Source organism: Triticum aestivum, chromosome 5D (genome assembly GCF_018294505.1).
Source record: "Triticum aestivum cultivar Chinese Spring chromosome 5D, IWGSC CS RefSeq v2.1, whole genome shotgun sequence".
NCBI lineage: Eukaryota > Viridiplantae > Streptophyta > Magnoliopsida > Poales > Poaceae > Triticum > Triticum aestivum.
Window position 1 is genome coordinate 504,375,622 of NC_057808.1, and position 72,089 is coordinate 504,447,710.

At 47.2% G+C, this 72,089-nt stretch overlaps 3 protein-coding genes and 1 pseudogene across 3 annotated transcripts; 3 read left to right on the forward strand and 1 right to left on the reverse strand.

Moving 5' to 3' along the window:
• Window positions 1–920: 920 nt before the first annotated feature.
• On the forward strand, window positions 921–3,400 carry LOC123123254 (uncharacterized). Its single transcript, XM_044543731.1, has 2 exons — window positions 921–2,919; window positions 3,042–3,400. Exon 1 carries the CDS (start codon window positions 1,022–1,024, stop codon window positions 2,849–2,851), a length of 1,830 nt encoding a protein of 609 aa, XP_044399666.1. The 5' UTR covers window positions 921–1,021; the 3' UTR covers window positions 2,852–2,919; window positions 3,042–3,400.
• Window positions 3,401–4,608: 1,208 nt separating this feature from the next.
• On the reverse strand, window positions 4,609–9,679 carry LOC123123255 (uncharacterized). The gene is made up of 2 exons (XM_044543732.1): window positions 9,372–9,679; window positions 4,609–5,094 (listed from the first exon to the last, which is right to left on the reverse strand). Exons 1-2 carry the CDS (start codon window positions 9,570–9,572, stop codon window positions 4,885–4,887), a joined length of 411 nt encoding a protein of 136 aa, XP_044399667.1. The 5' UTR covers window positions 9,573–9,679; the 3' UTR covers window positions 4,609–4,884.
• An 11,566-nt stretch (window positions 9,680–21,245) lies between these two features.
• LOC123121027 (phosphatidylinositol transfer protein PDR17-like) lies at window positions 21,246–53,643 on the forward strand (annotated as a pseudogene).
• Window positions 53,644–54,743: 1,100 nt separating this feature from the next.
• On the forward strand, window positions 54,744–58,167 carry LOC123125795 (OVARIAN TUMOR DOMAIN-containing deubiquitinating enzyme 4). The gene is made up of 7 exons (XM_044546250.1): window positions 54,744–54,945; window positions 55,555–56,072; window positions 56,201–56,322; window positions 56,411–56,451; window positions 56,583–56,681; window positions 57,216–57,413; window positions 57,846–58,167. The coding sequence occupies exons 2-6, from the start codon at window positions 55,574–55,576 to the stop codon at window positions 57,364–57,366; spliced, it is 912 nt and encodes a 303-aa protein (XP_044402185.1). The 5' UTR covers window positions 54,744–54,945; window positions 55,555–55,573; the 3' UTR covers window positions 57,367–57,413; window positions 57,846–58,167.
• Window positions 58,168–72,089: the final 13,922 nt, after the last annotated feature.

Consider the following 72,089-nt stretch of genomic DNA (forward strand, 5'->3'; position numbering starts at 1 on the left):
AAATGTTTATTTACATGCATTAATATGGGCAGGTGTATCACAAGGTAACGTACTAGAATATTTATATGCCAGTGGAACCCATGGGCATTGTCTTAGTAAAAGAAAAAATACGCCCATTATTTCTAAATATAAGACGTTTTGGCATCCGACGAAAACGTGAGCGAAAACCATGCACAGTTAATTGACAAAAAACACAATAACACATCCGGCGAACGTGACTACCCACACAACTTCGTTGAAGGCACACACAAAAGAACTCCACCATAGCCACCAAGAAAAGGAACACCAGCAAGCATCATCTTTGTCATGCATCCATCCTCTGCGAGCAAACGACTCCAATTTCACCATGATTGACCATTGACGAAGCCCTCACCACGGAACCTGGATGAAGAGCACATCGATCTGTGCCAAACAGTTGGAGCCTCCTAACTAGTTAATCCTTTCTTCCACCGAAATTAATCACTTAAGTTCGTATATTGCACCAAACTTTTCCAAGTTTATAAGAAACTACAAAAGAAATTATTATTTTGCCAATGCCGATACTTTATTTCCCGCAAGAAATACCATATTTTATAAATTTGATCAAATTTGACTTAAGATGGAATACGGAGATACAAGGCATACTGAAATTTCTCAATAACCTTCACATCATAGAAAAAAATTAAAAGAAATTGATATGAACAATTTTTTTGTTAGCAGAAGAGAACCTCTGGTCTCCTCCAGAATCCTCGGCGGCACAGTCAGGAGACCTGCAAGTCAACGTCGTCACACACACAGAGTACACTGTCACACTCTCCCAATTAATCCACGATTAACCTAACCAACCACATTAAACGAGACGATTAGCTATCGATCGGATCGCCGTCCACACGCTACTCACCAAGCCACCATTCCGTTCCGCTCCGTTATATACGCGCCCGAAGCCAGCCAAGCAGCGCGCGCCCACACACGCACACGCACCCACACAAAGAGCGTGCGTGCGCGAAGAGAGCGTGCCGTTCTCGCTGCTAGCCAGCCAGCCATGGTGTCCTCGGCGTCCGGCGGCGACGGGTGCACGGCGGCGGCGGTGCGGGAGGTGGCGACGGCGCGGTTCGCGCGGCAGGTGGTGCTGGGGCGCTGGTTCATGGTGTTCGCCTGCCTGCTCATCCTCTCCGCCTCCGGGGCCACCTACATCTTCGGCCTCTACTCCAAGGTGCTCAAGTCGGCGCTGGGCTACGACCAGCAGACCCTCAACACCTTCGCCTTCTTCAAGGACCTCGGCGCCAACGTCGGCGTCCTCTCCGGCCTCATCAACGAGGTCACGCCGCCCTGGGTCGTGCTCGCCATCGGCGCCGCCATGAACCTCGTCGGCTACCTCATGATCTACCTCGCCATCGACGGCCGCACGGCCCGCCCGCCCGTCTGGCTCATGTGCGTCTACATCTGCGTCGGCGCCAACTCGCAGTCCTTCACCAACACCGGCGCGCTCGTCACCTGCGTCAAGAACTTCCCGGAGAGCCGCGGCGCCGTGCTGGGCCTGCTCAAGGGCTTCGTGGGGCTCAGCGGCGCCATCTTCACCCAGCTCTACATCGCCATCTACGGCGACGACGCCAAGTCGCTCGTGCTGCTCGTCGCGTGGCTCCCCGCCGCCGTCTGCATCGTCTTCGTCCACACGGTGCGCATCATGCCGCACCGCCCCGTCCGGCGCCGCGGCGAAGAGGAGACGGCCGCCACCACCAGCGACCCCTTCTACTGCTTCCTCTACATCTCCATGGCGCTCGCCACCTACCTGCTCGTCATGATCGTGGTGCAGAACCAGCTGGAGCTCTCGCACCCGGCCCTCGTCGTGTCCGCCACCGCGCTCATGCTCATCCTCCTCCTCCCCCTCGCCGTCGTCGTCAAGCAGGAGTACAGGATCAAGCGGGAGCTCGAGGAGTCCCTCCTCGTGCCCCCCACGGTGACCGTCGAGAAGCCAGCCGCCCAGCTGCAAATGGCCGCCAAAACAGAGACAAAAACAGAGGACGCGACGTCGGCGCCCACTGCGGCTTCGCCGTCTTCGAGCAGCTGCTTCGGGTCGTCGTGCCTAAAGGAGATGTTCAGCCCGCCGGCGCAGGGGGAGGACTACACGATCCTGCAGGCGCTGGTGAGCGTGGACATGCTGGTGCTGTTCCTGGCGACCATCTGCGGCGTGGGGGGCACGCTGACGGCGATCGACAACATGGGCCAGATCGGGCAGTCCCTGGGCTACCCGCCCAAAAGCATCAAGACCTTCATCTCCCTCATCAGCATCTGGAACTACGCCGGCCGGGTCACCGCCGGCTTCGCGTCGGAGGCGGTGCTGGCGCGCTACAAGTTCCCGCGCCCGCTCATGCTCACCCTCGTCCTGCTGCTGGCGTGCGTCGGGCACCTCCTCATCGCCTTCGGCGTGCCGCAGTCGCTCTACGCGGCGTCGGTGGTGATCGGGTTCTGCTTCGGGGCGCAGTGGCCGCTGCTCTTCGCCATCATCTCCGAGCTCTTCGGCCTCAAGTACTACTCCACGCTCTACAACTTCGGCTCCGTGGCCAGCCCCATCGGCGCCTACGCCCTCAACGTGCGCGTCGCGGGCTACCTCTACGACGTGGAGGCCGCCAGGCAGCACGGCGGCACGCTCGACGGCGCCGGCGACAAGACCTGCGTCGGCGTGCAGTGCTTCAAGCTCGCCTTCCTCATCATCACCGCCGCCACCGTGGCCGGCGCGCTCGTCTCGCTCCTGCTCGTCTGGCGCACCCGCAAGTTCTACCGCAGCGACATCTACGCCAAGTTCAGGGACGCCGCCGACGGCGAGCCACGGAAGGAGGCCGAGTCAAGTGCGGTCAACGGGAGCAAGGAGTAGCACAGTGAGCGGGTTCTTGGTTGACTGGGTCAGGTCCGGTCAACGGGGGAAGGAGCTGCAGCCTGCAGGTTAATTACTGCGGGAGCTTGACTTACTACCTAGTCTCTGAAACTTTTAGTAGTAGCCGTCTATTTTTTACTTTTTACAGACAAGTGTTGATCTTTTTTTGCTGTTGTATCATGTATGGCAGTATGGGTAGCTGTCAGTGGCATGTTGCAGAAAAGGAAGGCGACTGAATTACAGTAAGTAGCAGTAGATCGAAGGTCCCGTTGGGAGTAGGGAGCACAGCCAAGTTGACAGTGTTGTTGATTTCGACGTGTAAACTTGCTACTAAGAAGAGGCTCACGCTGCTTAATTACAGTAGCTCATTATGAAGAGAAATTGACAGGAAACTCCCGCTCGACTTATCGGTGCCGACTGTCATCAAGACAAACAGGAATGGCTAGCTTCGTCAGTAGCAAGATGAGTTTGCTTGGTCCAACGAACGTTGCTGATCTTGTTGAAAGTATCCAACAAGAAATTGGTTTCCTAAGTCCAATAATTTGTTCTTGTTGTTCTTTCGTGGAAATTACACGGCCAATTTGTCAGCAAGAATATTTTTCCCTAATCAAATAGTAGTACCCTACAACCCAGTCAAAGGCTAGTTCATTTGTTTGAGCTAAAGAGGATCAGAGGGGATCCTTAGGGTCACCAGTTTGCACCTATATCAAAAAGATGCTTCGATCATTCGACCATGGGCCTGCTTGCCGACTCGCAACCTGATGCCGAATGCATGCCCATAGTCCATGTGTTGTTTTCGTCACATATCCTCATGTGTCTCATTAATGATAGCAATGTCCTTAGCCGCCCCTGTTATCAGATGATGTGGACCTTCATCCCTCCTGTTATCCCCTGCGTGTGTCTCATGAACTTGAGGAGGTGTTATGAGCTTTGGCTCTGTCACTAACAAGGTTCTTCTGGTGACACGACACACTTAGGCCCTGTTCGGTAGTCCGCCGGCTTCAAGAAACACGAGGATCTGCGGAGCGGGTGTTTCCCCGCTCCTTTATTTTCAGCTGAAGCTACCCCCGCCCCGGGAGTGGAGTTCTTACTCTCAAGGTTATGGTTCTCTGCCGAGCACAAAAATGGCTTCTTCTTTTTCCTTGTGTACATACATACATACATTCTTCATGTCCTCCTCCCTCTCGTTCTAGGATATCCTTCACTCCCAAGTCCCAAGCTTCATCTCAGGCTCTTCCTCCTCACTAGATTCAGTACAAGCAAACTTCAGTACAACATTTTCCACCCTACCGGCGTTAGTAGATCCCGAAATGACACTGCAAATTCAAGACCCTGCATTGCGTTACACATATACTAGTAGATCATAGTTACCTTGTTGGTTTCTCAGCAGCAGCACAAGCTTCCGAAGCTTCGCTGCGCAGGGGGACGTCGGTGCACATGGTTACATTGAGCCTTGGGTTTCGCGGGTCTGGATCTTGCCTCAGGTACCCACCCGCTCAGCAGCCTGGCCTGGGTGACTTAACTAGCTCTAGGCAGAGTGATTTGAACTACACGTACGATGTGTTTTCATTCTAAATGCAATGGAACCAAGGAGAGATCCCTCGTCTTTGAAAAAATATCGACTGACCAGTGTATGAACTGTTCTAACATATTAACACAAAATACACTAATACTAAAACATATCAATATTAACACCAGCATCAAAGTTCTGATCATGGGTAAGATGCACGATATGTTCACCAAGTGAAATAAATAAATGACGCAACAACACACCAGGATATCGACTCAAGTGTGAAGGTTCCTAAAATATTACTACCACGTAACAGGCGCGTAAAACATTTACATGATTCAACACTGTCTTTGAAGTTTTTCAGTTTTTTGTATGGAGCAGTGCCATGATTAAATCAAAGGCAGGTAGGTAGATAATGACGCTTACAAAAAAAAAAAGAGTTCCGCAACTCATGAAGCTTTTGGAGCTACAGCTCATTTATGTTCACTTGCACATTTCAGCCTGGTCGTCAACCATGCACCAATCACTTTGCCTTGGCATTCTCCTGGGTAGCTTTCTGGTCCTTCGCATTCTCCTGTGCAGCTTGCTGGGGGACGGGCTGGATACGTTCATAGCGCTTCCTTGTCAGTGTCTCCCCTTTAAGAGCAGCGACGTATCTGTCATTTGTGTTCTCCTTCCTTTGTATCTCACCGAGAAACTCTGCGAGTCTCTCCCTATTGATTTGTCCCATCATCTGTTTTGTCAAGTGTTCAAAGTTAGTGGAAAAGAAATCATATGTGCAATAGATGCAAGGCTCAATAAAAGGTTAGGAGAAACACTAACGGAACACAACAAATGTGCATAATAATATTACACCTGGAGATAGAAAGAATACCGAGGAAAATATATAATAAACTTGGATGGATATCAAGTCTGCTAGGAAGCACATGTAAATTTAAAAGCTCTAAGGTGCAAATAGAAGTCAAGCACTTCTGTGCTGGCAAAGAGAGTTACTACATGCTGAGCTGCTAACTAGAAAATGTTTGGCAACATACAGTAAACATAAATTCCTTACAGATGCTTGGCAAAATGCAGCAAATATTCAACCATGGTAACCATGGAGTGGACAAGGACAATATTTAACCGGCAGCAAAACTGCTAGGGTGTGTAACTTCCTCAAAATTTATCAACCTAGATATTAGATATTCTAGGAGAATATTTACTTATTTAAGCTGCACAACTTAAAACTGGACAGATGAGATATACAAACAAGAGGCATTGAAAGGCTATCTCCCAGCACAAATGAAGTGTCAAAATGACAGTTACATATTTTAGTTCACACAGCAAACAATAATCTACTGATATGATCAAAATCGGTGGTAAAGCTAAGCACCATCTATGATTCTATTCCTTATCATTTTAGCTTCAGGAGTGATTATGGTACATGTCTACATACTTAATGTAACTAACATACCCTTTTTTTTGTAAATGTTGTGATTAAAAAGGAATAGGGGCTGTTTGGCTGGTGCCCAAATTAGGCATGCTAAAAATTGGCAGCCAAGGATATTTTGGTTCTTGCTTGGTTTGTTGTCAAAATTTTGGCTGCCTGCTGGCAGGTCAATTCTTGGTCTGGCTATTATGATTTTGAGATGAACTTCTAAAGGTTTGTTGCTCAAGCATGGCCATTGCCCTTCTGTATTTCTAAAATAGTCTTCTCGTTTTCCCTCTTCAATATTAGACAGTGTATCTCCGTTTCAAATGGGATGACCCTGTCCGAATAGCCATTACCATATTTTTCAATAATAAAGATGCCCCCGTCCAAATAGTCATCACCATGTTAGCCATCACCAGATAAGCACATATAATGTAAATTGCGAAGAGTAATGAAGGAAAAAATAACAATCACATATGCGCATTTCAACTAATAAAAGCGAAGACATATTAGGAACCAGCATTGGCCTATACACTGTCGCACGTTCACACGGCAAGGCAGCACATAAGAAGAGCAACTCACTGTGCTCCAGCATTGACACTGGCAACCACTAAATGGGCAAGAGGTGTAGGCACGCGACCCAGGATGAAGAGGAGGAAAGGGGGTGGAGGGGCACACAAATAGAGAAAGAGGAAAAAACCATCATGTGTTCAGTTCCCTATTAGACAGCCCAAAATGAATAGATGAGATCGCAAGGCTCCTGGATCAAAGGCATCAACTGCATGAGAATCCAGCTGTATGTCCGCTAATCAACAAATTATTTGACCAATTTGAATGAATCAATGTGTATATGCATGTAACTCTCTTCACAAACACACTGTTTTACCATTTAGCTCAATATGCAAGTGATGTGGAGATGTATTGGTTGGCAATATCAGAGAAGGCAGCTGCAAGGTTCTGCTGGCAGAAATGGCGCGTGAGTCCAGGCAGAGGATGACCGGGATGACAAAGACAAAGAGGGTTAGGAATCGGGTTGAGCCTGTTGGTTAGAGTCAGATAATTATAGGAGGTTCAGGCAACCACACATTGTATTTGGCTATGAGTGATAGGTCGTTTCATTCCTAATAAGCATATTAAATGAAGCTGTACAATCCTTGTATTTTAATTTATTTAGGAAAGCAATAACAATTAGGCATTCCCCCATTCTTCTCCTATCTTCTGTATTTCTGAAATGGTCTTCTAGTTTTCCCTCTTCAATATAAGAAAGTGTATCTCTGTTTCAAGTAGGATGACCCGGTGCGGATAACCATATTTTTCAATAAATGGGACATAAGATTGTAGCTAGGTAATCAGAATGAGGATGCCCCTGTCCGAATATTTATCACCATGTTTTCAATAATTGGTGCATACAGTCATAGCTATCACCAGATTAGCATACATAATGCAAATTGTAAAGAGTAATGAAGGCAATTTTTTTCAATCACATTCAGCATTCTATCGGTCTGTAGTGTTCAAGGAAACATTCATGAGTAATATATTTCCATAAACCAACAGCACACAAAGGTGACATGACGTATATTATGCATGGCATTATGCTCATTTCAATTAATAAAAATCGAAGACATATTAGGAACCATCGTTGGCCTATACAAGATTTACCGTGTGATGATCCAGTTAGCTACAGTTACACTGCAAGATTATGCTGCTACTTTGCACGAGATACAAATAATTTCTTAAGGAAATCTTCCCACTGTTAATAAGTTGAACTAGGGAACTGCTATTGCGCGGCTAACCAGTTGGATGAAGGCTCCCTTCTTGGGAAACTTTCACATCAAATCTAAACTTTCAACTCAACGTCAGAGCACATTCAACTTGAATCCCCTACTTCAAACATAATTTTTAAGTCTCCCAAGTCATGTTATTCAAATAGCAAAGTAACAAACAAAAACTTAAACTCACCCTAACACATGCACCCACTATAACTTGATTTATGGGCGTTCACTTGTGGCAGCATAGTGCGCACAGGTATATCTCCCAAACGCACAGCAAGGCAGCACATAAGAAAAGCAACTCACTGTGCTCCAGTATTGACACTGGCAGCCACTACATGGGTGGAAGGTGTAAGCAAGCAACCTAGGATGAAGAGGAGGAAATGGGGTGGAGGGGCACACAAATAGGGAGAAAGAGGAAAAAGAATCATGTGTTCAGTTCGCTATTAGAAAGCCCAAAACGAGCAGATGAGATCACAAGGCTCCAGAACCAAAGGCATCAACTGCACACAGCACATTCGGCATTCTCTGTCTGTAGTGTCCAAGATAACATTCGTGAGTGATACATTTCTATAAGCCAACAGCACACAAAGGTGAAATGATGCATACTATGATGACATTATGCACATTTCAACTGATAAAAAGCGAAGATATATTAGGAACCATCATTGGCCTATCCAAGAGATCGTGTAATGACTCATAGGTAGAAGACATCAGGAAGTCTTAGCTGCAGTTTCACTACAAGATTACGCTGCTACTTGCACAAGAGACAGATAATTTCTCAAGGGAAATCTTTTCACTCTTAATAAGTTGAACTAGGGAACTCCTATTGCACGGCTAACCAGTTGGATTTAAAGGGCCCCTTCCCTTTCTTCAGCTCATCAACTTGGGAAACTTTCACATCAAATCTAAACTTTGAACTCAACATCAGAACACTTTCAACTTGTATCCCCTAATTCAAACTTAATTTTAAGTCATCCAAGTCATGTTATTCAAATAGCAAATTAACAAAAAAAAAACTTTTAACTCAGCCTAACGCATGGACACCCACTATAACTTGATCTATAGACATTCACTTGTGACAGCATAGTGCACACAGGTATATCCCACGAACACAGGGCAAGGCAGCAGCAGCAGCACATAAGAAAAGGCAACTCATTGGGCAGATGAGATCAGAAGACTCCTGAATCAAAGGCATCAACTGCATGAGAATACAGCTGGATATCCCCTAATTAGCAAATTATTGGACCAAAAACTGAAAGGATCAATATGTATATGCATGGAACTCTCTTCACAAACACACTGTTTTACCGTTTAGCTCAAATCAATGCACATGTGCTGTGGACATGTATTGGTTGGCAATATCAGAGAAGCAGCTGCAAGGTTCTGCTAGCAGAAATAGCGCATGAGTCCAGGCAGAGAATGACTGGGATGACAAAGAGGGTTAGGAATCGGATTGAGCCTGTTGGTTAGAGTCAGATAACTATAGAAGTACAGTCAACCCCACATTGTATTAGGCTAGGAGTGAAAGGTTGATTTCATATCTAAAAACATTAAATGGCGCTGTACAATCCTTGCAATTGTAGTTTATTCAGAAAAGCAACAACAATAACCTATTCAACAATAACCTTCAGAAATCCAACCCAAAATCATATCCCCTTTGTAAGTCCCATCCTACTCGTCTGGACAAATCCAGCAAGGCGCACAATCTGCTAAACGATGAGGGGCTCAAAATCATATATATCCCCTTTCTGGTCACATTCTTCTGGACAAATCAAGCACGGCGCGCGATCTGCTAAACGATGAGGGGGAGGGGGGAGATGCACGGACCGTGGTCTCTGGTCGGGCGTTGGAGCGGAGGTGGGCCTCGAGCTTGTCGTTGCGGGAGCTGGTGAGCTGCATGACGCCGTAGCCGACGACGCCGGGGACGACGCCGCAGAGCGCGGCGAAGGTGAAGAAGAAGGGCTTGGAGTCCCGCGTCCGCCCCACCAGCCACCGCCACGCCGGGCTCTTCTCCCACAGGATCGACATCTCCCCCTGCCCCCCTCGCCCTCTCCCTCCCTCGCCGCCTTCTCGAGTCCTGCCCCGCTTCTTTCAGAGTTCTAGGATTTGCTCTCTCTTTCTCTAGTCCAAGGGGAACAGCCTTCTTTTTTTCTCAAGAAGAAGGAAACTTCTCCCATTGGGTTCGTAAGCCGATAGAGGGCTTTCAGTCGGCTGAAATTGGAATGGGCCGACGGTGTCCATTGGACGTCCAGCCCAATTACCGTACAAGTTGAAACGGAGTTGCACATGTGTCCTTTTATTACCCCTCATATTTTCTTTACATGTGTCCTTTTATTTTCTTCTTCCAAATAAACTCATACTACCAACCCCTAAAGGAAAAACTCATATCGTAACTTAGCTAAAATTTTCTAAATCATGCCATTTTAAATGATGTTATTGTGTTCTAGTGCACATTTGGATTTTCATTTGTTTATTTCGAGGCAAATCGAGTATTTACATGGGGTGGACCATGCTGCTCAATGGAACAAAAAAAATCAGCCATAGCTAAATCCATTGCGCAAAGGCTATATCTCACTTATTGGATGATATATCCTGCGTTCCCGATAGCGTGACTCCTCCTAGACCAGGCCCAATAGCAGTGCTTGAAAGATTTTCTTGGTTTACTCATAGATTTTTTCAGCTATTTTTTTTATTTTTCGGCTAATTTCGGAGTTGTTTTTCATCATTTTTTTTGTTTTTAGGTTATTGTTTCTTCCCCTTTTTATTTATTTTTATATTTTTCTTTACCTCTGTTCATTTTTTGAGTGGTCTTTAGCTTTTTTTAATTACTCTTTTCTTCTTTTATGCTTAACTTTTCTTTATACCTCATCGTAAAATAAAAGTATTCTTAAGAGCTATATGAACATATTTCAAAATGTACATGAATATTTTTTTCAAGTACTTGGTTTTCTTAAGTGAACACTTCTTTAGAAATTTTGAACAGTGCAAACATTTTCATTAAATTAAGTGAACAATTTTTCAACTATCTGAGTACACGAATATTCGTTTTCCTAATTTTTTTGTTTATATTTATTTTTATAATTAAAATAATTTTATAAACAGATGAAATTTGTGAAATGAACCATGAATATTTTTAAAATACATATTAATCTTTTTAAATACGTCATGATCTTTTCTAAATATTGTCTAAATTTTTTAAATACACTATGAATACTTTAGTAATTACCATATGAACCTTTTAAATACACAATTATTTTTAAAAATACACAATAAAGAATCTTTAATACACGACCGATATTTTAGCAACAAATCTAATAAATCTAACTGTAGTGGTTGGTGTTTTGATTTTTTTTGGAAAGGGAGTGTGTGCGAGTTGTCTATTTCAAGAATAGATTGGATCTATCCGGCTGCACTTTATAATATTAAACATTTTTGGTAAAACCTGGTGAGCTTTTTATTAATGCACAATGAACTTTCTTTAAATTATTTAAATGGATTATTTTCTAAATGTATAATTGTTGGAATATTTTGAAATACATATAAGGGGGAAACAAAAAATCAAAAAGGGAATACAGTAAAAACATGAAAACCATCAATAACAAGCTCAAACAATGTAATGGGCCGGCCCACCCACGCGAACGTGGTTGAGCGCCATGTCACACTTACTGGAGGCCAGAATGATGCTAAAAAAACAGGAGGCCAGAATGGTACATGGGCGAATGGGACATGGTCTAGGCCAGAATGGGATAACCCATTCCTATTCTTAAGCATTGACTAGTACTTTGGTACTGGAGGATAATTTGCTAGTATCACTGAACAAACAGCTCAGAATATTGTGGTGCCCACAATCAATAATAGATATGCCAAGCTAGCAATAACTTGACCTACTTTTCCAAACTAACAACTTAGATGCTCAAAGGTGGAATCATACGCCTAACATTCATCTAGTGGGAAGGGCATGAGGATGCGACATATCCATCCGGTAAAGAATTATAGCAAATATAAGCTGTTAAATTGCGAGATTATAATGGTATAGAGTGCCTTTTATAAATTAAATTAAAGACTTTAGACTTTAGAGCCATCGTACAGTTTCAGATTTATAATACAATTTTTAATCTTTTCCCTATATGTGGGACCCACTTGTCAGTGGTTTATCTCACTTTTTATCTTCTAAAAACCCTAGTGAAAGCCAGCCATTCACATCCCGCCCGGGCTCACCAGCCGTTGTCTCTCCCCCTCAAGCTTGTGTCATGCACGACCTCTAGATCCATCGCCGCACCCTCCCCCGCTCTCCTCCACCATCACCATCCCCCAATTTGACAGCCCCATTCCCAATCCCGCTCCATCCGCATACATGGCACGGTAGCTGCAATGTAAACAATTTTCTTCCGGGGGTTCTCGCTCCAACGGTACTCCACTGCCGTTGGTCGATGGAGGCACGTTGGAAGTGTTCGCAATATTGACTGTTATCTCAGATGGTTGAGGATGAGGATGGACCAGGTTTTTCTTAGTATACACGATGCTTGGCTCGGTGTCATTATCCAAACTCCTCAAGAGTGGTGGCATTCGGTCAGAGCGTTGATAATCTTGGGGAGCGTCCCTACCGATGGTCATTTGGCATTGTCTTTGTTTCATCTCGAACCTCACTTACTGTCTCCAAAAAAATTGACCTGAATGGTGATTGTTAGGTGTCGGTTGTTGCTAGTTTTTCTTTTCTGCGTTGTTTCAATTGATTGTGTTCCTAATTCTATGTGTTATGCTAGTAAAGGAAGAAATAAAATAGAAACCCTCCCGTGGTAAAATCGGGAATTGATTGTGTTCCTAATTTTTGGTGTCACAAGGAACTCTCCAAGAGAAGGACCATGGCACCTATGGTTACGGGGTGAAGGGACTATAGCATGAAACATAATTCATCAAAATCAAGAGTTCACAAAACATGAAAAATATGAACGAAATCCAAGTGTTCTAACCTATAAAAAAACTACTACCATACGAGCTAAGACTCGTCAAAATCTTGATTTTTTTTTGTTTTTGTTTGCCATCTCTTTCGATTTTACTGTTCATCATGATGGTGGAGTCGTAGTGGTGCACGAGGACGATGCAAGCTGAGTCCAATCCTCGGCGGAATCAAAGTCAACCATGGTGAACTCCGTGTTGCCCGAGCCGCAAGAAGATCGATGCGCGGGAGTGGGAACACCCGAATCTCCATCAGATCCTACCGGCACTTCACTCGCTTCTCTCACCGTTGCATGCATCTACTCCAGACTCTCCTTAATGATCGCAATGTCCTTAGCCATCCCTACTACCATGCCAAAGATCGTGTCGATCTTCGCCTCTGTAGTCAATGTGGTGCTCTCAGGAGCAGGAGGAAGTGCAGGAGCTCTGGCTTTAACATCAACCCTCTCTGTCAAGTCCCTATGCTCCATGGCAGCAGGTTTTGTCTGAGGTGTGACACCCTTAGAATCAGTGACCTCTGATCCCCGCGTGTCCTTCCCACTAGGCTTGTAGTCGTCGATTTTCTCCGTGTTTTCCTTGACCCCATTCTCCATATTACCCTCCTTCCCATTCAAGGCCATCTTCTCTGTGTACCCTTCACCTGCTAACTCCCTCTTAGGATCTTCCTTATCATTAGATTCAGCATAAGTATGAACCATGGAAGATGGCTCCCCGCTCCCTCACCCCAGAAGATGGCTCCCCGCTCCCGCGGGCCTGGCGGAAGCGACCCCACGTCGCCGCCCGGTGACCCCTCGTCGCCGCTCCCCCAAGGGACGGCCATCGTCTTCTCCTGCGCCCTTGGAAGCCTCTCCGTCCTCCCCTCCGGTGCGACCTCCGCGTCGCTCTCCCTCCCCTGGCGCGTCCCCCGCGCGCCTCCGGCCTCCGCCTGCTCAGAGGGGCACCCCGTCGTCGTCCCAGCGCCTTCCCCAACGCCCCTGCCTCGCTCCACCGCCACGCTCGCCCCGCGCAATGATGGCTTCGACGCCCTGCTGCGCGGCATCCGGCGGGGGGATCCCGGCCACGTCGAGTTCAGAAAACCAGGTGCGGCGTTCCTCGACTCGGTCATGCTCAACTTTCACACCATGGTTGCTTCGCCCCTTGCTCGGTTGTTTCCGGTAGACTCTTGCCGTTTCTGGATCACTCCGGCAACACCGTCCCCCCGCATGAACTCTTTCTTCGTCAAGAACGCTCTGAATTTCTTGCTTACGGACGCCCCCGACGGCTTCTCCGTGGCCGCTGATGGCGTCGGCTGCTTCTGCTCCCTGGCTGCGTCTCCGGACGTCGCCAACTTCATTGTCGCCACGGCGTGCTTGCGCCTCGGCCGGACGGAGATGCTCCTTCACCGCCGCAGGGCGGACGCGGTTGCCTCAGCTGCGCATGCCCACATGCAGGTGGGCCCGGCCCCCACCGTTGACGTGGACCTTGCGCGTGCCCCGATTCCTGCCCCGATCCCCTCGCCCTTGCATGCGTCCAATCCCCCCCCCCCCGATCCCTTCCGGTCAGCGCGCCCTAGAAGCCGCGCCCTCCATCCTGCGTGTGCGTCCTGACAGCCCATCCCCTCCCGCCTTATCCCCTGCCCTCCTGGCGCCCGGACGCGTCGTGCGCGGCGCCCCCATGCTTCTCCCCCCGCCCCGTCTTCTCCTACCTCGCCCCCTGCTCTCTCTCTCTTCTTCCCGCCCCTCCTCCTGACCCGTCTCCCTCACCCCAGAATCTCGCCCTCCCTCCCGGCCAGTCTCCCCTAGCCACTCCCCCTCTCCTTCGCGAATCCGGCTGCCCGGCGATGGCCTCTGCGGCACCGCGCGCCCATGCCCCGCTTCTTCGGCCCCCGCGCGCCCATGCCCCGCTTCTCCGGCCCCTCTCTCCCCCATGGCTCGCCCTCCCTGCCTCGTTCCTATAAAGAGGCGCTGCTCTCCCCTGCAGCTCCTCCACACAGCCTTCGGCACATCCTAGACTTCCTCCCCTCGCCGGTTAAGAAACTGTGCCACAAGTGCTATTCCTCGGCTCACCTCGTCCGAGATTGCCGTGACCCCGTGCGGTGCCGTGACTGCGGTCGTTCCGGCCACATCAGCTCGCAATGTAAGTTTGATCCCCTTGTGCTCATCCCTTCTTCCCCCACCTCCACTCTCCTTGTCTCACCTCCCCGGTACTCATCTCCGCCGTCGTCCCCTTCCAGGCTCTCCGACGTGCTCTCCCACTCCCCTTCCACCCGGTCCCGCTCCACCTCCCCCGTCCGCTCCCCTCCCCGTGAGCACTGGATGACCCGGTACTACAGGGAGGTCGAGGCCGAGCGTAGCATGCCCTTCTTCTCACGCCCCCCGACTCCGTTCCCCCGCGGCGCTCCCTCCTCCTCCGGCGCGAGCTCCACCGACACTCCGATGGAGCCGGCGGCTGCCGGGGGCCCCAACCCTACGGCCGGCAGCTCCGCTGGCGCTCATGAGCCGGCTGCGCGATGCCGCCCGGAGTACGCCGAGTGCTTCATGCCCATGGTGGACATGGCGCACTCCCGCTGCTTCGCCTATGCCCTCGTCGACCCACCATCGCCAAGCCCGGCGGACCTCCTGCGTCGGGCGTTTGAGCAGCGTGCCGGCAACCCTCCGGTGCGCCTGGCGCCGTCCCACTACGGCGCCTTGATGGTGATCTTCTCCTCGGAGCCCGCTCGAGAGTTCGCCATTCGTGAGTTCTTCCCGCTCCCCTTCGACGGCCACGTCATCCTCCTCGAGCGGCCGGAGAACGGTGAGAACCGCTTCGGCTGGGAGTACACGTGCTTCGCGCAACTCTCGGCCACCGGCTTCCCCCTCGAGCATTGGCATGAGGCCGGCATCCGCAATGCCTTCCGCTCCATCGGCAACGTCTGCTGCATCGACCCCCTCTGCCTCAACGAGCTGGACTTCTCCGCAGTCCGCCTCGTCATCCGCCTGGAGCACGAGGACGACGTCCCGCACGCGCTGCTTCTCCGCAACTACCACGGCGACCTCTCTACGGACGTGTCCATCCGCCGGGTCCGCTCCTGGACCGTGGCCGAGGATGGCTCCTCCGTCTCCTCCCACCACTTCGAGCCGTACGGCGGCTCGCCTCCACCCTCTCCGCGCGTGCGCCGCTCCTCGGCTATGGACGACATCGACACCGAGAGCCTCAGCGGGTTCGGGTCCCTCTCGCTTGAGGCGGCCCCCTTTGCTCCCGCGCCCCCGGCCGGCGCTTCGGGCGGCCAGGACAGCCCCGCCCTGGCTCGCCTCCGGTGCGAGATCGGCCGTCGCCTCTCGTGCCTTCTGACGGAGCCCTTCCCCACCTGCTGGTGCTCCCTCCTCCCGCCGGCCACGGCCCTCGTCCCGGAGTGCGAGGCCGAGTCCGAGGCTGCGTCTGACTCCTCCCTCTCCTCTGGGGTGGTCTTCGCCGCGGCTGATGCAGAGGCTCCTCTCCTGGCGCCTTCCGACCTCTGCAACGACGAGCACGAGCACGCCGCGCGCAAGCGCCGCGGCCTCCGCCAACACGCCGTCGACTCCGAGTTCGTGGAGGGGCGTCGCAGCCTGCGCCTTGCTGGGAAGGAGCCGGCCGCCTACGTGAAGATGCTTGAGCGGGCCAAAGCGGTGAAGGCGGCGCGGTTCGACTCCTCCAAGGGCTCTCCGCGTCTCCGTGCTGCTATCAGGGCTGCGGGCATCGGCGAGGACGATGGCGTCGTTCCTCCCATGCCTCTTCGTCTGCTCCAGGAGCTGGGTGCTCCCTGCGGTGTGGACCCTGATGCTCTTGCAGCCGGGGCCCGCGCTGAGGTGGCTGCCCGCGCCCCATGATCTGCATGCAACTCCCCGGGGCCCCTGCTCTCCATCGGCGTTTTTCTCCTGCTGGGCCCCCTGCATGTGTCTTTCCTCCCCTGCTCCCTTTTAGTTCCACAGGCTTGCCGTGCTCCCGTCCGTGGATCCCGACGAGGGGTTGTCGGAGCGCGTTATCCTCTCTTCTTTTTTCTTTTCCCCCCGTGGGGTATGTAATGGCCTTAGGCCCACTTGTTATTCCAATCAAGCCTGTGATGTGTGTTTTCTTCTCTTTGCGCCTGGAGACTTGTGATTCCCATGATTAGCCCGTTTTCCCTCTGTACGTGGAATGTGCGTGGCCTTGGCACTGCATGCAAGTGCCGCGACGTACGCGTGGATATCGACGCCATGCAGCCCTCCTTCCTCGCTCTTCAAGAAACTAAACTTGTAGCCCCGGACTCACGCAAATCTGACTCCTTCCTCCCAAATGCGTTGCGCTCGTTCCTCCTGGCTAACGCGGTCGGCTCGTCAGGTGGGCTTTGCACTGCTTGGGACTCCCGCGTCTTCTCCATCGCTAGTAACCTTTGCTCCCCTCGCGTGCTCTCTGTTGACTTGAATCTCTGTCACGACAATTCCCTTGTCCGCATCACGAATGTTTACGCTCCCTGCGACCACGCGTCCAAGCCCGCCTTCCTTGCCGAGCTCTCCGGCCATGCCCCCGGTGACGCCATCCCACGGGCCGTTTTGGGCGACTTCAATCTTACTCGTTCTCCCGAAGACCGCAACAATGCTAATTTCTGCCGGACCGAGGCCGCACTCTTTAATGACTTCATCAATGAGCTCTCTCTAATTGACCTCCCCCTCCGCGACCGTCTTTACACGTGGTCCAACCGCCAGTCCTCCCCAATCCTTGCTCGGCTCGACCGGGTCCTTGTCAACGTGTCGTGGGATGCTAGGTTTCCCACTTCCACCCTCTCATCCTTCACCCGCTCTACGTCCGACCACGTCCCCCTGGTTGCGTCGATCTCTTCCTCCGCCCCCAAAACCCGCATCTTTCGCTATGAGAAGGCTTGGGCGCTGCACCCATTGTTCTGCTCTGCGGTCGTTGTAGCTTGGGCCTCCGCTTTTCGGCCGGATCCTACTGCTCGACTCGTTGCTCGTCTTCGTCAAGTTAGGCTTTGTTGTAAACGCTGGACGAGACGGGCGGCGCCTGCTTCCCGCCGTGAGCAGGACTGCCGCGTGCTCGTTGGCTTCCTTGATCGCGTTGAAGAGCTGCGCCCCCTCTCTTCCCTCGAGTGTCTCCTCCCAACTCTCACTATCGACGCCCTGCACCTCTCCATCAAAGAGCGGGTCCTGTACTGGAAGCTCCGTGCCAAAGTTCGCTTTGCCGTGGATGGGGACGAGAATACTGGCTTCTTTCACGCCTCCGCCTCCTCACGTTTCCGGCGAAACTGTATCCCCGTCCTTTCTGTCAACGGGATCGACCTCCATTCTCATGAGGACAAAGCTGCTGCCCTCCGGACCTTCTACAAGGATCTCCTGGGTACGGCGCCAGCCTGCTGCTGGAGTTTTTCCCTCTCGGACCTCTACCCCGACTCGACTCCGCTCCCCGGTGACCTCACGGCCCCCTTCTCCCCGGACGAGATCCGTCGGGCCTTTCTCGACATGAACCGTCTCTCCAGCCCCGGACCGGATGGTTTCGGCCCCTCTTTCTACGCTTCGTTCTGGGATACTGTCGTTGCGGATGTCGAAGGGGTCTTCCATGACTTCTATGACGGTACTCTCGATCTCACCCACATAAACCGAGCCTTCCTCGTCCTTCTTCCTAAGTTTGAGGTAGCTCGCCCGCCGTCTGATTTCCGCCCCATCTCCCTGCAAAACTGCATCATGAAGGCCATCACCAAAGCGTTGTGCTCCCGTTTGCAGCGATACATTCACTCTCTAGTTGACCCCGATCAGACCGGGTTCCTCCATGGCCGCCGCATCTCTGAGAATATTGTCTACGCTGCTGACCTTCTTCGCGTTTGCCACACCCGGCGAGCTCCTACTGTGGTGTTTAAAATCGATTTCCGGAAGGCGTTCGACTCCGTCAACTGGGCCAGCCTCCTTGCCGTCCTCTCGGCTCGGGGTTTTGACTCTAAGTGGTGCGGTTGGATTCGCGCTATTTTGTCTACCGGTCACACCTCGGTTCTCCTGAATAATGTTCCTGGGGACTGGATCCTTTGTCGCAACGGCCTGCGTCAGGGAGACGCGCTCTCCCCCTACCTTTTTATTATCATTGCGGATGTCCTTCAACGTCTCATTCGCCGTGCTTCCGACGAGGGGCGGCTCGCCCACCCCATTGACCCTTCCCTCCCGTGCCCCGTTCTGCAATACGCCGACGATACCCTTATCCTCTGCCGCGCTGACATTCCCTCGGTTACCCACCTCAAAACCTTGCTGGACGCTTTTGCCCTCGCTACCGGACTCGCCATAAACTTCCACAAATCTGGGTTCATCCCGATGCACTGCAGTGGTGAACTGTCGGCGGCCTTGGCTGGGATCCTGGGCTGCCCTATCTCTTCTTTTCCTCAACCCTACTTAGGACTCCCCCTGTCTCCCCATAAGCTCCCCATCTCCGCCTATGACCCCCTCATCCGTTCTTTCGACCGTTACCTTTCGGGCTGGCGTGCCCTGCTCCTTTCCTCTGGTGGCCGAATGGTACTTTATAATGCCGTCCTTAATAACCTCTCTACTTATTTTATGTGCTCCTATCTGCTTCCCTCTGGTGTGATTGAGATGATCGACTGTAGACGTCGTGCCTTTTTTTGGACCGGCAAGGATACGTGCTCTGGCGCTCGCTGTCTTGTTGCTTGGGATAATGTGTGTGCAGATGTGCAGGAGGGTGGCTTCGGGATCCGCAAAATACAAACGTAGTTGACTTCGCTGCCATGTCAGCCTTGACGAGTGGGTCCCGCCTGTCATAAACACATTTAAATCGTCTAAACTGGTCATTATTCAAAAGTGGTAGTTTTTAGTCACAAAATTAAAAAAAATTGGTAGTTATCAGTCACTTTTTTGAATGTGGTAGTTCAGTGGGACGGGAACCCCTAATATGGTAGTTTTTTGTCAAATACTCGGATAGAACGGAACGAGCCGGTAGCCGTCTGATGTGCGTCGCCCGGACACGATTCTCTCTGGCTGTTTCAGTCAGTACTACAGTAGTACATGTGCGCGTTGCGGCGCCCGTCCACATTAACAGAAGTACAAAAAAGCATTTGAGAATATTTAGACGTTTCAACAATCTGAGAATATTTGAATGGCTCAAACTTACGATGTTGGAAGTGGATGCTTGCATGCATAAGAGGTGAGAGTTTTGAACTGAAGAACCTATGGTTTGATGCGGTCGTCGGTGATGTACAAAGACTCGTGTTGGAGTATGCACATAATTGGTGTGTTTAAAAAAACACAGTACAATCAAAGTCGCTCATATACACAAGCATACACTCATTCATATGAACGCACACATCAACACACGTACATTATGCCCGTATGAGCACTTCCGAGAGACTTAGTCGGCAAAGCATCTTGAGATTGACGAAGTCATCACAGACACCTCGTAGTCGACGCGAACGTCTCCTCCCACTAAACGGACATCGCTGGAAAGTCTGAAATAAATCCAGAAAAATGTGAGCATCGATGTCAAATCTAGACTTAAACTCTGATGGACTGGTGATACCACTAACCTCCTAACCACCTAATCACAGATTCGTTCGCACATAATTGGTGGGCTTGAAGACTCAAACTCTTGGATTGTTTCTTTCCATGTGTTTATGAGCATGTATTAGGCCAGTGGCTGTTATTTTTGCAGGCTAGATGATTCAGAATCTTCTCTCAATTACTATTGGACTTGAAGGAGGACAATGGCAAGCTGAGGCCTTCGGTGAAGGAGATGCGAAATGCAAATGTGAGATTTGCTAAAGCAAATGCTTCATGAGAAGAATGCTAAATGGAGGCAATACAGGTGGCATCGTTCCCGTTCGCCTCGACCTCCCTTCTCTCCCTCATGTACTCTCTGTCACCGGCGTACCTAGCACCCCGTGCTCCTCACAGTCGCCCAAGGTTAGCGGCGACCGTAGCGCCTCACAGCCCCCGGACCAATGTGTGGACATGGACGGTGATGACAAGCAGCTCGTCAAGGGTACGCCTGCATTGTTTGAGAGAATGCCTTGGAGAGATGAGTGGAGTGGATGGAGGAGATAGAGACTGCTAACGGGCAAACATAACAATCAGCCTGGCGGGTGAGCCACCCTTTTCATAATCGTGGTTATTTCGGATGAAATGGCACCTATCAGAAAGTGGTAGTTATTTGCAAAAAATTAGAACAAAAGCGGTAGTTTTCTTTTTGCGTAAAAAAAATGCTAGTTCTACAGGGCACAAACCTCAAATGTTGTACTCCCTCCGATCCATATGACTTGTCCATGTTTAAATACAACTTTAGCATATATACATAACGTTACCCTAAATGCGAGGGTACTTTGGAGATCAAGAGGCGGCATTGACCTTTGTTCATGGCGCGCAGACGGCGGGTGGACGAGGAAGATCGCGCCGATATGCCTAAGCCGCAAAAATGCTAGACCTACGTACGACCTATGTAAAGTTACGTAACTTGCCTTAACTTATCTCTTCTGCCACCTAATCAGTTACGTTAATTACATAGAAATCCTTACGTAGGTGTAGCATTACTGCCTAAGCCGTAAGGATCTGAGTTCTTTCTATAAGGGTTATTACGTAAGGCTTGAACGACTTTAATATATGGCCTTGACTTTGTGGGGGAAAAGAAACAGTAGGGAATGTGTGCGGCAGCAATCTGAATTAACTTGCGATAGATTTGGGTATCCGACGACATGGATGGGCTCAATTAATTGTGGAAGAGAAAACGCACGGTCGCGCGTCCGTCTCACTTCCCGCCCTACGCGCCGCGCTCCATGAATAGTCGGCCAGAGGTGCATGGTGACGCGGCAGGCAGGTTGGCGTCAATTTCAGTTCCACCCGACTCCATGGCGACGAAACAGCACCTCGCCGGCTCGCAGCCGTACCTCCATATATCTCTCGCTCCTTCCAGCTGCAGCTCGTACGATCTCGGTCTCGGTCTCCCCCTTCTCTTCTCCTGCTACTCCACCAAGCCTCCCGGGCGCTCTCTACCGGTCTAGCCAGCAGCAGCCACTGGTGACTTGTCCCGCCCGCCTATCTCTCTCTCAAATTTCGGCAATCAGTCCGGCTTATCGATCGAGGAGGCCCGGCGGCGGCATACATGGATCGCGGTGCTGATGAGCAGAACGGCGGCGACGCGACGGAGTGGAAGAAGGTGGCCGAGCTGAGGCCTGAGGGCCGTGGTCGAGGCCCAGGACCCCGCTGCCAAGGTACGTACCATCTCCTTCCTGCTCAGTCCTCACCAACTTGCCCGCGATCGAGTAGCTTCTTGGTTCAGTTGCCTCCCATAGCATGCAGCTCACACGCACCTCGGTTCACAGAACTCGTTTCCTCTCATGGCAATCAGCCAATTCAGCCTTGCACACACACACACACACACACACACACACACACACACACACTGATGAGATCACAGCTCTCCTTGTGTTGCAACTTCGAGTACGTAGTACATGGCTAACCAACGGACAACGAGCCACTAGAAGTATTCAGGTTAGGAGACACGTAGATACACGTGTTGACACCAGGTTTTATCTGATCCACACTGCTGGTCAAGTCGATCCGCGAGTGGTTGCCGGTCGCTTTTGGCGTTGATGGCGTGAGACAGGACCAGCTACTGCCATGTGCCATCCGTCCTATCTTCGGTCCGAGCTAGCTAGCCAGACGTTGACACATACTACGGTTAACCGTAACAGAGCAAATCTTTGGGGCCTCCTCTCATCTAGTTCATATGATAGGAACACCGTATGAATAAAAAATACAAGTTTTGGAGTGGTTGGGCTTTTTTAGAACCGTTCGTTGATGTCGATCTAACGGTAGACAAATACGAAGTACTGGGTAGTACTCCGATGAAAGTACGCGAAAGTACTAAAACGAGTGGGGCCGGTACTCGTGACAAGGTGGGGACGCGTTTTAATATAGGGGCAGTTTAGTCCTAGGAAAATTTGCACGCGCCGCCCCTCTCGTCGAATGCAAAACCGCCGCCATGGTGCTACACCTTCCACAATTACTCATCGACGGCCATCTCCGCCCTCTCCTCCAAGTCCACCGCAGTCATCTCCTCCTTCTCGCCGCTGCAACTTCTCTCCACTCAGGCAAACCCCCCCCCACCCACCCCCACCCCCTCTTCCATCGAAGCAAGAATCGGTAGATCGAGCTGATGGCCGGCGGCGAGAACACCGACTTCGTGCAGATCGCCGGCGGCGACCAGGTCAAGTTGGCCAGGTTGAGGGAGATCCATTCTTGGTTTGACAACACAAGGCAGATGAGCTGGACGGCAATGGCCACTTTCAAGAATTTGACGAAGAAGGAGAAGGCAAAGCTTTGCCCCCCGCCCGCACAACCGATTCACAAGATCGAGATCCTCCTCTGGGCGATGGAGCAGGCCAATTCGTCCAGCAAGTGGACCAGGCGGAGGTGGTGGGCGTTCAGATCCAGGGTAGAGCATCCACTGGATCAGGAACCCACCGTGCATGAGGTGCCGTTGCAGATTGTGCAGCCTCCAACCGAGTCATCGGAGACTCCGAAGCACAAGATGAGGAGGACAGTGGTCGCGACCTCGCTTCCCCATCGTTCTCCACGCTTCCCTCGCCGCTCTCCTCGTCTGAACGGCGGCGGTAGCTATGTTTAGAGTAAGCTTCCCCACTCCTCATCTTCCTACTGCTCGTGCTTACATCGTGGTGATACTGATCGTAATAGCTCAAAGAGGGAATGCTATATGGCATTTTAATCTCAATGAATTGCATGAATATTTGAGTACATGGATTTGGAGGATGATTATGATGTATGTGAACCCTAGGCATCATATGAACCCTAGGAAAAATTAGTAACGTTCTAGTGATAGACACTGAAATATTTCGGTACACACCGGTAGGCACTGAAATATTTTGGTACTGCCCTAGGCAAAATTTGTAATGTTGTACCCTAGGCAAAATTTGTAATGTTGTAGTGGTGGACACTGAAATATTTTGGTACACACCGTAGGCACTGAAATATTTCGGTACTGCCCTAGGCAAAATTTGTAATGTTGTAGTGGTAGACACTGAAATATTTCGGTACACACCGGTAGGCAATGAAATATTTCGTTACTACAATTTCAGTACACACCGATGCACACTGAATTATTTCAGTAATGCAGGTTCAGTACACAGTGAAATATTTCAGTATTGCAAATTCTATACAAAGTTGGCATTTTGTCATTTATTTGTGAATTAATCCATGCATCATATGTCCTAACTTTGTACATGAGTTTGGGTCAATTTCATGTCTATTTATTGTTAAAATTATTGTCATGCCATGAAACACAAGACAAGTCACTGACCCAAGCTTGCAAAGATGCCATATCAATGTTGCTGATATGAATATGCATGTTTTCACCAAATGTTGTGTCTGAATTAGAACTGAGCATTTTTTCTTGATGGTATCCATGGATCTAGAACTCCTATGAATTTGCTCATGTTGGATGTTTTGTTCTCCATCATTTGTACTAGCATTCCGTGCGATTAGATGCCATGACAAGACCCCTGGCAAATTTATTTTCTTGCCTCCAACATCCCATGTGTGTTTTGCAGGAAAAAACCTGGAGTTCACCAGGCTGGCTGAAGTTGTGAGGCTGGGAGGCTGATGGTGCTGCTACTGGCTGATCCTTCTTCTTTCAGCTTTTGTTCGTCCTTTCTCAAGCCGTTGGACCAGGGCTACTTCTCTATGTGCTGTTAATGTATTAAGTAGTTCCTTCGAATTTGTAGTATTAGTTAGTTTGAATGTGGAAGTACCTTAATTTTTAGGAACGAAATGTTGCTTTGTATGACCAAGGTTTGATACCTTAATCTTTGGATAATTAATTATGTGAACTGTTGGATGTGGCGCACAACGAAACGCCTCTACCATTGATACTAGTTCAACATGTCGGTCCAATTAGAGACCAACCACTACCATATAGAACAGTTAGCATTTCATACTACAACCTGGCACGTACAAAACATCACACAGTGGAATAATCCCAGCGAGTAGACCACTAAATACCGAAAACATCACAACATGTCAGAAGTGTTTTAAGCATTTTATCGTTGCAAAAACCTTAGAAAATCCATACAAATGCCGACAACCTTAGCAAACTAGTCATGATTGCTTTTCATGTTGATACAAAGATGTAGAAAAATATTGGGTCCGTTTACAACCTTAGCAAACTTGCTTCTCATGTTTCCATCACGGCCGCCGGGTGAAGGAGGAGAAAAGCCCACCTACCTAACATGAGTTTTCTCACACACCACGGCCTGCATACGACTACAAACCCAGTGATATGGGCCACGATGCAGGCCCGTGGGTGGTTACAGAATGGAACACCAACAACACGAGCCCCACGACCCCCACGATCACGATAACGACGAGCGCCTCCCTCACGCGACGAACCGCCTCCCCCAGAACTCAAAAAGGCACCTTCTCCTCCATTCCTCCCTCATTATGCGAACCACGTCCATCTACTCCACAAACTGCAACCACCGTCTCTGTCTCAAAACCGCCGTCGCTGGAGAAGGGCAATGGCGGAGGAGCCGTCTACCAAGCGTCACTGTGGCGAGACGTCCGACCAGAGCATCAAGGAAGAGCAGAGCATCAAGGAAGATGACGTTCAGGTCCCCGGTGAGAAGCGCGACTACACCACCAAACTTGACAAGGTGGAACTCCACGGCAAAGAGACGCTGGAGGTCGTCTGCACCAGCAATCCAGACACCGCCGACGAAATGCTCACGAGGCTCTTCATGAAAGCCGTCGGCATGTATCCTAGATTCGTCGGCGTTGATGTGGAGTATACCAGGGATGACGAACCTCCGCAGTACGCAGCAGTTCTGCAGTTATGCGTGGATGAACTCTGCCTGGTCTACCACATCGCTGCGGCCACAAAATGGTGAGCCATCCTACTCATATACCCTAGTTTCTCAACTACATGTACTAGTGTAGATTGTGAAGTGGACGCACTAGTGTGGTTTCTCAAGTACATGCACTGGCATAGATTTTTACCCTGATGCACTGGATTAGTATCTTAAAATCTTGCACCAGATTAATCACCAAACTTGATATACTAGTGTAGTTTCTGATCTTGATGCATTAGTGTTGTGTCTACCGCTGTGGATGCATTAGTGTTATTTTCTGAAGTTGATGCACTGGACTAGATGTATTAGTGTTGTGTCTACTAGTGTAGTTTCTGATATACTAGTGTAGTTTCTGATATTGATGCATTAGTGTTGTGTCTACCGGTGTGGATGCACTGGACTAGATGTATTAAAAGTTGTTTCTGAAGTTGATGTAGTGAAGTAGTTTGCTGTAGTGTTATTTTCAACTGTATGATCCAAAAAGAGAAATAACATCATGTACTTCATGCATTCATCACTCGTATTGTTTGGTTCTAGCACTAGCATTGTCACACTTTGCCACAATTTTTTGCCAAGTTTGCATAAGGTTAGTTCATCAAAATGAGGGCCACAAGTTGGCAAGCCTAAGGGAATCTTGCCACACTTTTTGTGTGTATGCCATGAGGGACCCAAGTGTGGCTTGCCTAAGGTGTGGCTTGAACCAAACACACACCTAAGTTGGTCAAACTTGCCTAACCTTAGGTGTGGCAATCTTTGGCAAACTTAGTCACAAACCAAACAACTCCTAAATCTTCAAAATTACTACTAATCTTCAATATGTCTCTCCCCTTGAAGGCCCAAGCGCCTCAAGAGCTTCCTCCAGGAGAAGAAGTTGTTCACCTTTGCCGGTTTCAGCATTCATAATGACAAACAGACGCTGAAGATGTCTGGTTTGGAGATCAACCCCGAAAAGTACATAGACATTCAGAAAAACTATAGAGTTCCATATGCCGGCAGAAAGAAGCAGTACGACTCCTTGGCTGATGTTGCAGCCAGCGTCATCCACCCATTTTACCAAAACATGAAGAAGAAGATCAATAGGACCGAAGACCATAAACTGTGGGGGATCAGCCCGCTGCCAAACTACCTCATCGAGTACGCAACGAAGGATGCGTACGCCACCTACAAGGCTTGGAAGATAATAGACAACATCAAATCAGGTGTGGAAATTTCAGAAGCACAGGAGGCTGACCCCTACTACCACTGCCACTACGCGGCATGAAGAGAGATCAAAGTCTGCCTTCAAGTTGCTAGCGCAGTGTCCTTTTATGATATCTATGTTTCTTTGTTGTTCGGTGTGTCTGAACTTATGTCCTATGGTGTGTCTGAACTTTACTGTGCGGTGGTTGATCTGCCGTCTATCTTAAGAGTTTGCTGCTACTCTGGTTTAGTGTTCCAAGTTGTTAATACTATTTTGGTGATGCATGATAAGCCTTGTACAATGCTTGATGCGTACGGTGGTGCTTAGAAAAATAAACAGGGTTTTTCTGAAGCACCGGTGCCTATTTCTACAGGAGAGACGCCTAGTTAAGCGTCTACCCTGTACAAATAAGCACCTGTGCTTAAGAAAAGCTTCGTATTTTGTTTATGCATTATTTCAAATTCATAGTAGCTTGTGAATGGAACTTTGTGGCAGCCAGCCTCTACCATTGATACTAGTTCAACATGTCGGTCCAATTAGGCCTTGTACAATGCAGGGTGCTTAGGAGAGGTGCTTAGAGAAATAAACCAGGTTTTCCTTAAGCACCGGTGCTTATTTGTACAAGGTAGACGCTTAACTAGGCGTCTCTCCTGTAGAAATAGGCACTGGTGCTTCAGAAAAAACCGCTTTATTTTTCTAAGCACATCCCTAAGCACCTTGCATTGTACAAGGTCTTAGAGACCAGCCTCTACCATATATAACAGTTACCATGTCACACTACAGTCTATAAAACATCACACACTGGAATAATCATAGCTAGTAGAGCATTAGTTACCAGTTAATAATAGTTACAATCCATCACAAGCAATAGTACCTAGATATGAGTAGATATAGGTACAGTAATACACGACAAGTACTCGCAAACAAGAGCTAACATAACAAGTTCTAAATGAGGTGGATGGTGATCATCATCCTCAAGTCATGGCGACTGGTGTTCGCAACAGTGAGTAGGATGGCCTGTCCTACCCTAAGATTCTTGCCACGAAGGAACTTCTTCCACCCTGCCCTTCTCAAGACAGTGCGACCGTCCGTGTCCACTGCATAGGCACAGCTGGTGATGGAGCCCGTTCTGGTAAGGCGTAGTCCAACAGCCATGCCTTCTTCGTCCGGGTCGATGCCACAGCTATCAAGTAACCTCTTAGGTAATTTCTGAAAATAGTTGACATGATATATGATCATGTCACGTGCAATTATCAACAAAGCATACACTTCAAGACACATATATCATTGGATTCAACACTGAGCATATATATCATCACATCACTACACTATACGCCAAGCATCAAATTACTACAGTAATTAGGCATATCATTAGATTACTGCGTACACTAAGCATATCATCGCATATTACTACACTACATGCATGTCAGAAAATTCTTCACTAAATGAATTCTAAACTAGGCCTCTCATCACAGTACTATAACATGCATATCATATGAACTACTCCCTCCGTAAACTAATATAAGAGCGTTTAGATTACTACTTTAGTGATCTAAACACTCTTATATTTCTTTACGGAGGTAGTACTACACTAACTAAGCATGCATATCATGTAATTACCACACTAAGTAACATACCATGATATGCCGTTTAACATTCGTCCTTGTGAGGCGGGTCACGAATGGCTTCCCTAGGTAGTCTTCACGTAGCGGAAGCATGTCCCAGAGGTTGCCGATTTCCTCGTCGCCCAGTCTGAGTCCTTGGGCATACAGGTATTCAACAAGTGGGTTCTCATCATCATCTGAATCGTCATCATCTGAATCAGCACCATCTTCCTCCTCATGAACTTCATCCTCACTATCCGGAATCAAATTTAGATAGATAACAGAAATCCTGGGCCTATCTCTTCTGAAGGAGAAGCTGATCAATTCACCCCCACTAAGACGCATGCGGGCGATGAAACGATCCCAATCATCTCCTCCTATCTGGGTTATCTTTCGCCCCTTCTCGACCTGCATAGTGTATGGGCCCCCAAGAGCGTCGAAGGTCACGGTGTCTCCGATGAGCTCATTGAATGGAAATCTCACATTGCATGGTACGATCTGTGTAAGATAAAAACAAATAACAGACACAATACATTAGTGGAAATAGCAAAAAAAAAGAATGTACTGTCAGAAGGTTCATATAAATTGTTACCGCTGCAACAACAAAAGAAGGCTGGAAGTAGATGCCGAACAGCGTGGCAGTAGAAAGGCTGGTCCGGCACCGTGAGTTGCAGCGTCCACATGGTGCTTCCTCCATTCTACACAGAACATGTTGAACTCTAAGTTGAATTGTACATAGTACAATACAAAGATCATACATATAATAAATCATAGTGATAATCTATACTGGCAATGGCCAATCAATCTATTTACTATCATCTACGTAATAAAGCAATGCCAATGACAATGGAAATGCCCATCTCATCTAAACCTGGGAATAGTTCGGCATCCAAACTAAAACCAGTCCAATCCACGGCACACATCAAAACCAAACCAATCCAGATATTTTCATTTAGAATCTAGACCAAACCGAACTATACATGCTCGTCATCCAACCCAGTCCAAACCGTTTTCAACTTTTGGATTGAATCCAAAGGTTCAAACCGTGGACAAAGCCATATGCGAGGGCACGTCATGAATCTAGATCAGACATGACATCGAGAGATCCGACGAGCTCCGGCCGGCAACAGCCAATCGGCTCAGATCCGCCTCCGTAGGGAGGCGCGGTTGGGGAAGGGAAGAAGAGGGGAGATCTCACGTACTTGCCGGAGTTGGCGGCGGCCGCGCACCGGCAGCGAAGAGAGGGGTCGTCGGGAGATGGCGGCGGCGGCGCTGGTCGAGAAGGGGAGAAAGAAAGATGTGGAGTGGTCGAGACGGGGAGAAATAAAAATGTGGTACATGTGGTGGCGTGGTTGTGTGGATGACAAGGGGACCCACTTGTGAGACCGATAGCAATTGATGGCAAACCGCAGGAGGTGCACGACCGCGTGCACGACCGCCACGTCCCCACGTGGAATGGGGACGGCCAGGTGGGTGTGTCAAGTCAAATCGGCACCCGCGGCTTCTCGGTAACTCCAACATGCAGGAGCAGTGCATTTCTTCCCCAAATCGGGTAGAAAACCCTCGTCCTCTCCCGAACCAAACCACCCTCTCTTCCTTCCTCACCACCTCACCACCGTCTCCTCCTTCCTCACCACCCTCCTCCCTTCCTACGCCTCCCTCCTCCTGTCTTCGACCGACGATGAAACGCAGGCGTGAAGATGCGGCGGACAAGCCGGAGGCAACCATCGGAGCAGAGCAGTCTGCTGCCGTGGTTGCAGCCGTGGGTGGAGCGGCTGAGTCCGCTGTAGCGGTGAAAGCTGGCGGTGCAGCGACCGTTGTGCCTGCTCCCGCTGCCATCGCAGCCGTGGAGGCACCCGTCGGCGAGCAGAAGGTCGGGGAAGATCTGGAGGAGGAGGAGATGAGAAGGCTTAAGCGCAAGGTGCATGACGAAATCGAAGAGCTCTACGAGGAGAACGCCATAAAGGAGTTCGACGTAGATTGCAGGAAGGGCAGCGACTTCGATGCCATCGACGAGCTATCTGAGGTAGTACTCTGTTTTTTGCTCTGTTTTTTCATGACATTGGGGTTTTTCTTGTTAACTAGATGAGCATCAATTTCACTTGGGCGTGCTAGTTGTACATATGTAGGATTGTAGGGATTTAGCATAGACCTTCATGTTGGATCTGGATTTTTAAATCTGATTCCAGCAGATACTCTGGTTTTTTTCATGGCATTGAGGTTTTTCTTGTTAACTAGATGTGGAATTTTAAATCTGATTCACATTCTGATTCCAGCAGATACTCTGTTTTTTTTTCATGGCATTGGGGTTTGTCTTGTTAACTAGATGAGCATAAGTTTCACAAGGGATACATGTTGGAAATATGCCCTAGAGGCAATAATAAATAGGTTATTATTATATTTCCTTGTTCATGATAATCGTTTATTATCCATGCTAGAATTGTATTGATAGGAAACTCAGATACATGTGTGGATACATAGACAACACCATGTCCCTAGTAAGCCTCTAGTTGACTAGCTCGTTGATCAATAGATGGTTACGGTTTCCTGACCATGGACATTGGATGTCATTGATAATGGGATCACATCATTAGGAGAATGATGTGATGGACAAGACTCAATCCTAAGCCTAGCACAAGATCGTGTAGTTCGTTTGCTAAGAGTTTTTCTAATGTCAAGTATCATTTCCTTAGACCATGAGATTGTGCAACTCCCGGATACCGTAGGAATGCTTTGGGTGTACCAAACGTCACAACGTAACTGGGTGGCTATAAAGGTGCACTACAGGTATCTCCGAAAGTGTCTGTTGGGTTGGCACGAATCGAGACTGGGATTTGTCACTCCGTGTAAACGGAGAGGTATCTCTGGGCCCACTCGGTAGGACATCATCATAAGGTGCACAATGTGACTAAGGAGTTGATCACGGGATGATGAGTTATGGAACGAGTAAAGAGACTTGCCGGTAACGAGATTGAACAAGGTATAGGGATACCGACGATCGAATCTCGGGCAAGTAACATATCGATTGACAAAGGGAATTGTATACGGGATTGATTGAATCCTCGACATCGTGGTTCATCCGATGAGATCATCGAGGAGCATGTGGGAGCCAACATGGGTATCCAGATCCCGCTGTTGGTTATTGACCGAAGAGTCGTCTCGGTCATGTCTGCGTGTCTCCCGAACCCGTAGGGTCTACACACTTAAGGTTTGGTGACGCTAGGGTTGTAGAGATATTTGTATGCGGTAACCCGAAAGTTGTTCGGAGTCCCGGATGAGATCCCGGACGTCACGAGGAGTTCCGGAATGGTCCGGAGGTAAAGATTTATATATGGGAAGTCTTATTTTGGTCGCCGGAAAAGTTTCGCACTTTATCGGTATTGTACCGGGAGTGCCGAAAGGGGTCCAGGGGTCCACCAAGTGGTCCACCAGCCCCCGGGGGGCCACATGGGCTGTGGGGGGTGCGCCTTGGCCTATATGGGCCAAGGGAACCAGCCCCAAGAGGCCCATGCGCCAAGAGATAAGATAAACGGAGAGTCCTAAAGGGGGAAGGCACCTCCGAGGTGCCTTGGGGAGGATGGACTCCTCCCTGGCCGCACCCTTCCTTGGAGGAAGGGCCAAGGCTGCGCCCCCCTCTCCCTTGGTCCTATATATAGTGGGGGGGAGGGAGGGCAGCTGCAATCCAACCCCTGGCGCCTCCCTCTCCCTCCCGTGACACCTCTCCCTCCCGTTAGTGCTTGGCGAAGCCCTACCGGGATCCCCGCTACTTCCACCACCACGCCGTCGTGCTGCTGGATCACCATCAACCTCTCCTCCCCCCTTGCTGGATCAAGAAGGAGGAGACGTCGCTGCTCCGTACGTGTGTTGAACGCGGAGGTGCCGTCCGTTCAGCGCTAGGATCATCGGTGATTTGGATCACGACGAGTACGACTCCATCAACCCCGTTCTCTTGAACGCTTCCGCTCGCGATCTACAAGGGTATGTAGATGCACTCCCCTTCCCCTCGTTGCTAGATTACTCCATAGATTGATCTTGGTGATGCGTAGAAAATTTTGAATTTCTGCTACGTTACCCAACAGTGGCATCATGAGTTAGGTCTATGCGTAGTTTCTATGCACGAGTAGAACACAAAGAAGTTGTGGGCGTAGATGTTGCCAATTCTTCTTGCCGCTACTAGTCTTATCTTGTTTCGGCGGCATTGTGGGATGAAGCGGCCCGGACCGACCTTACACGTACGCTTACGTGAGACAGGTTCCACCGACTGACATGCACTAGATGCATAAGGTGGCTAGCGGGTGTCTGTCTCTCCCACTTTAGTCGGAACGGATTCGATGAAAAGGGTCCTTATGAAGGGTAAATAGAAATTGGCATATCACGTTGTGGTTTTACGTAGGTAAGAAACGTTCTTGCTAGAAACCTATACAAGCCACGTAAAAACTTGCAACAACAATTAGAGGACGTCTAACTTGTTTTTGCAGCATGTGCTATGTGATGTGATATGGCCAGAAGATGTGATGAATGATATATGTGATGTATGAGATTGATCATATTCTTGTAATAGGAATCACGACTTGCATGTCGATGAGTATGACAACCGGCAGGAGCCATAGGAGTTGTCTTTATTTTTTGTATGACCTGCGTGTCATTGAATAACGCCATGTAAATTACTTTACTTTATTGCTAAGCGCGTTAGCCATAGAAGTAGAAGTAATCGTTGGCGTGACAACTTCATGAAGACACAATGATGGAGATCATGATGATGGAGATCATGGTGTCATGCCGGTGACAAAGATGATCATGGTGCCCCGAAGATGGAGATCAAAGGAGCAAAATGATATTGGCCATATCATGTCACTACTTGATTGCATGTGATGTTTATCATGTTATGCATCTTATTTGCTTAGAACGACGGTAGTAAGTAAGATGACCCCTCACTAAAATTTCAAGAAACGTGTTCCCCCTAACTGTGCACCGTTGCGAAGGTTCGTTGTTTCGGAGCACCACGTGATGATCGGGTGTGATAGATTCTAACGTTCGAATACAACGGGTGTTGACGAGCCTAGCATGTACAGACATGGCCTCGGAACACATGCGAAACACTTAGGTTGACTTGACGAGCCTAGCATGTACAGACATGGCCTCGGAACACAAGAGACCGAAAGGTCGAACATGAGTCGTATAGTAGATACGATCAACATGGAGATGTTCACCGATGATGACTAGTCCGTCTCACGTGATGATCGGACACGGCCTAGTTTGACTCGGATCATGTATCACTTAGATGACTAGAGGGATGTCTATCTGAGTGGGAGTTCATTAATCAGATGAACTCAATTATCATGAACATAGTCAAAAGGTCTTTGCAAATTATGTCATAGCTTACGCTTTAGCTCTACTGTTTAAGATATGTTCCTAGAGAAAATTTAGTTGAAAGTTGATAGTAGCAATTATGCGGACTGGGTCCGTAAATTGAGGATTGTCCTCATTGCTGCACAGAAGGCTTATGTCCTTAATGCATCGCTCGGTGTGCTGAACCTCAGCGTCGTCTGTAGATGTTGCGAAACATCTGACATACACGTTTTGATGACTACGTGATAGTTCAGTGCGTAATGCTAACGGTTTAGAATTGTGGCACCAAAGACGGTTTTGAAACGTCGCAAAACATATGAGATGTTCCGAAGACTGAAATTGGGATTTCAGACTAGTGCCCACGTCAAGAGGTATGAGACCTCTGACAAGTTTCTTAAGCCTGCAAACTAAGGGAGAAAAGCTCAATCGTTGAGCATGTGCTCAAATTTTCTGAGTACTACAATCACTTGAATCGAGTGGGAGTTAATCTCCCAGATGAGATAGTGATGGTTCTCCATAATCACTGCCACCAAGCTAGTAGAGCTTCGTGATGAACTATAACATATCAGGGACAGTTATGATGATCCTTGAGCAACTCGCGATGTTTGACACCGTGAAAGTAGAAATCAAGAAGGAGCATCAATTGTTGATGGTTAGTAAAACCACTAGTTTCTAGAAGGGCAAGGGCAAAAGGGATACTTCATGAAACAGCAAGTCGTTTGCTGCTCTAGTGAAGAATCCCAAGGTTGAACCCAAACCCGAGACTAAGTGCTTCTGTAATGAGGGGAACGGTCACTGAAGCGGAACTACCCTAGATACTTGGTAGATGAGAAGGCAGGCAAGGTCGACAGAAGTATATTGGATATACATTGTATGAATGTGTACTTTACTAGTACTCCTAGCAGCACCAGGGTATTAGATACCGGTTCGGTTGCTAAGTGTTAGTAACTCGAAATAAAATCTGCGGAATAAACGGAGACTAGCTAAAGGTGAGATGACGATGTATGTTGGAAGTGTTTCCAAGGTTGATGTGATCAAGCATCGCATGCTCCCTCTACCATCGAGATTGGTGTTTGCGTTGAGCATAAACATGATTGGATTATGTTTATCACAATACGGTTATTCATTTAAGGAGAATAATGGTTACTCTGTTTATTTGAATAATACCTTCAATGGTCTTGCACCTAAAATGAATCTCGATCGTAGTGATACACATGTTCATGCCAAAAGATACAAGATAGTAATGATAGTACCACATACTTGTGGCACTGCCACTTGAGTCATATTGGTACAGAACGCATGAAGAAGCTCCATGTAGATGGATCCTTGGACTCACTCGTTTTTGAAAAGAATGAGACATGCGAACCATGTCTATTGGTATATATGCATGAAGAAACTCCATGCAGATGGATCGTTTGGACTCACTTGATTTTGAATCACTTGAGACATGCAAATCATACCACATGGGCAAGATGACTGAAAGGCCTCGTTTTCAGTAAGATGGAACAAGAGAGCAACTTATTGGAAGTAACACATTTTGATGTATGCAGTCCAATGAGTGTTGAGGCATGCAGTGGATATCGTTATGTTCTTACTTCACAGATGATTTGAGTAGATGCTCAGTGTATTTACTTGATGAAACACAAGTCTGAGTTATTGAAAGGTTCAAGTAATTTCAGAGTGAAGTTGAAGATCGTCGTGACAAGAGGATAAAATGTCTGTGATATGATCATAGAGATGAGTATCCGAGTTACGAGTTTGGCACACAATTAAGACATTGTGGAAAGTGTTTCACAATTAATACCGCCTGGAACACCATAGTGTGATGGTGTGTCCGAACATCATAACTGCACCCTATTGGATATGGTGCATACCATGATGTCTCTTGTCGAATTACCACTATCGTTTATGGGTTAGGCATTAGAGACAACCGCATTCACTTTAAAAGGGGCACCACGCAATTCCGTTGAGACGACACCGTTTAGAGAAACCTAAGTTGTCGTTTCTTAAAAGTTTGGGGCTGCGATGCTTATGTGAAAAAGTTGCAGGCTGATAAGCTCGAACCCAAAACGGATAAATGCATGTTCATAGAATACCCAAAACAGTTGGGTATACCTCCTATTTCAGATCTGGAAGCAAAAGTAATTGCTTCTAGAAACGGATCCTTTCTCGAGGAAAAGTTTCTCTCGAAAGAATTGAGTGGGAGGATGGTGGAGACTTGATAAGGTTATTGAACCGTCACTTCAACTAGTGTGTAGCAGGGCACAGGAAGTTGTTCCTATGGCACCTACACCAATTGAAGTGGAAGCTTATGATAGTGATCATGAAACTTCGGATCAAGTCACTACCAAACCTTGTAGGACGACGAGGATGCGTAATACTTCAGAGTAGTACGTGATCCTGTCTTGGAAGTCATGTTGTTGGACAACGATGAACCTATGAGCTATGGAGAAGCGATGGTGGGCCCATATTCCGACAAATGGTTAGAAGCCATGAAATCCGAGATAAATGGAACTTTGAGAAGAAGACGGACGTGGACGGTAATGTTACCGTCTATGAAGCTCGACTTGTGGCAAAGAGTATTTCCACGAGTTCAAGGAGTTGACTACGATGAGATTTTCCCATCCGTAGCGATGCTTAAGTCCATCGGAATCATGTTAGCATTGGCTGCATTTATGAAATCTGGCAGATGGATGTCAAAACAAGTTTCCTTACCAGTTTTCGTAAGGAAAGGTTGTATGTGATACAATCAGAAAGGTTTTGTCGATCCTAAGGATGCTAATAGGTATGCTAGCTCCAGCGATCCTTCCATGGACTAGAGCAAGCATCTCGGAGTCAGAATATACGCTTTGATGGAGTGATCAAAGTTTTTGGGTTTATACAAAGTTTGTTAGAAACTTGTATTTACAATAAAGTGAGTGGGAGCGCTACAACATTTCTGATAAGTATATGTGAATGACATATTGTTGATCCGAATGAAGGAAATATGCCCTAGAGGAAATAATAAAGTTATTATTTATTTCCTTATATCATGATAAATGTTTATTATTCATGCTAGAATTGTATTAACCGGAAACATAATACATGTGTGAATACATAGACAAACAGAGTGTCACTAGTATGCCTCTACTTACTAGCTCGTTAATCAAAGATGGTTATGTTTCCTAGCCATGAACATAAGTTGTCATTTGATTAACGAGATCACCTCATTAGGAGAATGACGGGATTGACTTGACCCATTCCGTTAGCTTAGCACCCGATCGTTTAGTATGTTGCTATTGCTTTCTTCATGACTTAACATGTTCCTCTGACTATGAGATTATGCAACTCCCGTTTACTGGAGGAACACTTTGTGTGCTACCAAATGTCACAACGTAAATGGGTGATTATAAAGGTGCTCTACAGGTGTCTCCAAAGGTACTTGTTGGGTTGGCGTATTTCGAGATTAGGATTTGTCACTCCGATTGTCGGAGAGGTATCTTTGGGCCCACTCGGTAATGCACATCACTATAAGCCTTGCAAGCATTGTGACTAATAAGTTAGTTGCGGGATGATGTGTTACGGAACGAGTAAAGAGACTTGCCGGTAACGAGATTGAAATAGGTATCGAGATACCGACGATCGAATCTCGGGCAAGTAACATACTGATGACAAAGGGAACAACGTATGTTGTTATGCGGTCTGACCGATAAAGATCTTCGTAGAATATGTGGGAGCCAATATGGGCATCCAGGTCCCTCTATTGGGTATTGACCGGAGACGTGTCTCGGTCATGTCTACATAGTTCTCGAACCCGTAGGGTCCGCACGCTTAAAGTTACGATGACAGTTTTATTATGAGTTTATGTATGTTGATGTACCGAAAGAGTTCGGAGTCCCGGATGAGATCGGGGACATGACGAGGAGTATCGAAATGGTCGAGACGTAAAGATCGATATATTGGACGACTATATTCGGACTACGGAAAGGTTCCGAGTGATTCGGGTATTTTTCGGAGTACCGGAGAGTTACGGGAATACGTATTGGGCCTTATTGGGCCATACGGGAAAGAAGAAAAAGGGCCTCAAGGGTGGCCGCACCCCTCCCCTTGGTCTGGTCCGAATTGGACTAGGGAAGGGGGGCGCCCCTTCCTTCCTTCTCTTTTTCCCTTCCTCTTTTCCTATTCCATATGGGAGGTGGAATCCTACTAGGACTAGGGAGTCCTAGTAGGACTCCACACTTGGTGCGCCCCCTCCTAGGGCCGGCCTCCTCCTCCCTTGCTCCTTTATATACGGGGGCAGGGGGGCACCCCAGAGACACAACAATTGATCCTTGAGATCTCTTAGCCGTGTGTGGTGCCCCCCTCCACCATATTACACCTCGATAATACCGTTGCGGAGCTTAGGCGAAGCCCTGCGTCGGTGGAACATCATCATCGTCACCACGCCGTCGTGCTGACGAAACTCTCACTCAACACTCGGCTGGATCGGAGTTCGAGGGACGTCATCGAGCTGAACGTGTGTAGAACTCGGAGGTGCCGTACGTTCGGTACTTGATCGGTCGGATCGTGAAGACGTACGACTACATCAACCGCGTTGTGATAACGCTTCCGCTGTCGGTCTACGAGGGTACGTAGACAACACTCTCCCCTCTTGTTGCTATGCATCACCATGATCTTGCGTGTGCATAGGAAATTTTTTGAAATTACTACGTTCCCCAACACCGAAATGATGTAAAATTTCTGGAAAGCATAAGGGTTGTTTGAAAGGAGTTTTTCAAAGGAAGACCTGGATAAAGCTGCTTACATAATGGGCATCAAGATCTATAGAGATAGATCAAGACGCCTGATGATACTTTCAAAGAACGCACACCTTGACGTGATTTTGAAAGAGTTCAAAATAGATCAGCAAAGAAGGAGTTCTTGGTTGTGTTACAAGGTGTGAGTATTGAGTAAGACTCAAGACCTGACCACAGCAGAAGAGAGAGAAAGGACGAAGGCCGTCCCCTATGCTTCAGACGTAGGCTCTATAGTATGCTATGCTGTGTACCGCACATGTAGTGTGCCTTGCCATGAGTTGGTCAAGGGGTACAATAGTGATCCGGGAATGGATCACATGACAGCGGTCGAACTTATCCTTAGTATCTAGTGGACTAAGGATTTTCTCGATTATGGAGGTGAAAAGGAGTTCGTCGTAAAGGGTTACGTCGATGCGAACTTTGACACTAATCCGGATGACTCTGAGTAGTAAACCGGATTCGTATAGTAGAGCGGATACTTGAAATGGCTCCAAGTAGCGCGTGGTAGCATCCACAAGATGACATAGATATTCGTAAAGCACACGGATCTGAAAGGTTCAGACCCGTTGACTAATAACCTCTCTCACAAGCATAACATGATCAAACCAGAACTCATTGAGTGTTAATCACATAGTGATGTGAACTAGATTGTTGACTCTAGTGAACTCTTTAGATGTTGGTCACATGGTGATGTGACCTATGAGTGTTAATCACATGGTGATGTGGACTAGATTATTGACTCTAGTGCAAGTGGGAGACTGTTGGAAATATGCCCTAGAGGCAATAATAAATAGGTTATTATTATATTTCCTTGTTCATGATAATCGTTTATTATCCATGCTAGAATTGTATTGATAGGAAACTCAGATACATGTGTGGATACATAGACAACACCATGTCCCTAGTAAGCCTCTAGTTGACTAGCTCGTTGATCAATAGATGGTTACGGTTTCCTGACCATGGACATTGGATGTCATTGATAACGGGATCACATCATTAGGAGAATGATGTGATGGACAAGACTCAATCCTAAGCCTAGCACAAGATCGTGTAGTTCGTTTGCTAAGAGCTTTTCTAATGTCAAGTATCATTTCCTTAGACCATGAGATTGTGCAACTCCCGGATACCGTAGGAATGCTTTGGGTGTACCAAACGTCACAACGTAACTGGGTGGCTATAAAGGTGCACTACAGGTATCTCCGAAAGTGTCTGTTGGGTTGGCACGAATCGAGACTGGGATTTGTCACTCCGTGTAAACGGAGAGGTATCTCTGGGCCCACTCGGTAGGACATCATCATAATGTGCACAATGTGACCAAGGAGTTGATCACGGGATGATGAGTTACGGAACGAGTAAAGAGACTTGCCGGTAACGAGATTGAACAAGGTATAGGGATACCGACGATCGAATCTCGGGCAAGTAACATATTGATTGACAAAGGGAATTGTATACGGGATTGATTGAATCCTCGACATCGTGGTTCATCCGATGAGATCATCGAGGAGCATGTGGGAGCCAACATGGGTATCCAGATCCCGCTGTTGGTTATTGACTGGAGAGTCGTCTCGGTCATGTCTGCGTGTCTCCCGAACCCGTAGGGTCTACACACTTAAGGTTCGGTGACGCTAGGGTTGTAGAGATATTAGTATGCGGTAACCCGAAAGTTGTTCGGAGTCCCGGATGAGATCCCGGACGTCACGAGGAGTTCCAGAACGGTCCGGAGGTAAAGATTTATATATGGGAAGTCTTATTTTGGTCGCCGGAAAGTTTCGCACTTTATCGGTATTGTACCGGGAGTGCCGAAAGGGGTCCGGGGGTCCACCAAGGGGTCCACCAGCCCCCGGGGGGGCACATGGGCTGTGGGGGGTGCGCCTTGGCCTATATGGGCCAAGGGAACCAGCCCCAAGAGGCCCATGCGCCAAGAGATAAGATAAACGGAGAGTCCTAAAGGGGGAAGGCACCTCCGAGGTGCCTTGGGGAGGATGGACTCCTCCCTGGCCGCACCCTTCCTTGGAGGAAGGGCCAAGGCTGCGCCCCCCCTCTCCCTTGGCCCTATATATAGTGGGGGGAGGGAGGGCAGCTGCAATCCAACCCCTGGCGCCTCCCTCTCCCTCCCGTGACACCTCTCCCTCCCGTTAGTGCTTGGCGAAGCCCTACCGGGATCCCCGCTACTTCCACCACCACGCCGTCGTGCTGCTGGATCTCCATCAACCTCTCCTCCCCCCTTGCTGGATCAAGAAGGAGGAGACGTCGCTGCTCCGTACATGTGTTGAACGCGGAGGTGCCGTCTGTTCGGCGCTAGGATCATCGGTGATTTGGATCACGACGAGTACGACTCCATCAACCCCGTTCTCTTGAACGCTTCCGCTCGCGATCTACAAGGGTATGTAGATGCACTCCCCTTCCCCTCGTTGCTAGATTACTCCATAGATTGATCTTGGTGATGCGTAGAAAATTTTGAATTTCTGCTACGTTACCCAACAATACATTAATGAAAGAAGTGGGGTAATGAACCCAAATACAAGAAAATGTTCATGGCAGGGATACATTAATGAAAAAAGTGGGTTAAACAATGGATATATGGCAGGATTCTCCATTGGCTTCCCCAGGACAGTGACAAAATGCTGCAGTTCCCGATTCATTTTAGTTTATGTAGATGAATTAATTTGCACACATGTTCATAGATGATCAGTTTGCACACATGTTCATAGATGATCCATTTGCAAATTCTGTACAGATTTCCATTTTGCAAAGGAAGTGATTGCTCCCTTAATAATTATGGGCTGACACAAAATCAAAACATTTCATGTAGCCAATTTTCCCCAGTATATTATCTAGATGATCACAGCCACATCTCTCATCAATATGAGCAGTGAGACACCCCATAGCTCCTTTACCAATTTCCTTCTGAAACTTATCAGGGTCTAACAATGTTGGAGAAGCAGTATTGCCGCTGTCAGAAAGAATAATGGTTTCTTCATTCCAGTAGATAGAACAAACCCCCCTTGTGTGAAACATGGAGGAGTATAATGAAGCCATTTTTCTGATTCCAATCAGAATTACACCTGTAACAAGTATCAAATATCATTAGACCAAGCCAGTTCATGAAGTCTTTCATGTGTTAATTATGTACTACTTGTGCACTAATCTATAAATGCAACTATTCCACCGTCCATATTTATGCATGTCAATTTCTTTGGCTCAATTATGTATGTGCACATACGCCTTATTTCTAGCAAATAGATAGTTGCCATGTTACACATGTGTACTTTCAAAACATTGTAATTAAGGCAATGCACCATAATAGATTAGCTGAGTTCTTCTATGTGTACTAATTCACTAATTCACAGGAGGATGACGACGACGTGGACTACGGCATGGACAGCAGGCACAGCAAGAGCCGCTACACCCTGAGGCATCTGATTGCTGGCAAGATCAAGTACCGTTTCTTTGGCAAGATTGGGTGCCCTTTCTGTTGCAAGGTGATCGGTGGCGGCATAGATGGCCTGATCCAGCATGCCTTCAGCACTGGCAATGGACATGGTAAGAACCATAAGGCCAGTACTCTGGCTAAACATGCGGCCTACGCACGCTTCCTCGAGATTGTCAAAGTCAATGAGCCCTACAACCTCCATTGAAGAAGGGAGAGAAGTGATGTGCTGCTAGAGTGCTGCTGCTGCCCCAGGACTGCCGTGTCCTCTTATGTTATCTATGTTTCTTTGTTGTTCGACTCTAAAACTGATGTCCTATGGTGTGTCTGAACCTATGCCGTTTATCTTAAGAGTTTGCTGCTACTCTGGTTTAGTGTTCCAAGTTGTTAATACTATTTTGGTGATGCATGTTAAGCCTTGTACAATGCTAGATGCTTAGGGTGGTGCTTAGAAAAATAAATAGGGTTTTTCTGAAGCACCGGTGCCTATTTCTACAAGAGAGACGCCTAGTTATGCGTCTACCCTGTACAAATAAGCACCTGTGCTTAAGAAAAGCCTGGTTTATGACTATGGTAGTTATAGCTTGGCATGATTATGTTTAGTGTATAACTCAGCATGATTATAGCTTCACAAAATTAAAGCATGCAAATGATTGCCGATTCCACCTATTGCCAAATCAAGCTTTGTACTGATGATGCATTAGATATTGCTATAAGTAGAGGATGCTCATGATTGCCAAAAGTACCTATTTCCACTTTCTGATAAGAACTAAACGTGTATGAAATGATGCTAAAAGTAGAGCATGAGCATGAGCATTTATCAATTGATGATCAATTGATGCTACCTATTTGTGTTTGAATGGGCTCAATAAAGCCGGTGCTGGTTTATGCTCTCTGCGTGACCGTGATGGTAACGAAGACACTTGGTTGGCTATGGTCTTGCTGTCAAATTTAAGTTTCAGTTCTTTAAGACTCTTTGTTTTTGCTGCTTCCTCGGGATCGACTAGCTTTCTCGGGCGTCCACGTGCTCTCTTCCTTTTTGGGGAGTTGGGTGCACCACTTTTGGGGGAGTTGGGTGCACCGGTATCCTTCTGGGAGTTGGATGTGTCGGGTTCGTTGGAACCATCAGGATTGTTGACTAATTGTACGTCGTCTTCTGAACCATCAGGTAGAACTGCTTGCTGGGCATCGTACACCTCCTTCTGTATAAGAGAGAGTGCTGCGTTAGTTCTAATCATGAGACTTATGAAATAAATGATATATTCTTGATGCAGCACTAACCGTTATGGGGAACTTATATGATTCGAGACGAAGCGCGTTGCAATTTGAATGCAGTAAGGCTGTACATATTTTCCACCTGAAAATATCTATCCTTGCCTATATTTAATAACCGACACTTACGTCAGCATAGCTTTCAAGCTAAACAAAGTACAAATGTAAATTAGGCATTCAATTACCTGGTTCAAAATATCGGTCATTTCATCCCCGTTCCATGACAACATGTACTGCAGTGTCCAAACCGCACAGGAAGTCCTGCGATGTTTAGTTAAAGATCAGTAATCTTATTCGTGTAGGCAAATAATAATTTATGAGGCCATGCGTACCCATCGGTCTGTTGTGGTATGTTCTCATAGCATTTTTTGGTCCATTCGGCAAAATTGATGTTCTTAGCTGGTGATATCAACCCATTCTTGACAGCTTAGTCGATGCAGAACTGAATCGAGTCCACCTAGGGTACGACGAGTTATACATAGGGTTACGGTACTTTGGGAGCTCATGTGCCATGCGGATCAAAAGAGGCAGCAAGAGAACACTTACAAGAGAATCTTCGTTGGTCTTCTCGCAATGATAATTCATGGAGTTCAGAGTCTGAATTTCTTTTTTGTCAAAACTAAACATCATTAGCATCCAATGGTTTTGGTGTACATTCAGTGGGACATGCACCTGCAGTAAAATTTGGGTTGGGTTGAGAACCGAAATTTGTCGTGTACAGTGTGTACATAAACTATGAAAGTGAGGAAACATGTACCTTTCGGCGCCCTACAAATTTTTTCTGCTACACGAGCTAACCATGAGGCTGCACGTCCAACAGGAACCACCCCCTTCATTTGTAACAGCTTTTCGGTTCTTGAGGGGATATGATTGAGGTAGTATCATTCTCAATTTGGCTAATGCGAGCATATGCCATAATAACCTGCCAAATTTTCAATCATACAATAATAAGAAAGTTGTTGCAGTAATGATGTAGACTAGAGTATAATGGGCTTACATCACCATAAATGTATTTGTCGTCCAAATTTCGCTTCAGTTTTTCTGCTGTGAGGGTAATGTCTCCGATTCTAGCTATTTCAACAGGGTCGTATGTTCCGCGGATGTAAACGGCTGTCTCTATGTCCTCATCTGTGAACTTGTAATCATTACCAAAGACAGGCTTCATCGGAGTTAATTGTGGTTTCTCATTGTTTTCCGTCACATGTATTGCACTTGGTGTAGTCGAAGTCCCTGCCTTGAATTGGCTAGCCCTAGGAGTTCCTGTCAGGGATGAATTGCACACATTGACTTGATCCTACAAAGAACAAAGGTAGTTCATCATTAGTTTGTTACTTTTAGATTTTAACGTGTTGGGCCATAAAGATCACCTGCACGCCTCCTTTCTGTGACACTGATTGTCGGTTGCTTGTAAATTCGTATTTTAATTCCTGTAACAATGCAAACAATAATGAACATGAAGGAACATATTCATACAAAATACAAAATGCACAGTATGACATACATGTAGTTCCCTCCTTAAGTCTTTAATTTCGTCCTCGGCCTTCGACAACCTAGGATTAGTGCCAGTTTTAGTCTTCATGTCGATCAAGTCTTCACCTAGCGTCTGGTATTTGACATCAAATCTGTGCTCAATTTCCATTAACTTCCTGCCTACCTTCTTTTCATGATCAGCTAAGCGTGCATTCATGGCTTCAACTACCATGTCAATCTGTGTAAACAAAATAAAACCCCGTTGATAACAATAGCTAAATGAATGAGGTTCCATTACACCTATTTGTGATATTGCAAAAACAAATAGTCTTTGGAGTACATACTTGCTGGCTACTAAATTGCTGTCCTTGTGATGGTGCTCGATACGAATCATGTTGATGCACATGTTCATCATTTTTTCTTGGAAAATTATTAGAATTCTCAGACGGTCGTTGAGGAGCACAAATTTCCATGACAGCCTTTTTTATAAAATATAATGAACCATTAGTACCAAATAAAAAATCGGATATAGAAAGTTCAATTGTAGATAGGTACCAGCCCGTTATGAAGACCTCCTTTGTCATAAGCATCGCTTCTTAAAGTAGTCGTCATTTCGTCCCATCGTGCAATCAATGGAGGGGGTCTAGAAGCATACATCAATCGGCCACTACGCACGTGCTCCCAGTACCAATACTACACAATAAATTAGTTCATCACCATACAGATATGCAACAGAACAATAATTAAAGGACATTAAGTAGTGATCTAGCACTAACCTGGAGCAGAATTAGATTTCCTTGTAGATTTACGTGATCTCGATTTCTAAACTTGTGAACGGACTTGAAGAAGTGATTAAGTGTGAAACATCCCCAGTTAAATTTCCGAAGGTTTTGAAGATCTGTAACAAGGTTGAGAAATTTCGAGTCCACATAATGTTGTGCTGTTGGTGCTAGAACAGTACCAATTGCGTACAGAATGAACCGTCTCAGGAAATTGCCGTCTGGGGCTTTGGAAGCTCGGATCGCCGTTTCAAGGTCAGAAATCAAAATTTGCCCATTGTTTGCATAGGCGGTAAACAATTCTGTGTCGGTTTGCATTTCCAGATGTGGCTCTATATCCTCCCCTTCTATCGGAATGCCAAATATACACTGCACGTCCTCTTTTGTTATAGGAATTGGCGTTTTTCGATGCTAATGGATTGGGTGTCCATATCTATGCTCTTGGCTAGTCTAACCAACATTATGCGTCGTAGAGTCACTTCATGCATCTGGGTTAGACCGCCAAGACTGGTTTCTGATATGATGTACTTTTTGTGGTCTGGTGACAACAGTTTCATGGTTTTTCCGAACCTTGTCTGTGAGCATACTAACTTCATATGACCATGCTTTTCGCCGAGTTCCTGTTACATGCCATTAAATTATACTGAGTACACATGAATTATGTGTACGAAACGATTGTACACAAACAGTCAATTACTTACCGCATCGGTAATTTCGGAGATGGGCTTTTCTCCATTATGAAGGTTCGTATCTGAAACTGACATTGCTGGCTCATATGCAATGATAAAATCCGGCTCAATTAATCTGAACAAAATTGGAAAATGTATAACAAAATTAGCAGCGAATTAATTTTAACAAAATTAACTGGGTCATTTAACATATGATCCACTTATGGGTTTAAGCACAGAACCTATTTGGGTGCAAAACCTATGAGGGTTCAACTACTAAAGGAGCGGCCGACAACGATTATAAAGAGTTACGATCAGGTAATACCTTCTCTCGGAGACGGTGCCGCCGAGTAGATGGCGGCGGTTAGTGCGTCGCAAACTATAAGTGCCGGTATAGCGCGGTCGACGGCGCAAAGGAAAAACGGCGCGTTCACGCGAGGAGGAGGCGGCGAGAAGAACACTGACGTCTGACCCCTCAGATCACGTTGGCGGTGGGCGGCGAGTGGTGGCCGCCGACTCCTGTATTCCGTGGGCGACCGGCGTCTCCGATCTGATCTTGCAGCGGTCGTGGGAGGTGCGGACGGCCCGGGTGGTTAGAATGCGGAGCTGTAATCGCGGGATTTAGGGAGGGGTGGGCCGCGTGAGTTATGTGAGATTTGGATAAATGATATAAAAAATAAGAAAATCTTGTCAACTCGTTTAGGGGTTTAGGGCTATTAGGGTTTAGGGGTTTAGGGGTTTAGGGTTTAGGGTTTAGTGGGGGGGGGGTTAGGTTATCAGGGTTCAGGGTTTAGGGTTTAGTGGGGGGTAGGGTTATCAGGGTTTAGGGTTTAGTGTTGACATGTACTAATGATCCCAAACTTTCTTAATGGCATCCCATGACCACATAGAGAATGCATGCATAATGGTTTCCATGTGGGGCAAAATTTTGAATGTTTTTACGGTTTAGTGGGGGTGTTAGGGTTATCAGGGTTTAGGGTTTAAGGGTTTTAGGGTCGACGGAACTATGTTTGTCTTACAGTGGACGTAGCACACACACCGGACATTGGTGGAGCGTTGGTCTACAATGGATTCCCTCCGGTAGCATTGATCCGGTCCGTTGACTGGCTCGGCCGACAAACTTCGTCCCACGTAGAGCATGCATTCATCCACTGGACCGGATCGATGTTGGGTTGGTTTCATACAGGTGAGGAACCCAGCTAGTGCTTTCGGGGTGTTGACATGCTAGGCCGGAAATGCGCGTGTCAGAGAACGTACTTGCGTGTATAATCCCAAACTTTCTTCATGGCATCCCATGACCCCATAGAGAATGCATGCATAATGGTTTCCATGTGGGGCAAAATTTTGAATGTTTTTATGGTTTAGTGGGGGGGGGGGGGTTAGGGTTATCAGTGTTTACGATTTTAGGGTTGACGGAACTATGTTTGTCTTACAGTGGACCTATCACACACACCGGACATAGGTCGAGCGTTGGTCTACAATGGAATCCCTCCGGTAGCATCGATCTGGTCCGTCGACTGGCTCGACCGACATACTTCGTGCCACATAGAGCATGCATCCATCCACTGAACCGGATCGATGTTGGGTTGGTTTACATGTACATGTACAGGGACCGGAAATGCGCGTGTCAGAGATCGTACTTGCGTGTACATGTACTAATGATCCCAAACTTTCTTCATGGCATCACATGACCCCATACAGAATTCATGCATAATGGTTTCCATGTGGGGCAAAATTTTGAATGTTTTTACGGTTTTGTGTGGGGGGGGGGGGTACGGTTATCAGGGTTTAGGGTTTAGGGTTTTTTGGTTTTTTGGGTTTAGGGTTTAGGGTTGGTTTACAATGGATTCCATCCGGTACCATCGATCCGGTCCATCCACTGGCTCGGCCGACAACCTTCGTGCCACATTGTTCACATTGTCCAATTAACACTTTGTATAGATTTTTTGGGTAAAAAATGAACGAAATAATGCAACTAATCTGAACGTAACGTTTGGCATGTATCAAACCAAGTATCCACTATTCCTAAAAAAAAACCAGTTAGCCACTAATTGCGCCAAACATATCACGTAATTACCAACGAAAATGGGTTGACAATTATTTCTGGAAATTCTTGGAAGGAATTTATTGCTCTTCCTTTTTTAGAGAACAATAAGTTACAAATTTTATTTTAGAAACAAGAAATCAGTTTTCAATTTTATTTGTCCTTTCCAATATATTTCAAATGAGCTTTTCCTTTGTCTGGTCATACAAGGCATTAAGCACACATGACATTGCTTATACAGAAGCTGACTGAAATAATTTGTTAACAACTACTAACGACTGATGATCAACAAGTAAACAAATCCCACAACAATTATTGAAAAATAAAATCCCGCGGCCATCAGATTTGCGTGCTTCTTCAGATCGATCAACTGCCTTAAGTTCTTGTTGATCTTCTTCAATTCCACCTTGAGTTCCGCATCCGCCACCATCGGAGGAACATTGGCATAGCCCTTATTATCCACCGCCGATGGCAGATCTACCTCTAGGGTTGCCCCGTGCCTCAAATCAATTAAGCCATCCATTTGAAGCCTCTCAACGTATTCATCCAGCCACTCAAAATGCTTGCATGTTTTCAGCTTCTGAAAAAGGGAAGGGAAACCCTAAATACCAATTCCGAGGAAATATAAATAAATCTGGGGTCAGAATTCATAGCAAAAAGACACAACAGAACATAGATTTAACCTTCCCCGCTTCTGGTTTGCTCTCGCATTTCACAAATTCCTGCCCATGGTTTCCATTCTTCTCCGATATGGTTGTCAAACGCTTCAGTGGCGCGATGCGTGGGCAGTCGGGGCATCTGGTCATCGGTAGTGAACCATACCGCGGCCATGATGACGGAGAGGCCGAACTGGACATGGACATCTCTCGTCTCTCACCGTCCGCCGGCGATGGCAGGCTTCGTCGCCGGAGAAGAATAACAATTTGGTGGGGCAAGGGAAAGGGAGGCAATGGTGGGCCGCGGGTTGGCACGGGCACGGCGATGGCTCGGGCTTCTGTGATATGTGGTTGGACCCGCGGTCAGTGCACATGTTTTGGAAGCCCCCAAAAGATCGTGCTCGTTAAAATAAACTTGCATCGAAGCGCATTACTTCAAAATAACTAATTAACCCTACAATCACAGCTATATACCTTCCCATTCTACCGCATATCAACCCTATCCTAACCACCCCCATCTACCTTGTTTCTCCTCACATAGCCATCGCCGGGATCGCGCCATCGCTTCTCAAGCGACCACGCCGACGCCGGATTAAAAAGGTCTCCTCCACAGCTCCTCCTCCCATCTTTGATTGTAGTGCTGATTATTTTTTCCATTGATTCGACCAAGAAGTCATTTCCGAAGAGATTAGAAAATACAGCCTTTGCCATAGTTGAGTAGTTCTGGTGTAATTGGAGTACAGGATGTCATGCAAGAGCTTTTTGATTGATAGTTTGTAGTAGTTGTTCGTACGAACTGGTTATGAATATATTTTCTCGGTGGTATTGTTAGGAATTAGTTGGATGAGGTTGTGGATACAGTTTTCATACTATGGGTATATGTGTTGTTGTAGGGACCATGGTCTCAGAGGCGCATAACAACTGTGCGGAGTACGACAAGTCTTTGCATGAAGCGCGCCGGGAGATCGACTTGAAGGTGCAAAAGGATCGCGCTGAGGTAGATAAAAAACTCAAAAAAGAACGTTCATACGTGGACAGGATGATAAAGGAGGAGCGTGAGGAGTTTTCCCGTAAGATGGCGAAGATGCGTCTTGAGATTGAAGAAAAGTATAAGCGGGACTGTGAGGACATGGAAAAAAGTTTTTCCTTGGCTACAAGGAAATGCATCAAACGTTGCAGAAGGACCGGAAGCTTGTGGACAGTATTATACAGACAGAGCGAGTCAGGATGGATGCCTATGTGTTGCAGGCACGTTCGGATATGGACAGTAAGCTGCTACAGGAGCGGTCGGACATGGATTATAAGGCCATGCTGGAGAAGGTCCGTTTGGAAGGACATATGTTAGAAGCCCGTGCGATCTCACGGCCACCCCGACAACATGTCTTCAATTTTTCTCAAGCGGGGAAGCATTTTCCTCTGTAAATGGAACAGACTGCAAGGCTTCGACGTCTTGGAGAGCTTCGTTAATCCGTCGCGACGCAAGGCAACGCTCATAGTGCTCTAGCATTTCAAACAACGACATCTTACCCTCAAGATGCGTATGTAGCACAGAGTTCAAGCTCTCACTCCTCTGATTGCTGCTCAGTCCTAGGAAACAACGCCCCTCAAGATATGGAGCACACCACAACTTTCTCATTTGATACATCTGATGCAGCCAAGACTCCTTACTGGTTACTTTATTCCGTTGTAAGAAGTATATCCAATCTATCTCATGCTCTTCAATGGAAGAAGTATCATAAATGAAAGATCTGAATTCCTCCTTTACGTCATCATCATGCAGATGGCGTACAATGTTCTGCTGAATGTGCCATATACATAGTCTATGGTTTGAGTCTGGCCAGACCACCCTGATTGCTCTCTGCATTGCAAGGTCCCCATCTGTGATCACAGATATCGGATGCTTCTGTGCCATGCAATCAGAAAAGGTCCGCAACATCCACTCGTATACCTGGCTTGTTTCATGAGAAATTATACCACAACCAAAAATGACAGTGCTCCGGTGGTGATTCAACCTGACAAACGGCACGAATGGCAGATTGTATTTGTTGGTTCTGTATGTGCTATCGACAACAATGACGTCTCCGAAAGCCTCGTAGTCAAGTCGCGATTGACTATCAACCCAGAACAGTCCCTTCAGATGGCCATGCTCGTCTACCAAGTACTTGAAGAAAAAATCCACATCTCGCTCTCGCCTCGCCATCATGTGCATGATCACCGTATTAGCATCACCGGCACTGATTGTCTCCTGCTTATTAGCATGGCAGAAATTATAAATGTCCCTCTTTATGCATCCAACCTTATCAAATCCACCGTATTGAAAGCACAAAATATCCATAATACGGTATTTGCGGATCCCACATTTTTCCATGTCCGCAATGTCCGCTTTCTGCTCATCGCTAATTCGTCTGTGCGAACGCAGCAGACAAGAAAGATCCCGTGGGGCTAGAGGATGGTTGTGCTCATCGATGAAATCCTTGACAAACCATCGACCGGTTTCCTCCTGTCTCGTAATGACCAATTTAGCATTACACCCAACACGAGTTAAACTTCGTGGCCTCCTCTTTCTATCTTCCATCTTTCTTTTCATGTGCTTCTCTTCGCGAAACCCTTGACGACTACACACAATTTTCCTTAAAATTATGTATTTGTTGGATCCATCCCACTCAACGTAGCTTTTCCTCACACTAAAACCTTTTTCAAGAGCATATTTGTTGTAGAATTCATAGCCTTCAGCCTCACTATCAAACATCTTGCTGACAACATTTAGATACTCGAACATACTCTCATCACTTGCATACGCCATGTCTTCCTGCATATGACATGTGAGGGAAACCAATCATCAACATCTTTCTGTTTATCAATGTTGCAGGTGTAAAATAGCTCATAGGCAAAGACAAGTGCATGGAAAAGACTTTGCTCGTTTGACATGTGAGGGAAACCAATCATCAACGCCCAACAAGTAGTATCTCATCTTCCTTTAAACTATATTTCATGCACTATGCAAACCTAAAGTGATGATGACTTTAATAAACTAAATTAAGTCAACTATGGAACCAGTATCTCATCTTCCTTTAGTATATCTCATCTCAAACGTCAAGTATGTCACTTTTTTTCTGCGGTACCAAAGGAAGTAAGCAATGCCCTCAACATCTTAGTTAAACTAACATGATGCGATTAGCTCAAGAGAAACTATGCCACGATGAAGCTTTCCATTCGTTGTTCTAGTCCGTACAAATCTCACATACTGCTAAATTACCCGGATCTTGTGGGGTTGAGGTTGTACTGCATGCACGGTGGAGGGGCGCAACGGCCAAGAGAACGAGCAGAACGCCAAGCCGAATTCATACCTTAAGGATGGTACGCGCGAAGAGATGGGGTCGCCCGCCGCCGTCGCCGCCGATTCAGCCGGCACAGATCCGGCCTTCTTCTTCTTCGGTGACGGCGTGGGGGCTGGGGTTGGTTGGGTGGAGGACGAGGACGATGAATTTATTCCTCTCACCAGGCAGGTCGAGGACGGAGAAGGTCAGGAGCGGCGAGCGGCGACGAATACATCGGAGGAGGATTCTGAACTGGATCGAGTAGACATGGATCTGGTCCTCAGGTGATCGGTTCAAGAAAAGATATTTTCCCCTGGGCCATTATGCCCTTATCGCAATTAACATATTAAATTTAATCAATTAAAATTCCCCGCAAGATCGGACGGCTAATAAAAATCAGACGTGATCAGACATGTAAGTACTGCTAAGTACTCCAAGTACTAACCCAATCACCGTAAATCATAGGAAATGAGATGCCATATATCTCAATTCCTACAAGAAAAATGGTCCATAGGATAACTTTTTTTCCTGATCTAAGCTAATGTTTTTGTTTCTTCTAAAAATTTGAAATGTGAATAATAGGAACCAATTTTACATAGGAATAAGAATAGATTCCTATAAACCAAATGACTCGAAAGGAAATTTTCTATGAAAATCATATCCTATAAAATTTCTACAAAATTCCTATAAACCAAAGGAGACATGAAATTTTGTTGCTATTTAATTCTTCACAGAACATAAAATTCAATTGGCCGCTCGATCAAATGATCCATCATCTTTATGTAGAATACCTTTAAACTACTGATTTTCATAGTAAACAAGCTATATAATATTTTGAAACTAACATATCTCGACTAAAAAAAGAGTTATATATCACGATAAGCATACCTTTAAACTACCGATTCAATTGATGGTCAGAGTAAACAAGCTAATATACCTTGCAGAAGGAAGGTACTATCTACTAAGCATGTGCACTCGAGTCGGACATTGCTTCCATTTTTTATCCTCGCATACATACATACCACATGCAGGAGGAAGACGACTTTGCTCCGCGGAGGTTCTTGCGGGCCCGTGACCACAATATCGACAAGGCGCCGGCAATGTTGCTCAAGTACTTGAGCTGGAAACGCACCGCCAAGCCACACGGTTCCATCACTGATGATGAGGTGCACGTTGAGCTCGTGCAGGAGAAGCTCTATATGCAAGGCTTCGACGAGAAGGGACGCCCGCTGGTGTACCTCTTCCTCGCTCGTCACTTCCCCGCCAAGCGCGACCTCGATGAGTTCAAGCGCTACGTCATCTACATCCTCGACAACACCTGCACCAGGTATATTAGTTGAAGACACAAGCAATCTAGCTGGAATATACTGATAGGCATGTGTGTTTTATTATGCCGAGACAGGTTGCGGACAGGACAAGAAAAGTTTGCGGTTGTGGGGGACCTTCGGGGTTGGGGGCACGCGAATTGCGACATCCGAGCATATGTGGCGGCGTTGGATATCATGGCAGAGCTGCTACCCGGAGCGGCTGGGGAGGGTGCTCCTGATCCACGTTCCCTACGTGATCATGGCGGCATGGAAGATGTTGTACCCCTTCATCGATGATAAGACCAAGGAGAAGTTTGTGTTCGTCGCCGGCAGCTGGGACCTCGATGCCACGCTCCGTGACTCCATCGACGAGTCCCAGCTGCCCAAGGAGTACGGGGGCAGGCTTGAGCTTCGGGGCTACAACGATTTGTCGCCACCGTCGTCGTCCAATTAACTAAGATCGAATTCCATATATGTGTATGGGCGAGCGTAACTCACATGGTTAGGTGTCTTCTGGTGGAACCAATTTTGTACCGTGTTTCTGAAAAGATGTTTGTGTACAGTAGTTAATGATTTGTGAACGTGCAATGCAATGCATGCTGACTGTTCAAAGACCAGGCCAGTATGCTATGTACTGTGTACATTGATAACGGATTGGTGGTCTGGTCCGTGCTCTCTTTTTTCCTCTGCACAGGAGTAGAAGCATGCATTCTTGTTCGGGGAGTTCCTTTTTTTTTGAGGGGTGTTCGGGGAGTTCCTATACGACGCTTGTGGCGCCAACAACCTCAGCTAGCGCTCATGCCCACGCGCTATGGGCCGGCATGAGCACGCGCTATGGGCCGGCCCAGCTAACATCAGCTTTCTCAAAAAAAAAAACTCGCTCGCTCGCCCTCGGTCGCCTGGTTCAACCAGCCGACCATTGGCTAGTCGACTAGTCAAATAGTTGATTGTTAACTTTTAGAGAAAATAAAAATAAAAAATTTCATCAATTTTTTAGAAAAGGTTCACAAATCTGAGAAAAAGTTCAGCGATTTTGAAAAATGTCCCACAATTGAAAAATGTTCATTAAAGTTGAAAAAGTTCATCGATTTTTTTAAACATTCACAGGTTTTTTAATTTAATAAATTCTGAAAAATTTCATAAATTTTTAAAAATAATCATCATGCATTTTTAAAAATCAGAAAAAAGGAAAATAATAGACAAGAAAAAAATGAAAAATCAAATTGAAAACTAAAAAAGGGAAATGAAAAAGCTAAAAACTAATTGGGCCGCAAGCGTGCTAAATCCGGCGCTTAAGGCGCCATATGTGATTTGCCCTTGTTTCTGAGCCCGAATGTATGGCCCACTCCAGCTCTACAGATGAAGCCCATCCATGCCTTCCTTCTTCCTCGTCCTGGTTGGTTCTGGAATATTTCTAAAATACCCTAAAAAAAAGGAATATTTCTAAAAAAAAAGGGTTGGTTCTGGAATCCTCTGGAGCCTGGGAAATCCGAGCTCGCCGCTTGCTCCCATTAGTCCCATATATACTCTTTCTCCTCCTCCTGCCGCCATTGTTCCGCCTCCAAGCAAACGCCCGCCCGCCCGCCCGCTCGCTTGGTTCGTTGCCCCGCCGAAGCGCTTACCATTTCTCCTCGCGCTCACTTCTCCCCACCGCCCAAGGAAGGGGAAGGCAAATCTCATCTCATAGACCTGAACCCCGCTCCTCCTCCCCGTTCGCCTGCGTCATTGGGAATTCTCCCTCCCTCGAATCACGTCGGTAATGCCCGCTTCTGCCTCGTATGCCCGTTGTTACTGCTCTGTGTTTTTCACGAGAACTCCGATTTGGTTCATGGCGCGACGCGACGTTATTCACAAGAGATTTCACCTGCATTTTGCTGCAATTTTTTAGTAGAACGGCGGGGTGGGGCATTCTTGCTCCCTCTCGTATGATTGGCATCGTGCCGGTTCCTGTTGCCGAGCATAATCGGATAACTTCTGAATGTTGGGCGACACTCTTGCAAATAATCATTTGCTTCCTCTGCTTGGGAATTCATAATTTAGTTTCTAGTGTTTCTTCAAGATGACATCAGATTTGGATTATGTAGAGCAAGAAAAGGATACCACGCGTTGTGTTGTTTGCCAGGCAATCGAGTCTGTCAGTCCACAACTTTCATGAGAGTATGCTTGGGAGTGCAGATGTGCAGTTATCTTAGTACTTGTTGTGGGCAGTGTTTCGGCTTAATACCTGGTGTTCACCGTTGCGTGTTGAGTACTAGATGTCAACTGGACTAGTATTGATCTACTCATTATTTCTATTTTTTATAAGTATAAAACAGCGGTATCATGTTCCACTAATTCTTACTGTCATTTCTCTGCATATGTGCAGCTGATACTATTCGAGCTGGATGCGGCTCTATTCACCTGCAGTCTGTTTGCGGCGATCTGCCTCAAGTAGTATGTATGCTCATTCCATTCAGTTTCAAGGAGGAGCCACACAGAGTATGGTCTTATGGAACTGCTCCCGACCGCAGTCAAGCCGTTCTCATATGACATTGGGTGTAGCCGATTCTTCTCATAATAAGAATATAAGATCTTCTGAAGCACAGAGTCTGAAGTACTTTGTCAGCTTAGTGGGCCGACGATTGCGTCGCGGATTGTCAACCAGAGAGGGTAGTCTAACTGCAAAGCTCGACATGCTTTCACGCGAAAAAATCTCGGGTATTAGTTGGAAATGGGGTGGTGTGCATCAGAAGATAGGAGCTACGGCCGGTGGGCTCTGCTTTGGTTTTTCAGTTTCTGGGATCGCCAAAGCCGAGATGCCTGTGGACAGAAAGATCAACTGTGCAGATACTTCAGCATCATCTTCCCATGGGAAGAAAGTCTACACGGATTATTCTGTCACCGGTGAGAAATGCATTTGTGTTAGGCTTAATAATTGCTTTTGTTAAAAAAATTGAATGCCTTTATAATATTTATGTTTGCGGATATGTCAATAAGCTAATGCTTGTGACTGTTTTACCTGGATTTGCCAGGCATTCCAGGAGATGGAAGATGTTTATTCCGCTCCGTGGTTCATGGGGCATGCATCCGCTCAGGGAAACCTATCCCTAATGAATATCTTCAGAGAAAGCTAGCTGATGAATTGAGGTCAATGGTATGTGTGGAGTGTTTCTAGGTATTTTGCTCCTGCTGCAATTGCCTTTCATTCTCTAAAGCTTCTATACAAATCCATCACTGTACAGGTTGCCGATGAATTTGTCACTAGACGAGAAGAGACTGAATGGTTAGTTGATGCGCACTCTTACTGTTATGTTTGCTCTTCTGGTTTTAAAATGTAAATGCGGTATTGATAATTATTCCCTTATTATTGATACGTTTTCAACTGCTGCATTTCCTTGCATCAATGACGGACAGGTTTGTTGAGGGTGATTTTGATACATACGTTTCCCAGATTAGACAGCCACATGTGTGGGGTGGTGAGCCAGAACTGTTCATGACTTCACATGTTCTCCAGTAAGTAATTGGACCTGTTATGCATTCTTCTTCATGGATACCAAGGGTGGCTACCAGCAATGAAATATGAAGACTTACTTATGTTTTGTTAGCTAATATCTATATCTGTGGAGCTAAATAGCTTAATGCAAAGAGTTGACTCTATTTTGTCTGCGACCTTTTCCTACTATGCTTATGTGAAATCATTTACAAAGGATAGATACCAGTAGGGATAATATTCGAAATATTTGCTTCCTAGGAATTTATTCAAAATAGATTGAGTACACAACCTTCAGTGAAGTTGGCTAAATTCCAGTGACAGTTAAAATTAGATACTCCCTCTGTAAACTAATAAAAGAGCGTTTAGATCACTACTTTAGTATTCTAAAATGCTCTTATATTAGTTTACTGAGGGAGTAGCTAAGAAGTTCTCTCATGTTAATGCAAAGAGAAGGTTCCTTCTTGATTTGATGCATGCTCAGTACTCGGTCAACATGCATTTAAGCAGTACAGTCCATGAAGCAAGAAGAGCCTTTAATTACTTTGTTTACACAGGATGCCAATAACTGTGTATATGCATGATGAAGATGTGGGTGGCTTAATAACTATTGCTGAATATGGCCAAGAGTATGGTAAAGAAGATCCAATACAAGTTCTGTATCATGGTTTTGGCCATTATGATTCCCTACAGATTCAGAAGACGTAGGGGTCCGAAGACAAGAACGTAGAAATTGGGAGTCCGAGATTCAGAAGGTAAGGCCAAAGTATTCTGGTTTCCAGTTTTCCCATGTCGATATATTAGTTGAGATACGGATGAGTGAGACGGCGAGAGTGATTGTTATATAGCCTCGGTGATAAGTATTATTAAGCTTTCTTCCCGCAAAAAAAGAATTATTAAGCTTTGCAGCATTATTAACTATGTTGAAAAGGACAACAACTTCACATTAGGTTTTTCATAATAATGTAGTGATAAGTAAGAAATCATGAATCGGGATTAGTGAGTAGTTATTCGTTCCCACAGCATCATCAACTATTATCATCGGCGAACCTGGAAAACTGACCACTTGACTGTACCTCATATCTATCCCTTCTTTCAGATAATCTAGTCTAGTGCACCTATAGCATATCTATAACAAGTTATGAATCCCTAAAACGTATACTTGAGGTTGAAATTTTTGTTTGCAGGCACCGTTGCAAAAGCATTTGATCGTGTGTATGAAGCGGCCAAGGAGCAAAATTTGTGTATGAAGCGGCCGAAGGAGCAAAATTTGGATGGGACAGGACGGAAACCTGATGTTGTGTTGTTCACCTACTCACCGTAGGTTGTCGGGTGTAGATATACCGTGCTGTAACTTGATGTGGTGTCTCTTGCTGTGGCAATAAAAATGGTGGCGGATCACTGATAGATGAGTAAAAAGACACTACCTTTTTTTGCGGAAAAAAAAAGACACTACCTAGCCAGGCGCAAGTTCTGCACATCAAATATAAATCATCAGTGATGTATAATTCATGCTCATCAAGATTATTATGAAGTACCGCATGCTGGCGGTTTTCATCGTAACATAGGGTTCGATCATCTAGAATCTATTTGCATGCTTATCAGACGATCTATGCTGAGAAGAAACAGAATGCTTGTAACGAGTGACCCTTGTCTCAAATGAGTTTAACTAATTAGAAAAGTATACGCACTGTCCCACAAGATTTTTCTCTCTCCTCTAATCTCTCTTTTACACAGCACAGCATTTTATCGAGCACCTTGTGTGCATTCGCCCTGCACACCGACGTCCGACGGCGACGTTGCCGAGCTCGAACCTCGAAGCCAGCATCGCGTACTGGTGCTAGCTGCAGCACGTACGGCCACCACAGCCATGCGTCGCTGTCGTCCCTCGCCACCTCGACGTCGACCCCCTTCTTTGCCATGGCGCGCGTGACGAGAGGCTGGCCGAGCACGAACGGGAGCATCGCCGGACCGAACACGGAGGCGGAGCTCTCCACGGTGGAGCCCCAGTCATGGTGGCGTCAGGAACTCGGCCGTCGCGCCGTGCGCCAACTCTGCCACCTGCGGCACCCACCCCGCCTGGACCATGCCACGAGTTGGACGCTCAAGTTAGCATGGTGAGGTCGATCCAGTCCGTGAACGTGGTGAAGCTGCTGCTGTGCAGCAGGACGAGTGAGGAGAGGACGGCGTAGCGAGCCTGCTGATCTACGAGCGACAACGTGCACGGGCCGGCGGCGCGGAAGCTGGGCGAGCTCCCGGGTGGCCTAGCGGTACGAGATGGTTGTGGCCGTCGCGGCGGATGGACGGGAACGGGAGGGAGAAGGCGGTGGCGCTGCTGGACGGGACGGGACGGCGGCACGGGAGGCGGTGCAGGTGCTGCACGCCGGCCATGCCGCCACTGATACGGCCCATGGTGCAGATGCAGCGGCACGCACGGGCACGGGCGGGACTCGATCGGGAGCCCGGCGAAGTCCTCTGTTGCCGTTGGTGTGCTGCGCGAACACACACAAGGTGAAGGTGTTGGTACGCCGGGATCAGCCGTGCATCAAGCGGTGGTGTTTCGGCGTCCCGGCCTCGCCATGCACACCGCCGCTCGGATCACGCTCCGGAGCCGTCGTCTCAGGAGAAGAAGCGCACACCCGCTGTCCGCGCCATCCGCTCTGTTCCTGCGGCCGCCCTCCGCGCGGCGCGCTCCGTGCCATCCGCAGGAGAAAACGGAGTAAAGTCTGAAATAAACCTTCAAGTCGTAGAGCTCGACTGAAATAAACCTCGACGTCCAAATACCCTGACCTTTCTGATCCCGGTTGTTTTGAACCTTCCGCCGTTTTTAGGACGGGATTTGATGACAGTGGGAGGCGGGGATTTCTGTCTTTGACCAAATTAATGACTGTCACCTGCTCACCTGCGAGCCGCCGTCATGCCCATTCGACTACCATCGGTATTAGGTATGCCTCGCAGCAAGCACGACATGGAGTTGACAGGCGACACGGGACAGGACTTGTGCCAGTGCGCTCCGTCGGGCTCCGCCTCCGCGTCCGGCCGAGGCCTTCCGCGGCAGCGTCCACGCCAGGACACGTCTGGCCTTGGTCCCCGAGGTCGTGCGGTACCGGTACGTCGAGCCGGTGCATGGCATCAATAGTCGGAGCCAGATACAAATGTTATGGGATCATCCCGGTGACCCCGGCGTGCAGCACATCGCGGTGTCTAGCAGCGAGCCAGCGACACGATGGTCGGCAAGACTCGCGGCAGCCCAGGCGATGCAGAAGCCGGTGAGACCGTCGGCAGCTCGCTCGTTGGTGTAGGAAGCCATCTGTGCCGCCATCGCCATGGCTAGCACCGTGAATGAGCAGGTCCTAGTAAACCACTCGGCGATCCTGGCACAGCCATGAATGGTTGCGAGTCACGCAGCTCCCGTGCCCGCTCGCATCATGAGGGTGCAGTCCACCGCCGTGCAGGAGCTGCATCCACACAGCAACAAACAAGATTTTTGAACCCACCTGCAGCTGCAGGTGTTAGCTGACTCATCGATCCCGGTCTTTCCCGGTGCCATGTAGGAATCCTCATCATCAAGACCGACCTTTTGAATTTGTTCAATTGTCTTCATGCCGACCGCCTAAACCTATTTAGACTTAATTTTGGCGAGATTGTCTTGTTGCCCAAGATTAAGGAGGCCGAACGGATCCAACAGTTCAGACCCATTTGCCTCCTTAATGTTAGCTTCAAGATTTTCACCAAAGTGGCCACAAATAGGTTAAACTCGGTAGCTGATCATGTTGTTCGGCCATCTCAAACGGCGTTCATGCAAGGAAGGAATATACTCGATGGCGTAGTAATTTTGCATGAGACCGTTCACGAGATGCACTGAAAAAACATGAGTGGAGTAGTTTTCAAAATTGACTTTGAAAAAGCCTATGACAAGGTCAAATGGTCTTTCCTCCAACAAGCCCTAAGAATGAAAGGTTTCTCCGATAAATGGCGTCAGTGGATCCAAAATTTTGTAACTGGAGGTAGTGTGGCCATCAAAGTCAATGATGATGTAGGCCATTACTTTCAGACAAAAAAAGGACTACGACAGGGTGACTCCATGTCTCCAATGTTATTTAACATTGTTGCTGACATGTTGGCTATTCTGATTGAGCGTGCTAAGCAGGACGGCCAGATAGAAGGAGTAGTGCCACATCTTGTGGATGGTGGCCTCTCTATTCTGCAATACGCCGATGACACAATTCTTTTTATGGAACATGACCTAGACAAGGCTCGAAACCTAAAACTCTTGCTCTCAGCGTTTGAGCAAATGTCGGGTCTCAAAATTAACTTCCATAAAAGTGAACTTCTCTGCTTTGGAGAAGCCGTTGAGGCTGCTGCCGATTATGCTGACCTCTTTGGTTGCGCACATGGCCAATTCCCGATTAAATATTTGGGAATACCGATCCATTATCGGCGTCTCACCATTACAGAGTGGAAGCATGTAGAGGAGCGTCTAGAGAAACGATTGAGCAGTTGGAAAGGCAAGCTGCTCTCAGTTGGAGGACGGCTGGTTTTGATTAACTCCGTTCTCACAAATATGGTTCTCTATATGCTTTCTTTCTTCCAACTCCCAAAAGGGGTCCTGCAAAGATTGGATTATTTTAGATCCAGATTTTTTTGGCAAGGAGATGGAGAAAAGAAAAAATATCGGTTGGCCAAATGGAGCATGGTTTGTAGGCCAAAAGACCAAGGCGGCCTTGGAATTCATGACCTACAGGTCAAGAATGAGGCCTTGCTCAGTAAATGGTTGTTCAAACTTCTTACTAAGGATGGTGTTTGGCAAACCATGTTGCGCAACAAGTATCTAGGCCAAAAGGCGGTGTCCCAGGCATATTGGAAACCTGGTGACTCGCACTTCTGGGCTGGCCTAATGGCGGCAAAGAAACATCTCTTTTGCTTTGGGTCTTTCGCGATAAAAGACGGGTCGGAGATTCGATTCTGGGAAGACATCTGGCTAGGCAATGCCAGTCTCAGAGAACAATATCCAGCCTTATATAACATTGCTCGCGATAAGAACAACACTATTGCGCACGTGCTCAGTTCATCCCCGCCGAACATTTCGTTTAGGCGGGATTTGATTGGCCCCAGACTTCTGTCATGGCATAATCTTTTGTCCCGGTTGGATTCGATTAACCTGACACAAGGTCGGGATGTGTTTCGCTGGAACCTTACTACATCAGGGTCTTTTACAGTAGACTCTATGTACCGTGCGCTCACACATTCTGAGGTACCAGTGAGTAATAACAAGAAAATTTGGAAGTCCAAGATTCCACTAAAAGTGAAAATTTTCATGTGGTATCTTCATAAGGGAGTTGTGTTGACCAAAGACAACCTCGCACGACGCAACTAGCCAGGGAGTAAGAAGTGTTGTTTTTGTACTCATGACGAGACAATCAAACACCTCTTCTTCCAATGCAAGTTTGCACGTTCTACGTGGTCAATCATCCAAATAGCGTCAAATTTATATCCGCCCACAAGTGTTGCCAATATATTTGGTCACTGGTTGGACGGTATTCCAAATAGGTTTAAAGCGCTTATAAGGGTGGGAGCGTACGCCTTGATTTGGTCGCTCTGGCTATGTAGAAACGATTTGGTTTTTAATGGAAAAAATGCTTCTCCTCTGCAAGTTATTTTCCGTTGTACGCGATCGCTTCATACGTGGTCTATGCTACAACGATCGGAGCACCAATCGCTGTTCAAGGCGGTGTGTACGCGGTTGCAGCAGGTGGTTACGGAGGTTTTTCCCCAACATGGGTGGCAGCATAACCTCCGGATCGATCCACCACCACCTTCGACATAGGCATAGTGTCGGTCTATAGGACTTTACTGTTGCCGATATGTCGGTTTATATTTCATGTTTTTTGTCAGACTTTTGGATTTGGCTGTGTGCATCTCAGTTATGCAGAGGCCGGGTGTTACTCATAATGTTTTGTATCCCCTTGATGCTACATTCTGAGATAATAAAATCGCCCTTTATCGGGAAAAATGTAGGAATCCTCTGTTTGGATAGGACCTCAAGGTTCAAAATGACCGGGGTCGGCAAGGTCAGGGTACCGACTTCAGGGATTTAAACGTTGGGGTTTGTTTTAGTCATGGTCTACAACTACAACTTGAGGGTTTATTTTAGACTTCACTCGTAGAAAACGCCACATACGACACCCCCCGTCCATCGTCTACGCAGCAAGTGCGTGCAGACTGCGAGTGGGAGGCGGTCTGGCTGGACCAAAGACGGGTCGATCCGTGGGACCCACTACTGCCTAACCCATCCATCTCGGCCTTTTTTATGCTAGTTAGGAAATTGAAACCAACCGGGATTGCAAAGGACAGGGTATGGGGATTTGAAGGTGAGGATTCGTTTCGACAAGCTCTACAACCTCAAAGTTTAAATCAAATTTCACTCCATCCTAGCTACCTAGAGCTTGGACATGGAGGTGCAGCTGGTGAGTAGAAGGTCATGCCACAACGGAGGTGCTCCCGGTTCTTGAAGGCAACCACCATGCCCACCTTTGAGTGCCCCCTCGTCTGCCCGAGCGTCTGCTCAGCGCGTCCTCTGTGGCTCCATCGAGCGGCACGATGTTGTTGGAGCGTGCGGTGTAGTTCCGCAACTAGGCGGTCTTCCTCGACACGTCAAACGGATCAGCGGCGAGGCTTACGATCAACGCGTGTGGAGTATGGATAGTAAATCTTCAAGTAGGACTTATGTGAAGGACAGGGGACTTGGAAGCATTGAATTATACTGCCCGACAAACCTGTTAATTAGAGTTTGTCCCGGGTATGTCTAATTTGTATAAAATTGTTTACACCATGAATACCTACATACTAGCAGAGGCCGAGATATTTACCTGAGGGGGCCAATGCCCCCTCCCCCCAATGAATTATTTATGAGAGGGATTAGATGGGAAAAAATAACCTTTCCCCGACCCTCATATTTAGTCTTTGGCCCTCCCCCGATAAATTTCATCTAACTCCGCCACTGCATACTAGTATATAATTTATTAAAAGAACGTATCAGTAAGTTTAATTTTTCAACCCAAATTCTGTCTTTGGCTTTCCCTCGACAGATTTCATCTAGCTTCACCACCGCACACCAGTATATAATTTATCAAGAAGACATATCGATAAGATTAATTTTACAACAATTCTACACTAAAAGAAGTTTAGTTTATCAATTGTTACTTCGAATGAAACCATAGTAATCATTAATCATTAGTCTAAATTTATACATTCTAATTTTCCATTCACACTCACAGTTAAACTAATTCTTACCTTGAAGGCAAGATCATAATTTAAGTTGAAGAAGATGGAAATCATAATTTGAATTAGAGAGATGACAAGTCGGTGGTGTTCCTGCCTCGGCCTGTCCCGGGCACGCGTTGCCAGCCGCCACCTCATGCTTCCTCAATGTAGAAAGGTGTTGGGCCCCCAAGTGCAGATGTTTATAGCAAGCGGCATTTTCCATCGAGTGGATGATCTTAAAGTTTATGGCATCCGTAGGAGTTTTTAATTGCGGGCAATGATCAGTACACACACACATGCAAATACACAACTTGCCTCGGTCCCCAACCAAACTAGTAAGATCGTTAGTCTTATTAGACCTACTAGTTACAAGGATTAATGCAACTTGTGTTTGGAAGTATTGATCGCAACAAACAAAATAAATTTCATATTGTAAAAGAAATAAAAAAAGTACATTGATTGAGGCTGAAAGCTAGGGATGAATGAACTGGATCCATACTTTCGTTAGAGGCATCTACCCAAACAAACATGGCATGGTGAAAAAATCAATGTTGTGTATTGAATAAATTACATTTTTTATGAGTATGATAAAACATGGCACTGCACGATGCCTCTCGATATCCATAGATAATTTATCCAACAAAATCCGTACGAAGGAAACGAGGGAGCTAGCAATCAGATTGTGCGGTCTTGTATTTTGAGCTTGAGCCTTGAACGTGCGTTGCGACCTGCTGTTTTTTCACAACTACAGTGAAGTATAGTTTTTTTACGACTATATAGTGAAGCATCGAGCAGTTTAGGGCATGTACAATGGGGGCATCACATTCCTGCTACCCCGGCCCTCCACATGGGCAAAAAGAGTTGAGGCATTGGTTTCGATTGTTAATTCCCCAACGCAATGACGGGAGGCCACCACCTCCTTGGGGCCCACACACACCCTCTCTCTCCAAACTATCCCCACCACAACTCCCGATCTTTTCTCATCTGTACGCATCTTCTTCCCCCCAATTGCCAATCCTGCCCAAATCAGTGGCAATCCTCCTTCAAAAATCTCACCAAGTTAGCTGCTATGAGAATAGCATCAGCCGCATGGCCACGATCCCGAGCCCACACCGCCGGGCTTGACCTACTTTTCGATCTCGCGGTGCTGGCCATGGCAACCCCGAGCTCGCACCTTCCGCCATGGTTGCGCCACCGTGCTCAAGTTGCTGATTATGGCATCGAGGTCCACCTCGCTCCCCCCTGTTGGGGATCGTTGCAGAAATTAAAAAAATTCTACGCATCACCAAGATCAATCTATGGAGAGAGTAGCAACGAGAGAGAGGGGAATGCATATTCATACCCTTGAAGATCGCGATGCGGAAGCGTTACAAGAACGCAGATGAAGGAGTCGTACTCGTAGCGATTCAGATCGCGGTTGATTCCGATCTAAGCGCCGAACAACGGCGCCTCCGCGTTCAACACACGTGCAGCCCGGTGACGTCTCCCACGCCTTGATCCAGCAAGGAGAGAGGGAGAGGTTGGGGAAGACAACTCCAGCAGCAGCACGACGGCGTGGTGGTGTTGGAGCAGCGTGGTACTCCAGCAGGGCTTCACCAAGCACCGCGGAAGGAGGAGGAGGTGTTGGAGAGGGGGAGGGCTGCGCCTTGGATGTGGTGCGGCTGCCCTCCCACCTCCCCTCTATTTATAGGGGCAAGGGAGAGGGGGGTCGGCCCCCTCCAGATGGATCTAGAGGGGGGCGGCGGCCAAGGGGGGAGGCTTGCCCCCCAAGCCAAGGGGGCGCCCCCTTTAGGGTTTCCCCCCAACCCTAGGCGCATGGGCCCTAGGGGGGTTTGGCGCCCAGCCCACCTAGGGGCTGGTTCCCCTCCATATTCAGCCCATGGGGCCCTCCGGGGCAGGTGGACCCTCCCGGTGGACCCCCGGAACCCTTTCGGTGGTCCCGGTACAATACCGATAAACCCCCGAACACTTCCGGCGACCAAATAAGGACTTCCCATATATAAATCTTTATCCCCGGACAATTCCGGAACTCCTCATGACGTCCGGGATCTCATCCGGGACTCCGAACAACATTCGGTAACCACGAACAAACTTTCCCTATAACCCTAGCGACATCGAACCTTAAGTGTGTAGACCCTACGGGTTCGGGAGGCATGTAGACATGACCGAGACATCTCTCCGGCCAATAACCAACAGCGGGATCTGGATACCCATGTTGGCTCCCACATGTTCCACGATGATCTCATCGGATGAACCACGATGTCGGGGATTCAATCAATCAATCCCGTACTCAATTCCCTTTGTCTACCGGTATGATACTTGCCCGAGATTCGATCGTCGGTATCCCTATACCTTGTTCAATCTCGTTACCGGCAAGTCTCTTTACTCGTTCGTAACACATCATCCCGTGATCAACTCCTTGGTCACATTGAGCTCATTATGATGATGTCCTACCGAGTGGGCCCAGAGATACCTCTCCGTCACACGGAGCGACAAATCCCAGTCTCGATTCGTGCCAACCCAACAGACACTTTCGGAGATACCCGTAGTGCACCTTTATAGCCACCCGGTTACGTTGTGACGTTTGGCACACCCAAAACATTCCTACGGTATCCGGGAGTTGCACAATCTCATGGTCTAAGGAAATGATACTTGACATTAGAAAAGCTTTAGCAGACGAACTACACGATCTTGTGCTATGCTTAGGATTGGGTCTTGTCCATCACATCATTCTCCTAATGATGTGATCCCGTTATCAACGACATCCAATGTCCATGGTCAGGAAACCGTAACCATCTATTGATCAACGAGCTAGTCAACTAGAGTATTCACACATGTATTACGATTTCCGGATAACACAATTATAGCATGAACAATAGACAATTATCATGAACAAGGAAATATAATAATAACCATTTTATTATTGCCTCTAGGGCATATTTCCAACAGTCTCCCACTTGCACTAGAGTCAATAATCTAGTTACATTGTGATGAATCGAACACCCATAGAGTTCTGGTGTTGATCATGTTTTGCTCGTGGAAGAGGTTTAGTCAACGGATCTGCGACATTCAGGTCCGTATGCACTTTACAAATATCTATGTCTCCATCTTGAACATTTTCACGAATGGAGTTGAAGCGACGCTTGATATGCCTGGTCTTCTTGTGAAACCTGGGCTCCTTGGCCAGGGCAATAGCTCTAGTGTTGTCACAGAAGAGAGTCATCGGGCCCGACGCATTGGGAATAACTCCTAGGTCGGTAATGAACTCCTTCATCCAGATTGCTTCATGTGCTGCCTCCGAGGCTGCCATGTACTCCGCTTCACATGTAGATCCCGCCACGACGCTTTGCTTGCAACTGCACCAGCTGACTGACCCTCCATTCAAAATATACACGTATCCGGTTTGTGACTTGGAGTCATCCAGATCTGTGTCGAAGCTAGCATCGACGTAACCCTTTATGACGAGCTCTTCGTGACCTCCATAAACGAGAAACATATCCTTAGTCCTTTTCAGGTACTTCAGGATGTTCTTGACCACTGTCCAGTGTTCCATGTCGGGATTACTTTGGTACCTTCCTACCAAACTTATGGCGAGGTTCACATCAGGTCTGGTACATAGCATGGCATACATAATAGACCCTATGGCCGAGGCATAGGGGATGACACTCGTCTTTTCTCTATCTTCTGCCGAGGTCGGGCATTGAGCCGTGCTCAATCTCACACCTTGCAATACAGGCAAGAACCCCTTCTTAGACTGATCCATATTGAACTTCTTCTATATCTTGTCAAGGTATGTGCTTTGTGAAAGACCAATGAGGCGTCTCGATCTATCTCTATAGATCTTGATGCCTAATATGTAAGCAGCTTCTCCAAGGTCCTTCATTGAAAAACACTTATTCAAGTAGGCCTTTATGCTTTCCAAGAATTCTATATCATTTCCCATCAATAGTATGTCATCCACATATAATATGAGAAATGCTACAGAGCTCCCACTCACTTTCTTGTAAACACAGGCTTCTCCATAAGTCTGTGTAAACCCAAACGCTTTGATCATCTCATCAAAGCGAATGTTCCAACTCCAAGATGCTTGCACCAGCCCATAGATTGAGCGCTGGAGCTTGCATACCTTGTCAGCATTCTTAGGATCGACAAAACCTTCCGACTGTATCATATACAATTCTTCCTTAAGGAAACCATTAAGGAATGCCGTTTTGACGTCCATTTGCCAGATCTCATAATCATAGAATGTGGCAATTGCTAACATGATTCGGACGGACTTCAGCTTTGCTACGGGTGAGAAGGTCTCATTGTAGTCAACCCCTTGAACTTGTCGATAACCCTTAGCGACAAGCCGAGCCTTATAGATGGTTACATTACCATCCGCGTATGTCTTCTTCTTAAAGATCCATTTATTTTCTATGGCTCGTCGATCATCGGGCAAGTCAGTCAAAGTCCATACTTCATTTTCGTACATGGATCCTATCTCGGATTTTATGGCTTCAAGCCATTTGTCGGAATCTGGGTCCGCCATCGCTTCTTCATAGTTCGAAGGTTCACCATTGTCTAACAACATGATTTCCAGAACAGGGTTTCCGTACCATTCTAGTGCGGAACGTGTCCTTGTGGACCTACGAAGTTCAATAGCAACTTGATCTGAAGTTTCATGATCATCATCATTAACTTCCTCTCTAGTCAGTGCAGGCACCACAGAAACATTTTCTTGAGCTGCGCTACTCTCCGGTTCAAGAGGCAATACCTCATCAAGTTCTACTTTCCTCCCACTTACTTCTTTCGAGAGAAACTCTTTCTCTAGAAAGGATCCATTCTTGGCAACAAAGATCTTGCCTTCGGATCTGAGGTAGAAGGTATACCCAATAGTTTCCTTAGGGTATCCTATGAAGACACATTTTTCCGATTTGGGTTTGAGCTTTTCAGGTTGAAGTTTCTTGACATAAGCATCGCATCCCCAAACTTTCAGAAACGACAGCTTAGGTTTCTTCCCAAACCATAATTCATACGATGTCATCTCAACGGATTTCGACGGAGCCCTATTTAAAGTGAATGCGGCAGTCTCTATAGCATAACCCCAAAATGATAGCGGTAGATCGGTAAGAGACATCATAGATCGCACCATATCCAATAGAGTGCGATTACGACGTTCGGACACACCATTACGGTGAGGTGTTCCAGGCGGCGTGAGTTGTGAAACAATTCCACATTTCCTTAAGTGCGTGCCAAATTCGTGACTCAAATATTCCCCTCCACGATCTGATCGTAAGAACTTTATTTTCCTGTCACGTTGATTCTCAACCTCACTCTGAAATTCCTTGAACTTTTCAAAGGTCTCAGACTTGTGTTTCATTAAGTAGATATACCCATATCTACTTAAGTCATCAGTGAGGGTGAGAACATAACGATAACCACTGCGAGCCTCAACACTCATTGGACCGCACACATCAGTATGTATGATTTCTAATAAGTTGGTTGCTCGCTCCATTGTTCCGGAGAACGGAGTCTTGGTCATTTTGCCCATGAGGCATGGTTCGCACGTGTCAAATGATTCATAATCAAGAGACTCCAAAAGTCCATCTGCATGGAGTTTCTTCATGCGTTTGACACCAATGTGACCAAGGCGGCAGTGCCACAAGTATGTGGGACTATCATTATCAACCTTACATCTTTTGGCATTCACACTATGAATATGTGTAACATCACGTTCGAGATTCAATAAGAATAAACCATTGACCAGCGGGGCATGACCATAAAACAATCTTTCATATAAATAGAACAACCATTATTCTCAGATTTAAATGAGTAGCCATCTCGCATTAAACGAGATCCAGATACAATGTTCATGCTCAAAGCTGGCACTAAATAACAATTATTGAGATTTAAAACTAATCCCGTAGGTAAATGTAGAGGTAGCGTGCCGACGGCGATCACATCAACCTTGGAACCATTCCCGACGTGCATCGTCACCTCGTCCTTCGCCAGTCTCCGCTTATTCCGCAGCTCCTATTTTGAGTTACAAATATGAGCAACTGCACCGGTATCAAATACCCAGGAGCTACTACGAGTGCTGGTAAGGTACACATCAATAACATGTATATCACATATACCTTTGGTATTGCCGGCCTTCTTATCCGCTAAGTACTTGGGGCAGTTCTGCTTCCAGTGACTGTTTCCCTTGCAATAAAAGCACTGAGTCTCGGGCTTGGGTCCATTCTTTGGCTTCTTCCCGGCAACTGGCTTACCGGGTGCAGCAACTCCCTTGTCGTCCTTCTTGAAGTTCTTCTTACCCTTGCCTTTCTTGAAACTAGTGGTTTTATTGACCATCAACACTTGATGTTCCTTTTTGATCTCCACCTCCGCTGATTTCAGCATTGAATGTACCTCAGGAATGGTTTTCTCCATCCCCTGCATATTGAAATTCATCATGAAACTCTTGTAGCTAGGTGGGAGCGACTGAAGGATTCTGTCAACGACCGCGTCATCCGGGAGATTAACTCCCAGCTGTCGGTGTCAAAACCGGCGGATCTCGGGTAGGGGGTCCCGAACTGTGCGTCTAAGGCGGATGGTAACAGGAGGCGGGGGACACAATGTTTACCCAGGTTCGGGCCCTCTCGATGGAGGTAATACCCTACTTCCTGCTTGATTGATCTTGATGATATGAGTATTACAAGAGTTGATCTACCACGAGATCGTAGAGGCTAAACCCTAGAAGCTAGCCTATGGTATGATTGTTGTTGTCCTATGGACTAAACCCTCCGGTTTATATAGACACCGGATGGGGCTAGGGTTACACAGAGTCGGTTACAAGGGAGGAGATCTACATATCCGTATCGCCAAGCTTGCCTTCCACGCCAAGGAGAGTCCCATCCGGACACGGGACGAAGTCTTCAATCTTGTATCTTCATAGTCCAACAGTCCGGCCAAAGGATATAGTCCGGCTATCCGAGGACCCCCTAATCCAGGACTCCCTCAGTAGCCCCTGAACCAGGCTTCAATGACGATGAGTCCGGCGCGCAGATTGTCTTCGGCATTGCAAGGCGGGTTCCTCCTCCGAATACTCCATAGAAGATTTTGAACACAAGGATAGTGTTCGGCTCTGCAAAACAAATTCCACATACCACCGTAGAGAGAATAATATTTCCACAAATCCAATCTGCCGACCGCTTTTCATAATGTGACGTATTGCCGTGGTCTGGTCATGACGAACCGTTTTTCCAAGCCTGTCACTACACGTGTTGCGAGGTGGTTTTTATTGGCACGTCCTGTCGAAGCAGAGATCGTGTCCCTTTTTTCACGGGATTCTCATCAATACGGGTATAGGTAACCCAATCGTGCCCGTTGGTATGACTCCTCGATTTAGGCAAGTCCCAAACGGCCATGCGGAGGACGCTTGATATTCGTCCCCTTTATAAAGAGGCCTAGGCCTGTCTCCTTCCTCTCGCGGTCAATCGAATCCTCCCCCCACCTCGAGTTCCAACACCCAAGGCTTAGGCTAGGCGCTTCGGACCTACAATCATGTCCGGATCCAACCTTCAAGGTCAGTGGGTGCCCTCCTCCATCACAGAGGAGGACATCAAGAAGCTAAGAGAGGCTAGGTATTTGACCGGCGAAATCTCGCACAGGCTGCCTGCTCGAGGGCAGGTCATTCCCACTCCCGAACCTGGCGAGAGTGTCGTATTCGTCTCCCACTTCCTCCGAGGGCTAGTGTTGGGGATATAACTACTGGCGTAACTCGCCCAGGAGGGGCCGGGTTACGTTATGGCAATTCATCATATGAAGCCCAATATCAAGCTTGAAGATGGCGGTTCAATAAAGGGCCTAAAGCCCGTAGGTGATTTAAGGCCCGTAGTGATAAACCGCCGTAATGGCGTGACTTGTGTTGTAAGGCAAGATTAACTAGTTACCGAGCCGGATTCTGTTTATAAGCCGACCGGGACTCTGTAGGCCGCGGGGCGTCAACCCGTGTATATAAGGGGATGACCCGCCGGCGGTTTAGGAGAGATAACATAAAATCGGTAGCCAGGTATAGCGGATTGGCTCCCTGGTCATCGAAACCCTAGTAATTCCACCTCAACTGGAGTAGGCTTTTACCTTCACCGTAAGGGGCCGGTCCAGTATAACCCACGTGTCCTTTGTCCCGCTTTAACATCTTTAAG

Excerpts from the sequence above, each read along its gene's own strand:
- LOC123123254 (XM_044543731.1), top strand. The coding sequence starts at position 1,022 with ATGGTGTCCTCGGCGTCCGGCGGCGACGGGTGCACGGCGGCGGCGGTG.
- LOC123123255 (XM_044543732.1), bottom strand. The coding sequence starts at position 9,572 with ATGTCGATCCTGTGGGAGAAGAGCCCGGCGTGGCGGTGGCTGGTGGGG. Across the intron at positions 5,095-9,371 it reads ACGCCCGACCAGAGACCACG|ATGATGGGACAAATCAATAG; the intron begins GTCCGTGCATCT and ends TTGACAAAACAG.
- LOC123125795 (XM_044546250.1), top strand. The coding sequence starts at position 55,574 with ATGCGGCTCTATTCACCTGCAGTCTGTTTGCGGCGATCTGCCTCAAGT. Across the intron at positions 56,452-56,582 it reads AGACGAGAAGAGACTGAATG|GTTTGTTGAGGGTGATTTTG; the intron begins GTTAGTTGATGC and ends AATGACGGACAG. Across the intron at positions 56,682-57,215 it reads ATGACTTCACATGTTCTCCA|GATGCCAATAACTGTGTATA; the intron begins GTAAGTAATTGG and ends TTGTTTACACAG.